Source organism: Trachurus trachurus (assembly GCF_905171665.1).
Source record: "Trachurus trachurus genome assembly, chromosome: 1".
Classification (NCBI taxonomy): domain Eukaryota; kingdom Metazoa; phylum Chordata; class Actinopteri; order Carangiformes; family Carangidae; genus Trachurus; species Trachurus trachurus.
The window spans coordinates 28,199,180-28,266,864 of NC_139891.1; the positions used below are offsets into that span (position 1 = coordinate 28,199,180).

The 67,685-nt window shown below is 41.7% G+C and overlaps 3 protein-coding genes across 3 annotated transcripts; 1 reads left to right on the forward strand and 2 right to left on the reverse strand.

Moving 5' to 3' along the window:
- Positions 1–3,286: 3,286 nt before the first annotated feature.
- Positions 3,287–7,978, reverse strand: LOC310986069 (collagen alpha-1(XI) chain-like; the record flags this gene model as incomplete). The annotated part of the gene is made up of 5 exons (XM_083971821.1): positions 3,287–3,433; positions 4,666–4,899; positions 6,623–6,691; positions 6,930–7,042; positions 7,789–7,978. 5 exons carry the CDS (start codon positions 7,976–7,978, stop codon positions 3,287–3,289), a joined length of 753 nt encoding a protein of 250 aa, XP_083827947.1.
- A 77-nt stretch (positions 7,979–8,055) lies between these two features.
- Positions 8,056–38,174, reverse strand: LOC310986143 (uncharacterized protein; the record flags this gene model as incomplete). Its single annotated transcript, XM_083971931.1, has 57 exons — positions 8,056–8,125; positions 8,727–8,780; positions 8,912–8,921; positions 9,007–9,064; positions 9,608–9,715; positions 9,799–9,852; positions 11,375–11,428; positions 11,533–11,640; positions 11,726–11,779; positions 12,160–12,213; positions 13,332–13,385; positions 14,123–14,230; positions 14,365–14,418; positions 14,502–14,555; positions 14,639–14,692; positions 15,996–16,049; positions 16,166–16,273; positions 18,843–18,896; positions 18,988–19,041; positions 19,147–19,254; positions 19,411–19,518; positions 19,687–19,740; positions 19,823–19,912; positions 20,004–20,111; positions 20,228–20,281; positions 20,445–20,498; positions 21,372–21,425; positions 21,514–21,558; positions 21,666–21,719; positions 22,797–22,841; positions 22,934–22,987; positions 23,140–23,193; positions 23,912–24,073; positions 24,224–24,268; positions 24,850–24,903; positions 25,037–25,081; positions 25,209–25,262; positions 25,345–25,389; positions 27,020–27,073; positions 28,126–28,179; positions 28,981–29,034; positions 29,125–29,178; positions 29,433–29,486; positions 29,590–29,643; positions 30,289–30,345; positions 30,482–30,565; positions 31,155–31,229; positions 31,330–31,392; positions 31,484–31,525; positions 33,186–33,314; positions 34,008–34,127; positions 35,117–35,239; positions 36,291–36,453; positions 36,764–36,885; positions 37,628–37,719; positions 37,808–38,001; positions 38,140–38,174. The coding sequence occupies 57 exons, from the start codon at positions 38,172–38,174 to the stop codon at positions 8,056–8,058; spliced, it is 4,128 nt and encodes a 1,375-aa protein (XP_083828057.1).
- A 15,851-nt stretch (positions 38,175–54,025) lies between these two features.
- On the forward strand, positions 54,026–59,962 carry LOC310987101 (retinol dehydrogenase 8-like; the record flags this gene model as incomplete). The annotated part of the gene is made up of 6 exons (XM_083973269.1): positions 54,026–54,131; positions 57,303–57,464; positions 57,571–57,750; positions 58,005–58,098; positions 59,445–59,628; positions 59,735–59,962. 6 exons carry the CDS (start codon positions 54,026–54,028, stop codon positions 59,960–59,962), a joined length of 954 nt encoding a protein of 317 aa, XP_083829395.1.
- Between the last annotated feature and the right edge of the window lie 7,723 nt (positions 59,963–67,685).

Consider the following 67,685-nt stretch of genomic DNA (forward strand, 5'->3'; position numbering starts at 1 on the left):
TGATAAGTAGCTATGACAAAGTTTTCTCTGCCTCTTAACAAGGTTTCATAAAGGAGGTCATAATAACACACTTTGAGCAGCTATTGCCTTCTAACTTAAAGCAGAAGTAGGCAGAATATTTGTGTTAACATAAGTCTTAAATAGTTATATCTTCCGACAGCAATCACTTAGGAGAGTGTTTGGTCTGAAACACGGGTCTGTCAGTCACTCTGCTCTGCTGTAAGCTGAGGAGAAAACTTTCCTTGTATCCTACAACCTTTATCCAATGAGGAGAGAGAACGGCATAAAGGGGCGGTCCTCTCTGTGTGTGCAGCCAAGGGATGCGCGTGAATGTGGTGACGTAGGGACGAGGGCGGGGACTGCTAACTCCATCGGCTGACAAGAAGTTAGCCAAAACGACCGGATCGCTTACTTCTGCTTTACTGTAAAATGGAAACAGGAGACTGGTCGTGCTAACTTTTGTAAAAGAAGAGTAATAAAATGAAATCAACATGAAATTATCTAAAAGGAAAAAGAAAATCTTAACCTCTGAGTAACAAAGGAAAAATGTAGCAGCAGCAAAACTTACACAGCTGTTAGCTCACTTGTAAAGCTAACTTTAGCTTCACGCTGTAAATTTACAGTAGCAGCTACATTTCAACACTGTCGCCACCTGTTTTAAGTTAAAAAAAAAAAAAAAACAAGTTATTCTCTATAATTTTCTAATAACCTAATTTGCATGTAGCCTAGCTTATTTCTTTTCATTGAGCGCTTCAGATGTTTCTACAAAAATTTGAATCAATGGTCGCAACGGTCAGCTGACATTTTAATGACGTCACGAGTTTGAATACATTTAAATAAATTACTGTCTCCCTCTTTTACCTTTTTCCTGGTGTTCTCGTTTTCTCTGTGGACACTGATATCTATTTTCATTACACTGGTAAATGAATGCAATATTTAAAGTGTTGGACTTTCCTCATGAAATATTGGGAAAACTTGGGGACTTGAAGGAGAACAGATATGCAGATCCCCGAAAACTAGGTCCCAGTCTGGGCGGTGGCGTTGGTGGTGGTGTGTAAGTTAGTAGTCAAACACGATGTGACTGACTTTCATGTCATGTCATCTATATTTCATCGGTGAAAATTAGCTGCTAAACACTCCTGGATGAGCCGTGTTCATCTGCCTTCTCTCATTAAACTTTCAGCATCAGCATGGAAAAATGTTCCCATTAGATGTAGCTTGCTGCAGATGTCTGGGTATAAGACAGGGAGGGAGACATGAGGGTCAACATCCAGGGTGAAAGAAGGGACTGGGGGGCAGGGAGGCAGAGAGGTATATATGAATGATGCATGCTCAAGCTGTAGCACACAATGAATACAAAACACAGGCACACTAACACACACAATCACATTAATGTAGCCTAACATTTTACTTTGATGGTTGTAAGTTAATGAAAAACCTGGCTTTGTGCCAATAGAACATAAATGTAGCTTAATTTGATGTTTTAAAAGCATGTACAAAGGATTATTAATTAAAAAAGTTAGTTAAAAGTCAGCTATGTGGACTGTTGACCTAAAAGAAAGGTTTTTGTGTCCAATTTTCCTTCGCATATCACTTAGACTTCTACTTTAAAATGTAGTTACAAGCTTTTAACTGGAATCCAGAGCACTTTCCGCACATTTAATCATCCTCCACCAGGTTTTATGAATGCAATTTAATGTTGAACTGATCAATTAGAGGGTATTTAATGGAATGACCCCAATCTATTTGTATGACCTTGCAGAATAAGGGTGCTTAAGTGGCCATTAGGTGCATTGTTTGATTGCTATTTTTCATGTACTTCTTTACAAGGCACTAAATGTGGTCATCAAGCACACACATAACCATATTCATATGAATAGTGGGGCACAGGCAGATCAAATGCACATCTAATAAGTCAAGCATGGCTCCATGGTAATATAACATGCTAAAAGAAAAAAAAAAAACCAAGGCGTCAAGACCATCAATATTCAACCTGAGGAGGATATGGATGTCATGGGAGTCGTGGGATTACCTGAGAGGATTTATTGTCTGGGAACCGTGAATGTCTGTACAAGATTTACTGCCAATCTGGTTGGTCTACTACTGTGCATTGAGATATTTTTCCGGGTCTCTGAAAAACTTTGACTGGCTGATGCTGCTAGGGGGAAAAAAAACAAACAAAAAAACAGTCAGAGGATCACAAAAGTAATCAGGACTCATCATTTGGACAGGGGATATCAGTGGGCAAACGACAAAAATCGTGGTGCAGCAAGATGAAAAGTCAGGGTCTCGCTAAGATCAGTCAGTTTCATCACTCAACATCTGCGCAAAATGTCTTATATGTGCAAACCAAAGTGGTAATCAGCTGACAAACTAACAAACACTGCTTTGACTTGATATAGTTTTAAAATACAATATACAGTATATATAGTGTTCATCAAGAAATCTGGAACAACAGAAGTAAACAGAACATAACTATAAGGGTCTTTCCTGATCGTGAAGCAGCAACAGGTGTGTGTGTTTGTGTGCTTCTTAAATCAATAAAAGTAAATCTCATCATATTAACTAAAATGTACACTCTGTACTTTTATTAACATATGTTACTCACTCACTTCCCCACATTATGCATAGAAAGACCTTGAGGCAATCACGTAACAGTTTGGTTTGTTATGTTAAAAAAATATAAAACATGGCTTCACAATATAAAAAAAAAATTAAAAAAAATGCACTGCCCCAGTTCCCTTTTACAAAGAAATGTACTCCGCGGGGAGCTACATAATAGCACCGTGATGACTTACACTCCAATATACATTACATAATAGATAATTATAACAACAAAATTACAACATACAAACAAAAAAACTACACAACAAATTGAGGTTTGATGATGACACAGAACAACAGGATGGGTGAACGCTGCATTTTTTAGTACCTTTGAAAAATGACTGTCAATAACATTTTGGAGACTTGACTGTGTGTACATCAATAAGTGTGCGAGCAGACATGGATGGATCTGTGAGAGCACCACTCTCCTACATAGAGGAGAAACATCTTCAGAGGAAGCTGAGGGGTTGACAGTCAATGCATGAATAGAAACTGAGTGGATGACTGTGTGTGTAACATGATTATTGTTTAGATGAAGGAACACTGCTGTAGGTAAACTGAGATATAAATATGTGGCACCAGGTTAAGTCTTGAATGTAGTTCTCTCCCTGCATGTAGAAAGTGTCCATGGCTCTTTTTTTTCCTTTTTTAAATTACTTTTGCTCCTCCCCGCCCGGCTCCGTTAACCGCTGTAGCAGACCGGGCCGACTTGGAAACCAAATTTCTGGTTCCCGTTCCCAAAGTCGGACACAGCCACGTCAATGATGGGGAGCGTGTTGGACATCGGAGCGTCAAACTCCAACACAGTCCTCTCCTGCCCCGAGCGCGTCTGCAGGACAGAAACACAACAACGACATCGTCAGAGAACGTAAAGGTTGTGTAGCGCCACATGAACTGATAACGTTGCATGATGTAATATTGTAATAAATGTTCACCTTATCTGTAATAAGGCAGCATTTTGTAAAAAAAAAATTCTTCAATGCAATATGTAATACATTTTGTAATAAGTTGTTACATAAGGCACCAATTTTTCGCATTTTCTTCATAAAAAAAGTGGAACAGCCGCATTTTGTAATAATCTTTGGTGCATTATGTTACAACTTATGACAAAATGTGGCAAAGTTTATTACATACTGCGTTGTAGAATTTTATTACAAAATGTGGTTTATTACATCATGAGGTGAAGATTTATTACATTATTACATAATGCGGCCCTACGTGTGTGTGGAGGAGAATGCGTCTGCAGACCCGCAGGCTGCAGGTTGCGTCGTGTCCTGATTCATCTTTTTAATTCTGTGGTCTGACACAATGGCTGTGAATTGGGTGCTGAAGCGTATCTTTATAACCATATTGATTTTATGGACTGCACCTTGCTCTCTGCACTTTGTTGCACCAGCGTGTCTGTCCCTGTGTATTTTAATGTATTTGTATTGTATTTTGTGTATTTTAAATTGTGTATTTTAAATGTATTTTGGGTTGCAGTGACATTGGAGTTTCCCCCTGACAGATTAATAAAGTACCTACCAGCTGGATCAAGTGAAACAATGCAATGCAACAATGCAATCATGGATCTGCGAGTTGGACTTACCTACACATAAGGATGCATAAGTGCATTATTTATTTAATTGACTGTTTTGAATAACGACGGTTCTGTTTTTTTTTTTTTTTTTTTTTAGTTTTGTGCCTCTTGTCTCAGTCTGTCTGACTCCTGCACTGTGATCAAAGAGCAGGTGTGTACACAGACACACTGAGCTCACAGTGGTTGTGGTATGAGAGCGGTGTGTACTAGTAAATGACACGGTGCTAACAGCATCATTGACCGTATAATCAACCAGCTCCGTGGTGAGTTTAAGGTCACTGGCATGGTGATTGCCATTTGTATTTTGGGTGATTGACATTTGTATATGGGTGTAATAAAACTTAATAAAATTGAAACTTGTAACGCTAATTTAGTTGCAGTTTGTCACAAAAACATAAGAAGCCTAGATCTACGGGTTCGCAGAGACATCCTCTTGTGTGTGTGGTCGTGGTCGTGCAGTACTTTATGTCCGTGTCGCTCACCTGACACCCGTCGTACAGTGCAGTGATGTAATGCGAGTTCTCGTGCGTCATCTCTTCCCCGTCGCTGCCTCTGAAGCGCAGCGCGTGTTCGTGGCCGTAGGTGGCGGTGTGGAGCCAGGCGGCCGAGTTGAGGCAGTGGTAGGTGAAGGTCTGTTTGGCCGTGGCGCTCAGCAGCTTCAGGAAGTTCAACTGGACGACGTGGATGGGAACGCCGTCTGCCCCGGAGTAGGAAATCTGGAGAAGGACATACAGTATATGCACCAATGTAAAGGTGAAATATTGATTGATTGATTGGTATTTCAAACAAAAAGAGGACACCACTAACAACTTTTGTTTCCAAGAACAATCCCAGCAACAAATGCTGGAGGAACTGTGGTATGGTCGGCAACCATACTCATATTTTGGGACTGCCCGAAAATACAAATATTTTGGAAAAATGTCAAAGAAGAACTGGAAAAAAATTGGCAGTGGACCATGGACTCTTTGTTATTTTTATTAGATTAGATTACTAGATTATCACCTGTTTAGTGCAGAACAATGTTATATATTACATATTTTGTTGATGATTGCAAGAAAAATTATTGCTATCAATTGGATGAAGCCTGACCCTCCCAAGTAAAACACGTCTACATGATGGAATATATGACTGCCCAATTACAGCTAAGAGTACCTGTTTTTATGAGAAGGTGGACCCCAGTTACTGACTATCTCACCTAGGACTCTTGTACACCTATACTCTATTCATTTTTTTTCTTTTTCTTTTCTTTATTATCTAAAATATCCCTTTTTTGGAGTACAGAACTAGATACGATATGTGCTATACCCTTTACAGTGCTATGCGACAGATGAGACCCAATCTCAAGATGATTCTTTGTATTCTTTTGTGATGTTAATTGCCTGTTAATGTGCATTAAAGCCAATAAAGTTTTTTTTTTAAAAGAGAAAAAGAAAAGACATATAAAATAAAAAAATATGTGTTATAGTGTCCCAAAAAACAAGACCAATATTCAAATCAATAAACAACATACTGTATGCTTGAAAAGCTTTTCAGTTCCCATCCCTTATTCACTACTCCGTCATTCCATATTCAAAGTAAAACAAAATAAACCGAATGCATGAAAACAAAGTCACCAGATTTTCTCTTAGTTTTATAATCAGCTACTCTAAATACAGTCAACAGTAAACATTCAGTTCTCTATAAACTTATACCCAACTTCAGTGTCTCTATTTTGTCTCCACCTGGGGGATTTGCTACGTTTTTGCCAACTCTCTACTGCACAGCGTTAAACACAGTCATCATGTTTTTTCTTGTGTGTTCAAATTTACTTTTAACTTGTGTGCTCCTTGTGCTTCCCACCGAGCTACCGCTTAGCACTTAAATTAAGTTTGTCAGGCAGCGGAGCAACAAGGACAAGAACCCTCGCAGGCTTCCTTCCTTTGAACACTGCTGAGTTTGTTCATTAGGACGAGCCGAGCCGAACGCGCCACCGCCGAGTCGAGCGCCGTGTCTCTGCTGTGGTAGTACAAAGGGAACTCTAACCCTCGTGGCATCGACGCACCCCTTGTTGTTTATCAACGAAAATTAGCTGAAGCTCGTTAGTTAAAAAAAAATGGAAAAACACAACAGCTCCTGGTGTGCTCATCGTCTAATATGATCTGATTGCTGCCAAATGTCTAACGTCAATTTGTGACGATGTGATGTGATGGTTTTATCTTTTTCCGAGCAGCAGTTTTAGACACTCTGGGAAACAGCGTCTGCCAAATGCTGCTTTGAAAATGAAGAACCTCTTTAGATTTCCATCTGGCATTCAACCAAATATCACTCACGCTTTCAGCACTGTTTATACTTCTGATTAAACAATTTCACATTCACAAAGTCCTCCTCCGTGAAGTGGCTGTATAAAAAAAAAAACACCCGATAGCTACGCTGATAGGATGCAGAATTATCACACCTTACCTGTTTTCCTTTCCTGAATTTACTGTACCACGTGCCTTGCTTCTCCCCTTTCCAGGCAGCTAATTTTACCTGATGACAAACAGAACGACAACAAACAGTCTGTTTGGTGTTTGCAGAGTCAACATACAGAGGATGACGACTAGATACTGTTTAATCTCTCTCTAACTCGCGCAGCTTTTGGCAAAGGCTGCTGCGAGCTTTGTAAAGTTCATCAAATACTCATGAATGAATAAATTAATAACTACAATTGTGTGTGTGTGTGTGTGTGTGTTTGTCTTTGTCTTTCTGTGTGTTTATGCAAACTAACCGACTGGAACTTCTTGTCGGGGTGCAGACACGTCTCTCCCTCTGCGGTGAAGTTACAAAACACTTTGAAGGAGTCTCTATGGCAACCCTGGTTCGGATCTATCCAGTATTCACCTGTGGAGAGAAGGAGAGAAGGAGGAGGAGGGGGGGCAGAGGGGTCAAAAAAACTCAAGGCTAATTCCACAACAACACAACAACAAAAACACAAAAGAGTGACGGTTCCTGCAGAGACGGTTGAGAGTAAATGAGGAGAAGAAACAAACACACAGAGCTGAAGAAGAGAAAAACAGGGAGAGAGAATCAACCTGAATTCGAGGAAGAGGACAACAGACTGAAGCTTTATTTTAAACATACTGTACATTTGCAAGGCTAAGCTTAAAACAAATGTGTATTTCTGTTGCAGGTGTAAAACTATGGCATTCACAAAGCAAGGGACTAAAAAGTTGTACAAGTATATCTCAGTTAAAGAAAATGTTTAAAAAAGAAAAGATAAGCGCCTACGAAAAACGAAAAAAGAAAAGATAGATAGACGAGTGGTGTCCACTGCTATTTTGCTTGTTTGTTTTCTTGTTATTATTATGTGTTTCATCATCTTTAATTTTTTGAAATAGCGTATAATATTGGTGTTGATAGTAAGCCAATGCAATTATAACAATAGAGAGGGGCAGGTACTATAAGTTTTTCTTCATCCTGCTCCTTTTCATTCATGGTGATTATGTGTACGTCATGTAAATATGTGCAACCATGTGAAGTATGTAAACCATGAATGGAATAAATCAAAATTAAAATAAATTAAATGAAATATGAAAACAAGCAGCTGTGATAAACTTTGTGGATAAAAACTCAAACTGGTGCTGTACCGTTGGGGAGCTCCGGGTGGAGGAGCCACAGCTCCTTGCAGGTGCGGGCGGGGCTGTGGAACGTCCCCAGTGGGTTACGCAGACCCTCCACGTCCACTTTCATGGAGGACAGAGATGCAAACACCTCCTCCATGCCTTGGCCCTCCTTGTCCTTCATCCAACCGTTGGGCTGCGCCTGGTCCCGCTGCATCCACTCCTCCTCCTCTCCTCCTCCGTTGACAGCCTCCTCCTCCTCCTCTGCCGCTGCTTCGTGGAGAGCCGCGCCATCTACAGATTCGTGGGTCCTCCTTCTCCGTCCTCGCCCTGGCAGAGGGACAACTCCGGCCGCTGGCTGTCCCTGAGAGGAGAGGAGAGGAGAGGAGAGGAGAGGAGAGGAAAAGAGAGGAGAGGTGAGGAGAGGAAAAGAGAGGAGAGGTGAGGAGAGGAGAGGAGAGGAGAGGAGAGGAGAGGAGAGGAGAGGAGAGGAGAGGAGAGGAGAGGAGAGGAGAGGAGAGGAGAGGAGAGGAAAAGAGAGGAGAGGAGAGGAGAGGAGAGGAGAGGAGAGGAGAGGAGAGGAGAGGAGAGGAGAGGAGAGGAGAGGAAAAGAGAGGAGAGGAAACAAGAGAGGAGAGAGAAGGAATGGAGAGGAGAGGAAACGAAAGGAGATGAGAGGAGAGGAAACAAGAGGAGAGGAGATGAGAGAGAGGAGGAGAGAAGTGGAGAGGAGAGGAGAGGAGAGGAGAGGAGAGGAGAGGAGAGGAGAGGAGAGGAGAGGAGAGGAGAGGAGAGGAGAGGAGAGGAGAGGAGAGGAGAAGAAACAAGAGGAGAGGAGAGGAGAAGAAACAAGAGGAGAGGACAGGAAAGGAAACGGAAGGAAACGGGAGGAGAAGGGAGGAGAGGAGGTGTCAGACTGATAAATGTGAATAAATGAGTCTTGTTGAGGTGGTGGTTTTACTCACTGGTGGTCCTGGAGGTCCTGCAGGCCCGGTGTCTCCTCTGGGGCCGATCGGACCCTAAATATAAACACACAGAGCAACGTGATCAGTTTTGAGTCGTGATGTAATGAAATAATAATAATAAAAAACATAATCTAATAAAACAACGAGTGTCATATTCACCAGGTTTCCTTTGGAGCCCTTCAGACCAATCGCACCCTGAGAGAGAGACACAGAGGTGGGGTCAATGACACTTCAACAACAATATTACATGTTTATGTGTTGTCAGTATAATCCTGTGTACTCACAGACAGGCCAGAGGGGCCGGGGGGACCGTGGGGACCTGCTGGGCCGACTGGGCCCTGATAGAAAACACAAAGAGAAACAAATTTGTGACTATTAGATATTACTTTCTATCGTGTCTATCGTTGACAAAATCTACTGTATGAAAAGACCAAAACAATCTGTAAACTGTCTCTCAAAACTTTCCGACTTCTCTACCTCGACTATTACACTCAGTCTCAAGATCCAAGGAAACACTTAATAGGAAAGTGTTCTTTTTGATCTTTGCATTGGGATCTGAGGAACATTGGAGAGATAGATAATATCGGCAGCCTCATCTTTTAAACATGGATTAACCTGCGAGCAGCGGCTGGGATAACATTGTGAAATGTTATAGTAAGATTTCATTGATCAAAGAAATTGTATTTCATGTTTGTGCCGTGGTATAAAGGGAACTCAATTTCACGTACAGCGGCAGGAACAGAAAGGGCGGAGCTCTAATAAAGGCATGAAATTAAACTGTCATGAACCAGCTAACATGAAAGGACCATCTATATATATATATATATATATCGCCTGGTTGGTACTGCTTTTGTGTGTATGTGTGTGTGCGTTTACCGTACCTCATCTCCTTTCGGGCCTGATAATCCCTGGTTTCCTGGCAGTCCCCTGTCGCCCTTCTCTCCGATGTCTCCTGGAGGTCCGATCAGACCGATGAGTCCACCGTGACCCTGCACAGACGTCACTGATGAGATCATCACGGCCACAGTCACAGTAAAGAAGGCAGAGCAGATATTTATGCGTACACACACACCTTGTCTCCCTTCTTGCCGGGGTCTCCCTTAAACCCTGGTAATCCTGGTGGTCCCTGAGAAGAAGATGAAGTTATAACGAGGTCAAAAACATGCACAACAATGCACATAAAAACAAACATTCATCGTCTACTCTGTCAGAGATATAACATCATCACCCACCTATTTTTATTGTTATGGCAAAGGAAATGAGCAGAGCAATTTTGTCATAATTTCAATAAGAAAACAAACAACAATAAAATCTTCATCTCTTCTCTTTAATAGTTCTATATATTTGGAAACAGACTCAATATTGTGAGCTACATAGGCATGTACCACCATGAATGAATGATGGTTTCTGTATGCGCTTTGGGTATCGGGTATCAGTAGTAAAGTGCTATATAAATGTAAACCATTATGAACAACGACATGCACCCACTTCATGCTGTGGAGGTGTTTCGGCAGAGCAGCTTCAGTGTCAGGCTGATTCCACCCAGATCTAAGACAGAACGCTACAGGAAGTCTTTCCTCCCTGCCGCCATAAAACTCTTCAATGTGCAATAGCTCAGCCTAACGTGTAATACTCCAGCACTCCAGCACTTTACTTTCCTTTTAAAACAGAACTTGTTGTTTCAAATTATAATTAACTAGTTTTAGTCTTTTACCTCTGATGTATTTATTTATATGTATTTATATGTATTGCATTGGCATTTCTACTTGTAGGTTTATTAGGTTATTGGGAGTTATAGCTTAGCTTAATTTTATACTCAAGTCTGCAATTCTCTAGATAGAGCTGTTATCTTTCTTATTTTTTATTATTGATGCAATGGATGACATGTGAATACTGCTGCTGTAACTACCAACATTTCCTGTGAAGGATTATTAAACCAACACTAAGGAACTTTTCAACCTTCATATTATATTTTCATAACTTTTGTGATGGTACATCGACTTACAACAGGTTGAATGACACCTCTGTCATGGCCTGAGGGGGTCTGTATCACCTTCACTGGCTCTAAGCAGCTTTGAGGAGCGTGGTAGGAACCCGGCTCTCACTTGAGTTTCACTTTCACTTTCACGAGTCACGACGAGGAGGGAGCAGGCAATGCTGCACCTTTCCGTCGGATTACACAATATTGTGTATGTGTGTTTACTGTGAAATGATCCGCTGGTAACAGAAACTTAGTTTGGACATCTTCAGTTAATTTCCATGCACTGGGAGATCAGGATGTTTACGGCGCTACACGCTGGTGCTCATGGGAAATGGAGTCTTCCTTCAGGCAAAACACTACCGCATTGGGCCACTGGCACCGCCAAACTCAACCAAAATTGAAAGTTCTTAAGTACTGCTTTAAAGTATCTAACTAACTAACTAACTAACTAACTAACTAACTAACTAACTTATTAAACACCACTCACTTTCTAAATGTACTGTAACTGTTCCCTGTAACTGCGTTTGTGCTAAGCTAAGTTAACTGGATACTGTAGCTGACATCAGTGCTCTTCTACGTCTTGCCAAAAAAAAAAAAAAAAAACTGATTTTCTCCATTGTGTAATGAAAAACCTTTGAAATTTTTATGTCTGACAATGTCATCTCACCATGGGGCCTGGTGGTCCCGTCTGTCCAGGTGGTCCATTTAAACCCTGCTCACCCTGAGATGAAGACACACACAGACAGAAATTATTTAGTATTAACCTCCGTCTTCTTCTGTGCTTCTCTGATTCATTCTGTTGCTTTCATTATTACGCCAACGTACTGCAGGGCCTGGGATTCCTCTTAGACCCTGGGGGCCGAATTTGCCAGAATGCCCCTGGGCGCCAACAGGCCCCGTTTTCCCGATGGGACCCTCGAAACCGGGAGCCCCCTGGAACGAAGAGAGAGCAGGATGACCTTCAGACACTGTTATGACTCAGAAGTTATGACTCAAAGAGCTGTTTCCTGACGCTCACCTTCACTCCTTTCAGGCCCGCCTTCCCTTCCTTCCCTGGTTTACCCAAGTGGCCCTGAAGAACAACATTGTAAAACATTTTAACCTGAATCTGTCATAGAAATACACACAAATACACACACAAACACTGTGGAAATGCATTAAGAAAAATAGTCCCGACCTCAAACAACCAGGAGAAGAGGGTTTCACTTTTTTACTTAATCTCACAGGAAACAGAAACCAGTGCATCAGAGTGGTTTACAGAAATGAACAAACACAACAAAACACACACCCGTCGCCCTGGAGGTCCAGATGGTCCAGGTTCCCCTGTTGCTCCCGGTGGTCCCTAAGGAATTTAAGGAAGTAGGTTACATCATATATTTGATATAAATAAGGAATAATTCATTAGTAATTGGAAATATTTATAGTGTATGATGTTAGAGGAGAGGATCTCACAGCATTTCCAGGATCTCCTGCGTCTCCTTTAGTCCCGGCCAAACCATCCACACCCTGAGGAGAGACAAAAAAAAAGGTGGGCAGAGGAAAACTACACACATTTTTCATTTTTTTCAATTAACCTTTATTTTAACAGGGAGGTCCATTGAGAGCAAACTCTCTTTTTCAAGGACGCTCCTGCAATTGAACACAGTTCGAAATACAGATCACAATACGTCAATGCAATACATGAGTACAGGAATATAAAGTGCAAAATATAACAGAGAACCAGACGAAGAATAACAAGAACAAGGCTGAATATTCGGGACCGCAACACTAAGTAGAGCTTTGAAAGCCTCTATTTAAATGAGTTTGTTAAGTTTCAGTGAGTCCAGTGGTTTATTCCAGCGGTGTGGTGCATAGAAGGTGAATATTCAGACTGATATGGGACTGTGAGCGTGTATGGAGACCGCCGGTAAAGTTGAGATTTAAAAGCGAGGTTGAATACGATGGAAGCTTCCCAAGTAGGGCCTTATGGATAAATAAAAAACACATCCTCGAACAGAAAATACAGTTTAGAGTGTTTTAAAGGTAAAATGAGTCGAGATGGAGATTTTCTTGATTGATCTGTGTAGAAAACAACAGCAACCAGGCCATTATGTAGCATCATGTAAGTTGAGATGTACAGCTCCACGACAAGATACTCACAAAACAAGACATCTCATTTTTTAAAGGTTAATTCAAAATATAACAAACTAAAACAAAATCAGGAGACGTTGTAACTAAAAACTTCCAAATACTGACTTATTATCTGTTCAAGTGCAAGTTAAAACGAAAAATTTAATTTCTACTTCACCCAAACTTTGCACAAAACTTTGCCTTTTCTCCAAACTAAGTTGAATATATATATATAGAAGTTCTATGTGCACATCTTTGATATACATTCATTTTGAAGTCTGGCTTTTTGCTCATTTTCTCAAACCAGGGTTTCCTATAAATCCTTATGGATTTTATATTACACACCAAGTATGACATTCCTGAGATGAAGGGAAATCCCAGTTAAGGATCTTTTTGATCAGCCTTTGCTCTGGCAATTGGACACGGCAGTTCAATAACTACCAAAAGACTTTTAATTAGAAGACAAGGATTAGGAAGGGGAAAAAGGAGGATGAATAAAAAGAGAGGGCACTCACATTGGGTCCGGCTTCTCCCTGCTGTCCAAGGTCCCCAGTGAGGCCTGGGGGACCCTGAGGGAGCAAGAAGACTGGAGTTACTAATAGTGTGCGACAGAACAGGCTATAAAAGTAGTGAATCATGTACCACTCTACAAAGGCAGAGAAAACGAACTGCAGAAGAAGTAGAGCAGGAACAAACAGACATAAAGTTTGTTTCTTCATCTATTTTCTGAGGCTGACTATTTTCTAAATTGGATAATCTTCATTGAAGAAAAAAAGATGAAGAGGAAATCTGCTCAGAAAATATGTTCTTTCACCTCTCATGTCCATTTTACTACTTTATTTGAGAGTTTTTTTTTCTATTTTGATTATTTTCTGCATACAGTGATTCAGCATTTCTCTATTTCCTAAGTGTCTGTCTGATTGTCCACTATTAACATTTATTGTGTAGTCAAATCAATATAAAAAGTTATGTACAATTGAACTGGTAGCACTTAAGACCAGACATCAGTTCAGCAAAATACATATTTTTCATTCATGCTGGTAAAGAGCTTAGTGGGAAAAACCACTAGTACATTTAGATTTAAAGAAGCTGTAGCCATGAAACCCACTATCTTCCACTTGTTACAGCTATGTTGCTTTGTCTTTATCTGACTGCAGTGCAGCTGGGTGTTCACTCGGAGGCATTTGAGTTATTCTACCACAGACTGTACAAAAGTTAAGTGCTTTGTGTTGCATTGTATTGCATCGGCGATAACAGCATAGTAATGAAGACTGTTATTGCTTTTGATATCGTGTGTGTTTCTCACAGCGTTGCCCTTGGCTCCGTCCTCTCCTGGGGTCCCTCTCGCTCCCGGAGGACCAGCTGCCCCCGAAGCTCCCGTATCTCCCTTCTCCCCCTGCTCTCCTTTTAGTCCCTGAGGTAATAACGGAGCATCAGTGTGAGTCATAACGAAGCCGTGGGTAGACAATGATAGAACTGGTGATTGAGGGTAGAACAGTTAAAAGGGCTCTTTGATTTAAAAAGAAGAAAGAAATCAAACAAACTCACAGCTCTTCCGGCCAAACCAACCGGCCCAGGGTCACCTGCCTCACCGTCCTCCCCCTAATATAGAAATAAATGGAGTTTATTTAATGCAGAAAGATGAATTATTTGAACATTGTAATGTGCAGTCTTTATTTTTTTACCTTCTCTCCAACAACACCTGGCTGTCCGATCATTCCTATCCGCCCACTCGGACCCTGCACAGCAAACACATCATAATGTTTCTCTAAAAGTCAAAACAAGTGCTTTTACTGAGTGAGGATGCATCTGTCAGACTTACCTGTCCCCCAACAGGTCCTTGAGGTCCAGAGGGCCCTAGTTGTCCAGGTGGACCCTAAAAACAGGTATGTGAAGAGGGAGAGAAATAACAGTGAGTCATTGCAGGCAGAGTGAGATACCTGCTGCTGCACAGAGGCAGTTTTAGTGCTTTGGCAGGTGTTCACACGTCTCTCTGTGTGAGGACAGCAACACAACTGAGCAAGAAGCAGCCGTGAAACTTTACAGGCGTTCAAAGACGGTGAGCACTCGGTCCATCAACATGTTGACGAGTGATTCTCTAACTAATGTGTCTGTGTGCAAATGAAGGAAAATCTTATAAACAGCGGCATCATGCAAAAGTTTGGGCACACAATGTCAAAATTTCTGTTAATGTGAACAGTTCAGCAAGTGGAAGATGAAATGATCTCCAAAAGGCATACAGTTAAACATGAAACATTCTTTTGCAATATTTTAAGCAATATCAGTGTATTATTTTTGTTTTCTACAGTTTAAGAGTGAAAAATGGAAACAAAGCTGCAGCCTGCTAAATAATGGGAAACCCAGGAGACTTGAGCTCTCAGATAACTTTGACCAAGGTTTCAGACAAGATATTTACTATTTAGACCAGGGGTGTCAAACTCGTTTTAGTTCAGGGGCCACAAACAGCACAATTGGATCTCAAGTGGGCCGGACCAGTAAAATAATAGCATGATAAGCTATAAATAAAAAGAAGAACTTTTCCCTTTGTATTATATGATGTTTACAGTTAATGAACTATTCTTTTACAAAACATATTATGAACAATCTTTTTATTTTTTTATTTAACATTTATTTAACCAGGCGGAATCAATTAAGAAGTTCTTATTTACAATGATGGCCTGACAAGAGGCATAAGCTTCTTGAAATTTCTTGATAAAAATGCATGTGCAATTTCAACAATAATATGCCTCTTTTGCCTTCTATGTAATTTTCACACTTGGCAAATTCATTCTGGGGGCCAGATTGGATCCCCTGCCGGGCCAGTTTTGGCCCGCGGGCCACATGTTTGACACCCCTGATTTAGACACTGATAGTTTCCAAAGGGGGGGGCTACTAGGTAGGTACTAACTATGCAGGGTGCTCAAACCTTTGCTCCAGGCCCTTTTCCTTTTCTGTCATTTTCAAAATGTTAAAAATGAAAAAAAATATATATATATATTGTTTGAAATGTAAATGGAATGTGTCATCTGTAACTGTATGCCTTTTGGAGATCATTTCATCTTCCACTTGCTTAACTGTTCACAGAAATGTTGACCAGGGGTGGCCAAACTTTTGCATGCCATTATATTGTATATATATAAAAGGTAGATTTTTACATTTACAGTTTTCTACAAACTCACCATTAGTCCCACGTGTCCACTCTCACCCTTCTCTCCTGGCAGTCCCGGCATACCCTTGGAAAACACACACAGGATTAAAGGATTAGCGTGGCGCTCCAAGGTCACTCCATCGTTTTCAGAGAGACATCACTTCAATGCTCCGCGGCCCGACTTGTGAACAAATCTCTCACCTGTAATCCTATTGGTCCTCTAGAGCCCTTAAAGCCGCGGAGTCCCTCGTCTCCTTTGGGACCGTACATGCCCTGCTGGCCCCGGGGACCTGGATCTCCATCCGCACCCTACGACACAGCGGAGGAGAAGGATAAAGACAATGTTTTTTTTTTGTAGCTTTGACGTGGTTAAAGGTTAAATGAAGCAGTGGTCAAAGACATAAGAGATGTGGAGACATAAAGCAAAAATAATTGGTTTGATCGTGAATAAACGTAATTCTGTGGTTTATCAGAAAAGCCTTTTGAACTACACTGAAGTCTGGAGTCACAGCTAAAACAACACAGTGATCAGACTCACAGCTGTCACCTATAAGTGGACCAGATGTGGGTCCAGAGCCGATCTGTGTCATACATTCTTCCTGTAGGAAATAGCTGCATTGTGGCTGCGCTGCATTTTCAAGAAACTATTTCATCCATGTTTCTCCATCGAGGTCACTCACTGTCGGCTTGAATGTCTCCCACACAATCAATACAACACTTGAGTTTAATGCCTTTGCCTCTGTAGTTGCTCTACTTATAATATTGCTTTTTAAGTTTCTTTATGTCCTATCTGATCTTTTAAATGTCATGCAAATGTAACACAATGTTTCCTTAATTGGGGTCAGGGATTAGAGAAACCTGATTTCTTCATGTTTGTGTTGCTTTCATTCAGCTTAAAGTACACGTGTGCAACGCAGACACTTCAGGCAGAGAACTTATTGCTATGACAACAGAGGATGAAAAGAAGCAATAACCGCACATAGTGATACTTTCTCGCATTTAAAACTGTTCCACACAAAATGCGGCTGAAAAACTGTAACAGAACACAAAGCAGCCTCTGGTGGGTTAAATAGGTCAGTTTCTGCCTCTGAACATTTGACATTTTAAATTCAGACTCAAAGGAAGGAGCGAGCCTCTATCACGGAAACTGCAAAAAATAAGGAAAGGCATTGTTACAGAATTAGGTATTGAACGCTGAGCAGTAACTACAGTAACCGGGTTACTACGCTGCATGAAACCGTGTCCTCAACTAACCTGTGTACGTTGGTCTTTCTGAGTGTCCGAAAACAATTCAGTCTTTTAATATAAATAACATGACAGACTCAATTGGCCCTCATTGAATACGAGAAGACACATGCACTGGTTATAGCTGATATATAAATGCATTTACTTTAATTACCCATCCTTTCTAGTTGCAGTATCTTACACCATATACATCAAGTTATCATATCAGACTTTCTTCTCAGCTCTATTTTTCTGTTTCTAATGTCAATAAATCATTTGGTAGAAGATCTTTTATGTTTAAAGCACCAGTAGACTGGAATAACCTTCCTGCTCATATCAGATCCAGTTCCTCTTTTGGTATCTTCAAGCTCTGTCTTCTCATGTCACGCATGTTCTTTTTGATTTGGTGAATTGATAGTAATCATGATATATCGTTATCCCATGTTGGCCATTGTGGCCTTCTTACAGTTGTATTGTTCCAATGTTGTTTTGTTAACTGTGGTTTGTCCTTTTTTCTTTTCGTTTATTTGTTTGTTTTATTGTTGTGGACTGTTTTTTTTCTTTAGTTTATTCATTTATTTTTTTTGTATTGTTGAGAACATGTTTGTACGATGAGTTCATGTTTGTCTATATGTTTGGACCCCCTCGAAAACGAGATGATTCATCTCAATAGGGTTTATCCAAAAGAAGAAATTTCAGTCACATTTTAACTTTCACTGTCACCGTCTGTGCTGTGGTGTCATTTCAGATATTTAAATGTCCTGGAGGAGATCTGTTTCTGGAGCATTGTTTTTTTGTTTTTTTTACTGTTATTGCTTGAAATCCTCTTCACACCCTGATTGCAACCAATTAATCAAGCGCTTTTTCATAAAAATAAAAAAAAAAGTCAGTCACCAGTGGAACGGACAGTCCTGTAAAAGCAGTCATTGTGAACGCCACGAACAAATTCACTGGATCGTGATGCGTCTTAATCGCATGTGAGTCTTCAACAATTTACAATACGGAAAATGTCAGAGCCAGAGCTTATGCTAGCTTTGCTAAATTCAACGAGAAGTTACAGCAACGTTATGGCAGGAAAACGAACAAGCGTTGCGCGTTCCTCTGCTCTGGAGGCTTCGGAGAGAAGTGAATTGTATTTTCAAAATGTAGCCTTCTTTAGCCTTACTCTACTTTTAACTTTTAAGACTTTTCACTTGGATTTGTTTGTTCTCCTCGTCTCTCCTCCAGGTTCTTTGACTTCCTCCCACAGTCCAAAGACATGCAGGTTAGGTTAACTGGTGACCCACAGGTACAGATGGGAGTGTGAATAGTTGTTTATCTCTGACAACAGGTGACACAGCCAGAACAGGGGCTGGTGAACCCTGAACGGTTAAAATCACAGTTTTTAATGTCTGATTTCCTATCTTTTATTTCACTTTGATGTACTGAGGTTGGCTCTTCAGCTCTTACTGTGTTGAGGAGGAAAAGGTAACCACAGAAACTGGAGTGTTCAATAAAACCATCGGCTGAACATAATGACACCTGGACACTGAAGCATCATCATCATCATCATCCGCCTGGGGTTCGCTACACCCCCGGGCTCTATCGAACAATGAGTGGCAGAGCTACTGGACGGATGAGGACACTGAGAAGACAAAGAGAGCAGAAGACTCACAGGGAGTCCAGGCTGACCGATGGGCCCCTGAGTGCCGGTTGGACCTGAAGGACCCTGTGGGGAGAGAGAGAGAGAGATTCAGACCAGATAAGAGCTACTCTGATCACTGAGTACAATTCACACTCATGTATTTCTGTAAACTCACTGATTCTCCTTTGTCTCCTTTGCTGCCTTTCTGTCCGGGGCCTCCCTGCTCTCCCTGTGGAGGCACACACACGCAGAGGACACACTCTTAATTATCGAAGCAGAAACGCGCATACTTTCTTTTGCCTATCAGACTCTCAGAGACACACGAAAAATTTACCTTATCCCCGTCGTCTCCCGGAGGCCCTGCAGGACCCGTGGCCCCGAGCATCCCGACAGGTCCCTGCTCTCCATCCTGACCTGCTGGTCCAATAGGACCTTTCTCTCCCTGAGACACAACACACACACACATTTGACACATGGTATTCTGCACAAACAATAAACACAAAATGCTCGTAAACAAAACTGATGAGGGATAACTTTGATGTGGCATTTCTTTTCCAAATGGGTGTGAGGTCTAATAGGAGGATGAATAGTTAATTACAGGTTCCCCCTTCTCTCCCATCGGTCCAGGTCCTCCGATTGCTCCGGCCCGACCAGGCTGTCCTATGGCCCCGGCTGTTCCTGAAGGACCGCGCTCACCTGATGCCCCCTGTGGACAGAGAATATCACATGTTGGCCCATGCACCTGCTCATCTTCTCCAAATAAAAGCACTAAGACAATAAAGGCAAGATACTGATGCAATTTACATAAAATTGTGCTGAAAAAAATATGTTTTCATGTAACAAACCAACAGCAGGTTTTAGAAGAAGTACTCACTATGGCTCCTGTGGCTCCTGTGGGTCCTGATCCTCCTTTCAGACCAGGAGGCCCCTGGAAACATCACTCATATCATTTACAGTCCTAAGAGGTGAAGTTATTCCTTTGTTGTGTGGTCTATGTTTCTGTGTGTTACCATAATTCCTGGAGCTCCTCTGCTTCCCCTGAACCCTTTAAGTCCTGCAGGACCGCTCTTCCCCGACGTCCCGAATAAACCTGGGTCACCCTGCGAACAAAAAAAAACATTGTTGAATCACGACACAAACTACACAAACTCCTGCGTATGAGATGATGATGGTCAGCGTGTGTGGACCCACCTTTCCCCCTTCCTTCCCAGCAGCGCCAGGTAAACCGTGCTCCCCAGGTACACCTGGTGCCCCTGGATGACCTCGGTCGCCTGGTGGGCCGGACTCTCCCGATTTACCCTGAAACACACACACACACACACACAAGCGTTTCAGTCAGTGACGCCGATACAGACATGAATGACAAGTCAAGAGAAATATTACATAACAACAGTGATTCACATGGTTGAACTCACCTGAGGCCCCACAACACCTGTGGGTCCGGGAGGCCCCGTCTTCCCTTGGAAACCCTGCAGGCACAGAGATGTCAGAGTCAGAGAAATATATCACTGTGTGTGTGTGTGTGTGTCTGTCTGTGTGTGTGTGTGTGCGTGTGTGTGTGTGTGTGTGGTGAAGACCATATCTCGAAGAAAAAGTTAAGTAACTGATGATCTCCTGTGTGACCTCACTCACCGGCTCTCCTCTTTGACCTGGGTGACCTGGGAGTCCGTCCTTCCCAGCTGGACCCTATGCACACACACACACACACACACACAAACAAACACACACGCCAAAACCAAGGTGAGAAATTAATGATGTTTCAGGACAAAAACCTGGACCCTCGGGTTCATAATAACATCTGTGAAGTCAATGCTGAGGGAGAAAACACAGTCTGAACTATCAGAGGGACCTTGCTGTATTTCTGCTGCTTGCTTTCTATTCATTGAGCTGTCAAAAGAAACAAGAACTGGCCCCTGCAGGCCACTGTAGATGACTCATAGCATATGACGAGGATTCATATCATGTTTAAACTAAGACAGAAGAATTGAAATATTCTGATGAGAGAATGACCTGCGGCCCAGTCAGATATTACTATCATGCAGCCAGCGCTGCAACACAACATTAACACCTCCCTCAAAGCCAGAAACAGAAAACAATGACAAATGTTTTATTAACTACCGGCGCCCACTACCCCCCTCCTCGTTTTAGACACTGGCTCTGGGACATTGTGGGATCATATGAATGATTTTGGGATTGGAGGATGTCAGATACTCGCTTACAAACACCTGTTGGCTAACGTCTTTGGCCTTCACTAAATGTGTCTTTGTTAGATGTTAGATTGATTTATGGACATGATGTGTTCCTGTTTGGTCCTACCTTGAATAAAACTAACGATGTAATGATCTTCTTGAATGGGTGTAATGGTGGAGTGAAAACAGTAAAAGTGCACCGGATGCTTGGACCAAGATTTAACAACGTAGGCGACTGAATGTTTGTTCACACAAATACATTTACATGTTAAGAAAATATCATTAGGAACTGGTATTATTGATGTGATCAGTTCTGAACGATTCTCTTCCCTATAAGTTCATCTATGATGTTTATGTTTATGCCACTCACACTTGATCCTTTAGGTCCTGGCTCTCCGTTCCTCCCTAGTGGCCCTTGAGGTCCCTAATAAAAGCACAATGTGGCCAATTTAATGGACAATCACTCAGTCAATCAATCAATTACTGTAACATATTGACATTGTTTTTCTTACCCTCTCTCCAGGAGATCCTGGGGGTCCATCATGTCCGGAGGTGCCCTAAGGAAACGAAGAACGCAGAACGAAGATAATAGAGTAAGTGTTGTCCCTCAGTAAAGGCTGATGGAATGGGGTGTTTCTATTGGCTACAGGAAGAGTCATGTGACCTTTTCTCCTGATTTTCCTGTTGGCCCTCTTGCTCCTCTTGAACCGCGTGCACCCTGTGGAGGAAGAAACATGAATCAGAGATGTTGATTCAAACCAATCCAAACCCAGTTCAGGAAGTATTGAGCCCCTTATAAAGTCAATGTTCAGAAACTGGTTTGAGTTACTGGTTTAATAAACACAGAGGCATTAAGGCAGTTTTTCAACCTTGGGGTCGAGAGTCGGGACCCCAGATGGGGTCGCCTGAAATGTCTAGTAATTGATAAAAAAAAAAGTTACTGATAAAAGTATTTTTCTAACTAATTATTATTCTTTTTAAAATTATGATTAATAACACCACACACAATCTTAAACAACAATATTCTATACTTTCACTTTCTCGAATATAAATCGAGTTGCAGCAAAAATTGCATAAATGCTGCATATAAAAATATCTGAGCTGGCGCATCTTGATGAGTTACGAGCCAAAAAAGGTTGGGAACCACTGCATTTAGGTGTGATTGTGTGAACTGGTAAATCAGAGGGAAACGGTAAAAACACAGGAGGATCTATCCAATAGTTTGAGACATTTAATGTTATTCAAAAATAACAATATCCATCATACCAACGTCCCTAGAGACACGGCTCTGGCATGGCTTAAATACACATGGCCATTAAAATGCTCACATTGGTGGGTGTATTATTGAAGCAGAAGTGCATCGAGGCCACTCCGTAATCTGCATGAATGTTCATATCTGATCTAAACAGGGTTGTAATGCCTCCTGCTGAACACATTTAACCTAGATAAAAGGCAATTAGCATTCAACAACGACATGTCCCATAAGTCTTTGTTACATTGTCAAATCTTCATTGAAGCCGTAGCCGAATGCTAATGAGGTAATCCTTTTATCTTTGTTGAAATGAAAAATGTGTTGTTTTTTACTCACCAGTGCAGTATAAAAGCACTGTAGCTGACAACATGGAGGAAATGTTTCAGCTTTTAATAAACACTAAAACAGACCTTGAGTAAGAAGCTCCTTGAGTTACAACAGCTAATGGAAGAGAGGAAAGCTACACAAAAAAGGGGGGGGAAGGCAAGGACAACCTGATCATTACCTATTGAACTGGGAAATGTTTAGAGACACAGCACTCACGTTTGGACCCCTCTGTCCTGCAGTTCCTGGTTGTCCGGTGGGACCCTGGTGGGTAAAAGCACAAAGGAACAGGACATTAGTGGACAAAGCACTTATTTCCTCACAGGTCATCATCAGTGATTTTTAAACCCACTCACTTTTTTCCCTTTTTCTCCTGCATCTCCCAGTGCACCGGGGAAACCATCCGAACCCTGAGGAGGAGGAGGAGGAGGAGGAGGAGGAGGAGGAGGAGGAGGAGGAGGAGGAGGAGGAGGAGGAGGAGGAATTATTCACTTTGTATGAAGGATACAAACTAAATATGTAACATTCATTCGATCAAGTGTTGATCATCATATTTATTTACCTTAGGCCCCTGTCGTCCTGGATAACCTGGCAGCCCAGGAACTCCCAGTTTACCCTAAACAAGTGACAGCCATGTTTATATGGACACAAATAATCAGAATAAAATAGGAATACAATCTGAATAAAACTGCGTCATGTAAACATATTGATTGGAAAATTTAAATCCGAACGGGCTCATTCGGAAAGAAATTTCTTTCTGATCAAAATGGGTGGTTTAACCCGGTTGATGTTTTTTTTTTCAATTAACCGTTAACTGTTAAGTGAGGGTCCTGCTGTAGCCGCCCCCCGCGCATAGATTGCAGGAGAAGTATAAACTGTTGTGCTTGCAGCTTAATTAGAGAGAAAACCTGTAACAAAAATGACATTTGCAGCACATACAGTAATATAGATCCATTAGATCATATCGTGTGGATTTGATTAGAGGAGGAAACAGACACGTAGAGGGAGAAGGTGAGCACGAGGAGAGGTGGGGGAGGCGTTTGTTTACGGAAGGAAAAGCTTCTTCTTGTACTGTTTTCAACAAATTTGATCGGAAAAACTTCACTGCGCATGTCACAGTGAATTTATTCTGATTAACTGCTTGATGCATGTACACGCACGTTTTAATTGGATCAATTTATTTTGCGTCCATTTAAACAAACTTGGAATTACCGATCAGAATGATTATAATCAGATTGTAGAAGAAATGTAAACGTGACAGTATGACTTCTCCTGTGGAAGTTTTTCAATTATCCATCATAACTATCATTTTACCTGCTAACATAGCTTCTTACCTTTTCTCCAGCGGTACCAGAGCCGCCAGCTTCTCCTTGAGGACCCATCAGGCCTTTGGGCCCCTCAGGCCCATCTTCTCCACGGGAACCATCAGGTCCGTTGTCTCCGTTGTCTCCCTTTCCTCCCATTTCTCCTTTGGCCCCTGGGAAACCGTCTTCCCCCTGCAGAGAGAACAAAGCGGAGGAAAATCCAGTTTAACAGGGCAACATAAAAAACACAGATGGGAGTAAGACAAGCGTTGCACGACACTGTAGTTAAACAGACAACAAAACATCCTGAAGGTTGCACAGACTGTTCCCCGTCTCTCTCACCTTCTCGCCTTTGCTTCCCTTTAATCCTCTGATTCCATCTGCTCCCTGACAAACAGGAAGAGATACAACAACAACGGATTCAACAGGAAAATAAAATACAAAACTGGATTCAACAAGAAAATAGAAGACACGTGATGGTTGCATGTATATAAATCTGCTGGCATGGCATGCTGATAGGTACCTTCATATCAGTTCATCTCTATCAACAATAAGCAGCTAATTGAAATGTAAACACTTGGGTGAGGACGCCATGTTTATGACCTTGATATTATCTCCCTCTCCTGTCAGATTATGTAAAGTCTGGGATGCACTGTGTGTGTACTCACAGCTTCTCCCCTCATGGTTTCAAATCAGGTTCATTTATACATTTCAGCGAACATTCCCATATTCATATAATAGTATGTTTCTTGAACATGGATTTCCTGGTGCTCAAGGATACATTTCAGAAATATAGCTGATGAAAAACAACACATCCTATTGGATATCATACTATACTGCTGTAATTTCGCTGTACTTCTGTATAGTGACAATAAAGGCTGATTCTGATATCGTGAAACATATACACATATTAACGTGGTAACCGAGTGTTCAGTGTCGAACCAGATCCTGTGATTTGTATTTTCTACCTTCACTCCTCGTTGTCCTGGGTATCCAACAGGCCCCTGTACTCCTGGAGGACCCTACAAATGAAAAACACTTCCACATTAAGATGGATGGCACCTTCTCTGTAACTGTAGCTACAGCAGCAGCAGCAACTCATACAAATACACACACTGTACACACAGATCCATGAATGTTGTACGGCAAACTTACCGGCAGTCCTTTTTCACCTGGAGTACCCTCCCTCCCAGGATGACCCTGTTTACGAGGGGGGGCATTACTGCAGTTAGGCATGTAGTTGTAATTTTAAGCCGAGGATTAGGTGCTACTAGGGAATGTATTATGTCAATACGAGTCCTCTGAGAGATGGAAGTGAAATACTCACTGAAGGCCCATCGTTTCCAGGTAAGCCCTGCATCCCTTTCTTCCCTTGAGGCCCCTAAACCAGACGGAAAAAAGACCAGACAATCGATCATGTGCTCTGCGCCCCAAAGTGTAAAATACAACAGAGAATGTCTTACCTTCTCTCCTGGCAGCCCCACCAGCCCCTGGGGACCAGGGAAGCCCTGTAGAGGAGGAGCAGCGTCAGTATTTCTGTGTAAATTTCTGTGTGAATTAATGCAGCAGGTTTATTTTGGTGAATACCGTAAATTCTCCAATAGAAGAGCGGGTTTTTATTTGCTTCAACTGACCCGGTTTATATTAGAGACAGGCGTCTATATGGGGCAGGCTTTTATTTACCGGTAAGTTAGAAAGAAGTTAAAGGGCCAGCACTCGCAAAGTGTCCTTTAGGTAGCTTTAATGTAACAGGTGGCGAGGTACAAAACGTCTTCGACAGGAGTCCTCTTCAGTGTCGTCTTCTTGGTACATTGAAGAGGACTACTGTCTAAACGTTTATACCTCGCCACCTGTTACATTAAAGCCCTTTAACTTCTTTAAAGCCTGTTCGAGTCGTGCAACCATCGTATATTACCTGGGAGAGTGCTTGCTGATCCGCTTCCTTTTTATTTAAGTTAGAGCAACCTGCCTGTGAGAATAGAGGGAAATACGTGGATCCAGAAAACGCGTTCATTTAGAAGTTTAATCAGCACCGATTTCCTTGGGTCGAAAACATAGGCTACCTCGGGTCAGCCGGACAACGGGCTTCCTTTTTTTGGACGCACATTAATGCTCATGAGTCCGACCGCATCGGGTCTAAGGTCGCTTTCACACCTGAAAGTCCGGACCACAGTCCAGACCAGAGGGAAGAAATGATACATTGTTGCAATTAAGTGTTGGTCCGGTCTGTGTTCACACTGTCCCTTGTCAAAACGCACCTTTTTTGTAAACAAATTACACGTGGTCTACAGGTCGTTCAGCTATTGGTCAGAACATTTGTGAGGGAAAATCACTTTCATCATGTCATTTTTTTCCTATTCATCAACAATGGGGAGCAGCAGCTTTGACAGTTCTCCTTTGCAAGGAGACTGTGGCAGGCTTTCACCGCACCCTGCTGTCCTGCATTCTCTCTCTCTCTCTCTCTCTCTCTCTCTCTCTCTCTCTCTCTCTGTGTGTGAACGGCAATAACGGAGAAAGAGCGCTATGCGGACATGAATGAATGAAACGATATTGCGTTGGTCGAGCCAAAAGCCGAAAAATCTATTCGTGGTTGACGCAATTTATTATGGGAAACACTGCTGTTTTGGTTTGCTTCCTGTATATGGTCCTATTAAAAGTCCGATTACGTTCTCACCTGAAGCGAACCGGACCATGGTTCACTTCGAACCGGACCGAGTCCTGACTTTTTTGGGGGACCATGGTCCGCTTGTTTGGTCCGACAAAAGTCCGGACCGTGGTTCGGGGGAGTGTTCACACCTGAAATTTTGGTTCGGACCAAACTGAAAAGTCCTAAAGTCCGGACCAAACGAGGCTAGTGTGAAAGCGACCTAAGCTTCAACACCTGCGGGTCGGACCGGTTGGTCTTAATTTTCAGGCCCGTTGAGCACGAATAAAGCAGCTCAGAAAGTGCTCAAACAGGCGATCGTGGTTCTTTGAGAGGTTTCCTACACTCACAAGAAGCTGCAGAAAATAGAAAAATAGACCCGGCTTCTAATCGAAACCGGCTTTTATTTGCTCCAACCTGTGGGAGACCGGAGTCTATTTGAGACTCTGCTTTTATTTGAGAATTTACGGCATCTGCGCTCGATCTGCTCATACCACGATGCCGGGGTTGCCTTGCTGTCCAGGTGCTCCGATGTCTCCTGGTTGTCCCTGTTGCATAAAGGAAATGATGTCACGGGGGAGTGATTTGTCATCAGGCTCTTCTGTCTGCTACCTTTATTATACTCACTATGTTTCCCTTTGAGCCCTGAACCCCATCAATTCCTCGAATGCCCTGTTAGTAGAGAGAAGAGCACGGTTAATAGAAGGGACTCGTTTTTCTTCTGCGTCCTTGAGTGCACTTGTTCGGCCTCCGTATTAAAACACTGAGGAAATGACAGCAGCTTTTTATTACACAATGCCAGGACAGTGTGGGAGGATGTATGGGTTTTAATAGCCGACAGTGAAGCTGCCAGCTTTATAATGCATGTTTTAATTTCCCCATACGAGGCTTCTTTTTCTGGCTGTGTCTTTTTCTGTCACATGAAGAATGTTTTCCTGAAACATTTTTCGCTGTCTGACTTTAAAGAGAAGACATGACTTATATCTTCAGCAGAAATTTCCCCGAGGCTCGTTACGTGAGCCTCCTGGGACTGAATCTAAGTGGAACTAGAAATCATCAGCCGTGAGCTGGCGCTACCGCCACTTTACTCCTTCTGGTGTTTGATGTTGAACAAACCAACATCCAGGTATAAATGTGTAATTTAAACAAAGTTTCCTCGACGTGTTATCAGATGCCGACAAGTGCGCGCTTGTGTTGCCGCGGCGCTGCGAACATAAATTATGCAAACTCGAAGGAATCTGCTTCAGGTGTTTGGAAACGTGATGTATTTGCCAGAACGACTGTCATTTTCTCAGTGGAGATAAGAGTTACGTAACGTCGTGTTTGACAAATGCAAAACCTCTGTTACATTGTGATTAAGAAATTATCATATGAAATGATCTGATAGAGACACTGTGGTTGGATTTATGTTATTGCAGAGAAGAGCGCTAACTTTCAATGCATGGATAAGCACTTTAGCAAGATAGCAGGATAATTATGTTATGTCTTTTACTGAGGGGAGGGGCAGAGATGAATGTGTGCGGCTGTGAATGTTGTGTGTGTGTGTGTGTGTGTGTGTGTGCAGAAGTTTGAGCAACAAACTGTAACGTTCACAACTCACAGGCTGGCCGAGGGGACCAGGACGACCTCTGGGACCGTTCAGACCTCTGGAGCCCTGAAACACAAATCACAGTTACATAAAATGGAATAAAGTGAAGTCATGCTTGTGTGTGTTCATGTGAAGATTGAATCAATTGAGGATCAAATATCTGGTTTCCAGGTGTTTTCATTTGTACAATTTGTAAATGATGAAAATATTTGTACTCAAATTGTTTCTATTTGATTCTTCTCTTATTGTTTCTATTTGCACCGTGTGTTAATGATTGCTGCTGTAATATTAACCTTAAAGGAATAAGGTTGAGAATAGCAAAGGTAAGAAGATATAAATAAAGAAGTGTAGTGCATAGAGTCCAAGAGTAGAGTTTTGGTATATTTGAAGACAATAAATCTGAACTTATACTTGTTTTTTATCATGAAATAATGACAAAGTGATTTATTGGGAATTTAAAGCACCACTGAAGACTTGATACAATGTTGTTTTTTCATAGTGTTGGAGGATTCACAAGAGGCCGTAGCAGATGCTCAGATATCCTGACTATTGAGTCTGTAGTATGAATCAAACTGGACCCTACATTTACCATTATGTAACTTAGTATCTTTCATTAAATAAAGATGAGCCCCACAACCCACGACCAAATTAAAATGACAACTCAACTGATCTTCACATATAGTGTAGTGTAGAGCTGATTTGAATATCATTTGAATACAAGTAAACACTCACAGCATCCCCTGGTTGTCCTCTTGGCCCAGCTGGTCCCTCAGAGCCCTGTGAGTGAAGAACTCAGGCGTCAATACCAACAAACACAAACACAGACCTGCATAAACATGAGCACCTGCCATCATCGTGACCTCTGACCTTCTCTCCCGGCTCTCCTGACGGACCAACAGGACCTGGCTTCCCCCGTTCCCCCTGAGAAAATGCACACAGAGATGTTGTTGGCCATTATTTCCATGACTTCTGAGCTGAACAGCACTCACGGCTTCAGCCCCGCTGACTCACTTTGTGTCCTTTGTTTCCGGGGAGACCAGGCAAGCCATCGAACCCTCGATCCCCCTGAAATTTTGAAAAAACAAACAGATGGGTTCATATTTTTTTGAAATAACAGAGCAGTAAGTGAGTGAAAGTATGTCATCAGCCCTTTTTCACCTTTGCTCCAAGCTCTCCTATTGCACCGCGGCCTCCGTCTGTACCGGATCGACCCTACACACACACACACACACACACACACACACACACACGCGGTTAGACACGGTAGATTACACAGGAGATGCTATTTATTAACTAAATGTTGCAGTAAATAGTCTCACCCTTTTCCCCAAACGCCCGTTCTGACCTGCGAGACCTGTCAGACCTGGAGGACCCTAGGGGATAGAAAAATAACAAAAAAGGTGGTAAGAGAGAAGATAGACCTCAAATCTGTGAGATGCTGTTTGATTGTGTTGCCAGGACGACCAGGTAACTCACCGGTGGCCCCATTTCTCCGCTGCTCCCCTTCAGTCCAGAAGACCCTGGCAGACCCTGGGAAAAATATTCAGTATGTGAATGCAACACTACAACTAATAAAGATAAATAGATAAGATAAGATAAATTTGGATTTGATGCTTTCTGTGTATTCTCTGTATTTTTGGACCCAATGTGTTGATAAGGTAGGTTAAAGTGAAAAAACTATTCAAAAATCAGATCAAATAGATGAATTTGTGCTGAAAAAAAGATACCAAGCATGGGCATGTGAAACATTTTTTTATGTGGTATGTAAAGACAAAATAAAAAGTATTCAAAAACAAAACAGGCTCAAACCTCTAAGGGTTAACTAGCCACTGCAAAGATGAACATTAAACCAGGAGATATTCTGATTCAGTGGATCAGAGGTGAGTTTTTCTGACACTGCCAGTCCAGTTACACTTCTGTGAGTGTTTGTGTTTTTTATGAGTGAATACTTGAGTAAGTGAGGTTTTTTTTCTAATTATCTCATTAGGTATTAGAGAACTGAGCACTACATCATTAAATAATGTTTCATCTTGAAGAGAAAAACCCTGAGCAGCCTGTTCTGCAGCAGATTATTCACCCTTTCCCCTCCACTTTCTTCTGACTCAGGAGAAACACAGAGGAGCAGGTGTCCATGCGCAACGTACTAAAGTGAAAACCTGATGTGGCCTCACTCACCAACGGTCCAGGTCGTCCCCGGAGGCCGAGTGGTCCTGGAGGTCCTTTCATAGCCAGCTACACGTAGGAAGAGGAAACGGAGGAGGAGGAAGGAGGAAGGAGTCAGACAGCAACACACACACACAAACTGCAGTATTTATACATCAGCTCGTTCTATGTGTTGATGAGGATGTAAAAGAGATGATTTAAAAACCTTGGTCTGCTGCAGGATGGCCTGGGCCTGGGCCTCCTGGGCAGAAACCACAGTACCTGTCTTCGGATCACCACCTGACTGGAACTGCACACACACAATCGCACACACAAACACACACACACACACACACACACACAGATATTGTATCAAACTCAATACCCCACCCAGTGGCCGATGTGCAGCACTGCTATTTAAACGTTGCATAAGAACATGCAGATGGATGAAATTAAAAGAAAACAGTGGAGAAACAAAACATATGCAGAACATGAGGGTTAACTAAACTAAAAGCATCGTTTAAGCTGCAGCCTCAACCCACGCCTAATTATCAGTGAACAGATTGTTGTAAAGTAAACAATTAAATCCTGAAGCACTGAGCTGCATTTGATTGACAACCGTGCAGAATACACACTTCGTTAGGTTTCTTGGTAAACTGGGAAGAAGAGCAGGTGATATCAGCAAAGACAAAGTAACGGTTGATTTGTGTGATGTGATGTGAGCCGGCCTGTTTCTCAGTGAGACTATACAAACACTCCCCGTTTGCCCCGAGGCTCTGTTACGGGTTAATAAGGCCAAATAACTTCCACACAGCAGCAACAACACTGCAGTTTGTGCGGCCTGGGGCAACTACACGAAGAAGAAGAAGAAGAAGAAGAAGTGTCTCTCTTGGTGTTACCGGTATGAGCATGATGTTGCCTGGGGGACCTGGGATCCCATCGGCCCCGCTGAGGCCCGGCCGCCCCGGAGGGCCCTGAGAGGACAGAGGAGAGAGGACACGGACAGTTACACAGAGAGACCGCGACGACAACCGGGTGGCGGACTAATTGTAAACAAGGGGGGACGGTCCTCACCAGCTCCCCGGGGTCTCCTCGAGGTCCCACCGGTCCTGTGATTCCTGGAGAACCGGCCTCTCCCTGCAAGCATAGGCAAAAAAAAAAAAATATATATAGTCAGTTCATGTTCACGTGCAAAACAGGAGGATTCAGGTAAAATGCACTCACTGACCTGAGGTCCTGGGGGTCCGTATGGTCCCGTAATCAGCGTCCCCTGCAGACATTTCAGACATTTTGATCACAGCGTCAATCAAGGTTGTTATAGTTTTAAAATTTTCATTATTTTTTATTTTTATTTGTGGGGTTTTTCCCTTTTAGTTGCATCCCATAAATGTTCCCATCAGTCCTCATCACATTACATTAAGAAGGGTAGGCAACATAAGCTGATGCTTCAGCCTACACCTTTTCGGTCCAAGTGCATTGTATTGCTTTGTTATGTGTTTTTCTTTTTTTGTATCTATACTTTTATATTTGCCTATTGTACTTGTTTTTTTACAAGACCGAAATAAACCCACTAAACTAAACACTCACTCTTATCTATATTGATCCTTATCCATATTGAGCTGTGGCGTTTTCTTCCTGCAACTTTAGCATCTCTAAGAAAACTAAAACTAAATTAATGTTATCTGCAATTGAGTTTAGTTTTAATTAGTTTTGCATTGTTCATTGTAGTTTTTATTTATTTAGTTCTATTATCTATTTCTATTTTTATTTCAGTGCACTAAATTATTTTTTCACGGCTAGTTTTAGTTTTAGTTCTAGTTTTAACCCTGTTCCAGAGAAATACTGGACTTTTATTATGAATTTTGTTATTATAGCTTTAAAAAAAGAGGATCTAACATAGATCTGACGAAGTTAGCAAATAAACGTTTTGGAAGAGGAGACTTTGAATTTGGTTATTGAAGAATTTGGAGCATGTACAGGGGAGGATATTTAACAGTGGAGCAATAAACTAATCTGTAAAAATGTATTGATGCTACAACACAAGTGTTTTTCATTATATGAAATACAATATTGGCATTTTATTGCAGATGAGAATAAAACATTTTTTTTAAATTGTCTGGACAAATCCAAGTGCTTAATCACATTAATGCGGGAAAAAAAATCTGATCCATCATTGCTATAAAACTGTCCTCATCACTGACTTACAGCACAGAGACACGGAGATATTAAAGGAACAGTTACATTATTATATCATTCATCTGTATGTGTCAGTGGTGAACAGAATAACTCACCAAGTGTCACGCATTTTTCTAATTGTCTGCTGACATGTAGGATTTATACATCTGCTATGTCTGATATCTGTCATCAGATAATATCTAGTGTTTCACCTGTAAGTTTTTCAATGCCTGATGTTAGGAAATGCACGCTTGTTCTTCTACAAAAACCCACTTCACAATGGAAAAGTCTGCTAAACTTCCCAATGCATGTCTGTCTTCAAACTTTACCTACACAATTATGGTGATTAACTGTACTCTTTATAATGACTGGCCAGCTCTTTTCTTCTATGTCTTACCTATTCTGTACGTTGCCTGGTTATGTTTTGTTTTTTATGCAAATTTTTGGTGGTGTATGTGTGTTGGTGTCTTTAAAAAACTGTGGAAATGACAATAAATTATAAATCTGAATCTGATTTCCTGGTTTAAAACAGGAAATATCAGCACAACACTTAAAATATTAATATTGTTTTTCTCACCACTCCCAAAATGCCTGGTTCTCCTTTCTCTCCTTTCTCTGGTATATCCTAATGAGAGGACGTGGACAGACACAAACCAGGCATTAATTTAGACGAGGAGAAGTCTTCTATTCTCCAAACAGGATCCAGTTCATCTAAAGCTGAATAAATCCTTAGTATATGATGGTTTGGTTGGTACCTGTGCGTTAAGAGAGAACTCCCCTTCCCTCTCAGCTGGTCCGTAACGCCCGTCGTACTCTTCCTCGTACTCATACTCCTTCTCGTGGTAGTAATCTGTGGTGTTGTCGTAGTCTTCATACTCTACAATCTGCCCAAAAGACATCATGATGAGGGACAGGAAAAAAAAATGGAAATACAAACTCACGCAGACATAAAGTTAAAGGTTATAGCTACAACTTTTTCAAACGATACATTTTTCAAAAATAATGCATCCACAGAACATCTAGGGTGCAGAATAAAAGTATTAATTTTACTGAATTTTTTTTATAGTATATAAATAATTGTTTTATAAATTTTGACGGGTCCAAAATATATAAATATTTACATCTGGTTACGTTGGCAACGTCGGCATGAAATGATCTCTGTGCCAACAGCATTAGTCCGTTAATGTCACGTGAGGCGGAGCTCAGGGGCCAGATCGTGATAGCTCTGTGGAGAGATGGCATCGTGCTAATGCTAATGCTAACTAACGGTCAGCCGGTACTGTAACGTTTCCGGTGCAGGCGTGATGCTGCGGGTCTGTCGGGTTCGTCTGCAGGTGAGTTAGTGTGAAATGATTCAGATGTGTTTCCAGTCCGCTGTCAGCCAACACCGGAGCTGCTACTCGTTAAATACAGTTAGCGTTAGCTTAGCTTTAGCTGCTAGTCGCTCCCTATAGGCGCTACCTGGCAACCAGTACGATTCAAGGTTGGAGCGAGAGCGGACGAGTGTGAGTGCGACACCTACTGGCCGAGAGGAATTTAACTTGTAGCTAACACCTTTAAGTTTGTTTGAGCCTCACCTCGTACTCTGTGACATTAGGGCCTGCGGTCACCGTGGAGACGGCCATGTCGTCGTAGAGGTCGCTGTAATCGAACTCCTCGAACTCTTCGACCACATGTTTCCTCGGTGCTCTCTCCACCTGAAAAACCAAGACAGAACGGAAACACATGAGCCCAGCAACAGATGATGAGGCATCAGACGACCGCTGAGAAACCAGATACACTTTCTTCCAGACTGTCAGGCTGCGGTGATTTAAGAATATCATGAAATATCCAAATGTGAAACGGTTTTCTTCCTGTACAACCACAGCTGAATGTGGCTCAACAATCTTATTCTGGCTTCTTCCAGGGTTTGCACATTTCAGCCTGACAGCTTCATCTGTGCCTCAGTCAATCCTCAATGTTTTCAATTAACTTCTTCAAGCTGATTGTTACAAAAAAAGAAAAAAGTAAAAAAAAAAATCCAGTTTCTGAACACAATAAACCAGAAATCCCGGAGCGAGCCAGACGATGAATCAAACAGAAGTAGCGGAAGAGGATTTGAAACTTTTCCCAGGAGTGTGGAGCGCTGGCACAAAGAGCCTGGCTCAGGGAACTGACGGGATCATGGAGCTATGTGGAGTATTTTACTCTACAAAGCGAGAGGGGATACAGAGAGGGAGTGGGTGAGAGCTCGGTGGTGGTGGGATGCTGCAACTCATTATAAGACATTCATATGTGCGTGCATTTGAGGAAAAAAAGAAGAAGAAAAAAAAAAGACATAATCTGCACATGCAAATATCGCAGACGTTTCTTCAAAGTGCCCAGAAGGCTTCTATATACGACTGAAAATAATCAAACCATTCATCTTGTTGTCATATCTGCCTTCTAAACTGTCCATAAATACCTGTAATAGTTTTCCCCTCACACAAATGAGACCTTCGGGGCTCCTTCACTTTTCAACCCCCCCCCCTCCTCTGTCTGGATTTATTACATTCAGCACCTGAGATGCCTCCCAGTGAGGGTTATGTGAGGAATGGGGACGCGGTTACAACATAACCACATGGCTGATGGGATTTCTGACCATTTTGCTGATTAAAAAAAAGTTTTCATGTGTGATATATGTTTGTTTTTTTCGGAGTAGACTCACCTCCTGAGCCTCTGTTAATATACTGTCGTAGGGTAAAGCTGCGTCACAGTCTGGGATGTAGTCCTGACAGTAGGTCTCGGCTGCTCGGGGGTCATCGACGATCAGGAGCTGCTGGATGTCTCCCTGTGTCGCAACGAGACACACGGATGAGACACAGTCAGAGTTAGTGAAACCTTATGAGCAGCAGGAACGAACATAAAGTGTCACTCAGTGATGGATGTTAATATGTCGTAACTAGGAACGACCTGTCACACATCAACGTGTCTCCTGAGTCTTTATCTTTTTACTATATTTGTTCATTTAATCAGTTCAAAGTGACACAACAGGCTGTTTTAATCCTCAATGTGCAGTTAATCAGCTCCAGACTCTCAGATTCGAGTGGTGCCAGCACATTAAGTCCACACACAGTCGTAAGCTCTTTCTCCCTCTCACTCTGTTTCACAAACACACACACACACACACACACATTCAGAGACATGGAAAGGGAAGCTAAAGCCAAACACGGGCAGGGAGTGGTTCAGTTAAACAGATGGACCACCTGACACTGAAAACACAGGTCAGAGTTCACACTTGAAATCTGTCTAAATTACCTCACACTGCAGAAACACAACTCATAAAGATTTTACACCGCTACAGTTTTTCCTGCACTTGTTGTCAAAAATTTGCACAATTTTGTGAATTTTAAGCAGTTAATACGCTTTTTTTTGTGTGGCAAAACTCAAACACTAATAAAAATAACAACAATCAGTCTAACTTTGAAAAAGTTTGCACAGTTCTGGCACTGAATGTATTGGAGTGGTGGAAATGCATTACACCCAAACAGCCACTGGATGGCAGTGTAGGGAGAAAAGCTTTGATCCATTCTTCACAAATTGATGGATTAATCAAACAAGCAGCAACAAGTAGAGACACTTCCTCACCACACACACCAGTAACACACTCTGTGGTCTTATTCTTTGTACTTTTTGCCAAGTTTTTTTTTAGTTTAGTTTTTACTAAAGCTAAACTTTTCACTTAACAAAAGAAACTGACTTGGAAGTGATTGAGTCTGGCTTTTCCCTTTATTAAGTAAACTGCAACAGTTTCAACTGCACTCAGTTCACATCCACGTCATATTGCATAACGCCCTGAGTCGCACACAGATACAGATAAATGCACTTATTGATGCTCTTACTTCAAACACGTCTTCGTCCAGGAGGCGAGTTCCAAACACGGTGACGCCGTCAGTGCTGATGTGAGGGTCGCGACCTCTGAGAAGGTCCAGGGTGTCCAGCTTGTGACAGTCCAGGTAGAGAGTCACAGACTGGCCGTCGATACTGTAGGCTACTCTGTGCCACCTGGGAGGAAAAGAGAGAGAGAGAAGGAGGAAAGGATCTTTATTTCTTTATTTTACGACAGTTCTTTTTTGAGAAGGTGTGTTTCTAAGATCCTGTCGCGCCCTCATGGGAAATTTTGCAGCACGTGTTGCATGATCTAAATATCACTTGTCAGTGTCGTATAATAATTCCTTGCATGTTGTTTCTCCTTGTCATTATGGCTCCGGATGCCTTCAAATGATTTCAGTGTCTTTTATGCAAAGGCAAACACAAAAGTGTGTGTATGAAATTGTGTGTGTGTGTGTGTGTGTGTGCGTGTGTGGTTACCCACTTGCCATCAGCCAGGTTGATTTTCCTAAAGGTGGGGTAAAGCTCGGGAGGCGGCTGACCCTCGTGGTCCTCATACAGGAAGACGGGAGAACGGCCAATCTCCAGGCCGAGCTGCTGCGTGCCCTGAGAGACGTAGAGAGTAGAGGATGGAAGGAAAGACGGATGAGGGGAAGAACAATCACGGAAAAATAAATCAGTAAATTTGGTAACCCTTTAACTTACAGGCTGCTAATTGTGTGATAATGCCAAGAAATAACAATTAATTGCGTCATAATGTCTAGAAATAGCCTAGAAAAACAGGTCAATTTCATAGTAATGTCGAGAAATATTATAGACAAGAAATAACAATTGATTGCGTAGAAATAGCCCAGAAATATCAGTCAATTACAAGGAGTTGGTGGAGAAAAATTCTGACCTTTCCCAAAAAATTCAAAGCATGAAAAGCATGTGTAATCTTTTGCCTTAATGAAAAACATGACATTACTATGAAATTGACCTTTATTTCTGGGTTTTTTCTTGACATTACTACGCAATTACTTGTTATTTCTTGGCTATTTCTTGACATTATCACGTAATTAGCGGCCTGTAAATTAAAGGGTTACCGTACATTTTTATTCAGTGTTATTCTGGCTCTTTACTAGCAGACTTTGCACACAGCTGCCAACTCTCTTTCTTTCCTGGTTTCTCTGTTATGTTATGTGTGTGTTTGTGCTGTTATGCTGTTATGTGTCTGTGCTATGAGCATGGTGTGCGAGCCACCAAATGGAATTGCCCTTTAAGGGATTAACAAAGTAGTCTTGAATCTTGAATCTTGAACCTTGAATCTTTATGTTATCTGAGATAGTGTGGTGTGTTTGAGTCGTACCTGTGAGTCATACAGGGAGAGGAGGAAGACCTGTGAGCCTTTCGCAGCTCTGACTGTCGTCATCACAGAGAAATTCACAGGGAACGAAGAATCTGGTGGGATTATACAAACACACACACACATTAGGACAAATACATCCATTACCCACACTCAGTTTATTCTGACTGCTTTGAAACTTACAAGGGAAGAGTTGGTTGGTGGGCGCGCTCAGCTGGATCTTCTTGTCGATTTTAAAGGAGAGGTCTGTTTCTTCTCTGCCCGTCCTGCTGGTGCACAGCCCGGCCTCCAGCGACACGCCCTCCATGTCCTCCGACAGCTCCAGGACCTTCAGGACGTCAACGGGGTCGGCTGCCAAAAGGTAAACAACGTTACAGCTGAGAGGAGAGGACAGGTGCCGAAAAGAAAGCAGGATAAACCTTGAATAAAGATGTTGCGGTTCACTTTGCCAACAACTTCAATGAACGTTTAGAACAGAAACAAAAACATTTTCCTGGCCAGCAGCAGTATCCTACACACGTCTGTCCACAATCACACGTTTGGCGAGCATCTTGTTCTGCTTCCCACAAAAAAGAAAGAGGCAGACGTTCAACATCCTCCATCTGCAGTTATCTGTGCTTGTTCATGAGAACGTGGCGGCTGCTGCTACATCCTCTTTCATTTTCTACAGCTACCGCCGCCACAGAGCTGCCACTTCACTGTCTGACAGACACTTTAACAATTACTGCCTCTGTGGAGGACTGGAAGCAGCGACAGAAAACAAAAAAAGAAAAAGAAAAAGATGCACTCACTCAACAACACAATCCATCGGCATGCACACTTCAAACTGCATTCAGACAAGAAAGAAGATACAGTTGAAAAGAAAATGACTCTAAGTGTGTTTTCAGTTCAGTGGCTTAATGATATTGTTGCACTGCATTTTTTTTTTTTTTTTACTTCATACCACACAGGGAGGATGTCTGCGTGAAGGTTTAGAGAAAGTAAAGAGGCTTAGGATCGGAGTTGTCTGGGTGATGAGAGATGTATAGATACTAATATCACTGAAAAGTATAGTATTATTTCAACCATCCATCCATCTCTGCATTACTTTTGTTATTACACTGAAACAGAAGTTTTGCTGTTCTGCATTCCTGTGACGATTATAGATTTTCTTGGTGCGATTATTGTCAGAGCAATAATAACGGCATTACGATTAGTATGCATGAATTAATTTCACAAAACTATGAATGTGTAAAATCAAATATAGTCAAAATATACTTAAATTACTGATTATACACACAAAAAATGTAATATAGGAACAATTATTAATCCCCCAGGGGAAATGTTTGAAATATTCAAGTCATAATGTGTCATCTATACCGGATGTTTGCATTTATTTTCTTTCTTTCTTTCTTTCTTTCTTTCTTTCTTTCTTTCTTTCTTTCTTTCTTTCTTTCTTTCTTTCTATTCCAGCCAAGAAAATTTCACAGTTTTCACATATCATGGCAAATCACAATATTTCTTATTCATTGGTTGGAAGGGAGCAGGGAGAAGATACAATTTTAAAAGAATCTTTTTTATTATTATTATTATTATTATTATTATTATTATTACAAATGACACCCTACTAACATTTAAATTCCTACCAATGGTTTGGACATTATCTTTTTTGGCAAGTTATGGTATTTAGGAATCTTACCACAGTTAATGGTGATCGTTCACACACGATCACCACAGGATGAGGGTTAACTGGTGGAAACCATTGTTGTGTGAGTGTGTGTCCTGTTTATAAAACTGCTCTAATCCCTGGTGTTTATATCAACAACAGACCAAACACACGCAAAGATTTTCAGGCTCTTTTACCTTTTTCATGACTCAGAACCTTTTTCATGTGAACCCGTTAAAAGGCAGAGACGACAGCTGTTGTTGAGCAAACAGCCTCTGATGAAGCGATGAAGCATTTCCCACCCAGCACTAAAAGGCAGACGGAGTAATTGCTCCGCTCATGAAGATCAAAAGGTGTATTACTTGGCAATGATCTGATATAAAGTCACAACAACCCTCTACAGTATAATTGCAGATATATTATAATATATGACCTTTATCAGTAAGATCAAGTGCTCCTTGTCTGTTTGCCTCTCTCTCTCTGCCTCTCTACACACACACTTTGTTGCAGGAGCTTGTTGTAATCACATGATAACGCCCTTCTTGGCACTGACACAACACACAGTCGGTATCACACAACAAAGACTCGTACAAGAGGCGGCCATAAAGGATACATGTGTTCTGACAATGCCCCAGCCCAATGGCAAACACACACACACACACACACACACACACACAAGGAAACACATTGAGAGACATTTGAAACACTCCAGATGCAGATTGTAGTTTGGCAAAGAAATGCTCAACATATGCACCACACACACATGACATTCTTTATACACATACACTGCACACACACACACACACATGTCTCTGGCGACCGGGGACTCAACGGTCACAGAGCTCTGTGAGACGGACTAAGCAGTAAAAGATGGGATGTAAGCGAGGAAACTGGGGGAAGAGAGAGAGAGAAAGAAAAAAAGAGGAGAGAAATGTACAGCATATTGAAAGGGAAAAGAAAAGAGAGAGGGAGAGAGAGAGAGAGGGAGACGGGGGTAAAGAGGGAAAATAGAAGAAATAATAGATGGTAGGGGAGAGGAGGGCATGCCTCTACTGGTGTTGCTTCTTTTCACACGTATTTCTGAGACTTACGTAAACCTCCATCTGCTTTGCACCTTTCAACACACACACACATGCAGTCACACACACACACACACACACACACACACGAGGTTGGCACAAACGTCTGAGTCTGAGCACCAGATGTATTTGTTGCCCTTTTTTTTTTGTCAATCTGTTTGTCCATCTGTCCAGCTCCAGCGTGTCTGGCTGTCCTCCAGTCAGCTTGTAACTAAAGTCCGTCATGACCTCACCATCACATTATTTACTTAATACAGCTAATAATGTGTGAAAAAAAAAGAAGAAAAAAAACTCAATAGATTTGGTGTGACCTGCTCAGGCTGCAAATATCTCATCATGAGTGCCTTTTTTTGGTTGTTTTTAATTTTAAGGGCTGAGAAACATCTTCCAAAGAAAAAAGCTGACATTTAGGAAATGACTTGTTTGATTTGTGCGCTGCATTGATGTCATACGTTACAAAAAAATGTGCAAAGTGGTCAGAAAAATAGAAACACATGTGCCATGTAATGCAATACAATATCAAAAACACTACAACACAGCCGCCTTGTTAGGAGTTACTTGTTTGCTGCTATGGGAGTTCAGAATCTCACTGTACTAGCTGTATATGTGGCAAATAAAGTACTTTTACCTTTACCTTATAATATTACCCCGAGACGCGGTCAACATGCTTTTCTTAAATACATCCACACTCCTGGTGCTCACATGTTAGAGACGTACGGGGAGTGTGTACAGGACGCAGGGTTTCATTCATACGCACACATACCACGAGATGATCGGCAGCACTGACACATGAATGCAGCAGAGGACAAGACGAGACATGGAAACTCTATATGGACTGAAACACATCAGGTAATGTTTCGCCACGCTGTTGATCCATGTGCATGTCCAAGCACAATACGACAATGGAATAATGTGGATGCAGTGTTTCCCCCAGAAAATTTGTTAGTTAAGGTGGTGTCTGACCTGTCGACGGGGGGGGGGGGTTGGACGCGCCGTGCCGTGCCGTAGTAAGTTTCGCTTTCAACACGCGCTGCTGTTTTGCATGCGCGCTTCTCTCTGGTGTGTATTAGTGCTGCACGATTTGATTAAAATGTGCGATTGCGATTATGGTGGAAAATATTGCGATTTGCGATTACGATATTGTACATTAATGCTGTAAGGAGTCTATTTGCTTGATTATCAAGCACAGCACAGGAAATAACCATATTTTAGGAGTGCATTTCTCAAATAATAAGTGTTTTCTTACAGTATCTTTGTATTAAATAAAAATAGGTAACTTTTTGTGCAGTTTCATAGTCTACTGCGATGCCATCATTTATTACAATGCCTTTCTCCCCCCTCCCTCCTCTCACAGTACACAGGTACACAGGTAACACAGAGACAGACGGACGGACAGACAGACACACACACACGCACGCACGCGCGCGCGCACACACACACACAACGGACGAGAGGAGACGGCAAATGAGTGTGGCTGTTACCTAAAATAAAAATAAAAAATAAATAAAAAAGACAGTTAAAAGAAAACCAAACACCGGAGCTTTCTAGTCGTTCGCCCCAACAGGCATATTATACCTCCTCGTTTTTTAAACGCACTGCACATGTTGCGGAGGAAAACACAGTTCGCTCCGTGACGCTAAAGCTCCACACCTGCTGTAATCACGGGGAGACGACGGCGGCGGCGAATATCGCTACATTTTTTTTTTTTTTAAGACGTTAGTTTAGGCGGCAGCTCTTTATTGTTAAGGCGGCCGCCTTAACAAGAAAGCGCTGCGGGAAACCCTGGGATGTGAGCACGCACACACACACACACACATAACAACACACACACTATATAGTATATGTATATATAGTGTTGCACATGCACCGGAGGGATGTTCTGGTCTCTATCAGCTCCTGCTCTTAACCTGAGGCTCTAAACTTCAACGTGAGGGGGGCACTACCATCAACATGCACACACATGCAGAGTATGTCAGATGAAAAGCCTTCGACATAAAGCAGAACAACCGTAGTTTGAAGAGAAAGATCCACGAGAGTGAAGTCGACTTCACCACTGAGACGTATAGATTTCACTGTGACAGTCGAGTAGACAGCTCTTTGATTTACTCGGAAGAGAAAATAAATGAAGGTGTTTGTTGAAACTGTGACCCCAAACTGTCCATTGTAAACATCCATCACAGGTCACTTCCAGGCCTCCTGCTTCGAGTCGACTTCCACTTTGAGGGATTACTGTAGCTACTGCAGGTACTTCAGGATTGACTCACTCTGAGTTTTACCTTCAAATAAAAGCAGACAAGATAATCTGGGCTTGCTTATAACCTGTCTGACTGTAACCCTCCATGCTCTCCAGCCCTCAAGTGAAAAACATAATCTGTGATCACATTACAAGTGGACAATCCCCCCGCCCCCCCTCCCCTCCTCACACCATGCAAGTGCTTGCATGAAACCTTCACCTGCAAAAACATGAAAAGCAAAAAAGCAGGAAAAAGAAAAGAAAAAAAACCTGCAGTAATGACAGTAATGAGCTCAACCCTGCAGTAGGCATCACATGACTGTGTAATTGCCGTTATGGCGTTATTATCATCATCATCGCAGCCCCACTGTCGCCTAAGGACGGACAATCCAAGTGCCGGATAAACAGGTCTATTAAAAAATTGCTCACTGACACAAAAAAAAAGTGAAGCGGTGCAGTCTAAGTGGAGGCAGAGACTTTCATCAGATATCCATCCAAGTTGCATCTGGTTTTAATGGGTTAAGGTTTCACATTTATAAGTAAAAGGCACAGCAATATGTGGAGCGACACACTGACACACACACACACACACACAGTCAGACAACTTAATGGGCATCATATTGGAAAGACTATGGATTTTCTGGAAACCAGATGTGTGTCTGTTTTCGTGTGTTTCTGCATGTGTATGTGTGTGTGTGTGTGTGTGTTTGTGAATGACTGAAAGCTGGGTAGGGGTTCTTTAGTGTACATGTGTGTGTGTGTTTGTGATGAGTCTGTCATTATCTCAATAATGGCTGAGAATGCAATAACATGGCTCTTGCAGAAACAAGAACTAATGTTTAGCCGAGCTGCCTACGCCGCGGCACGGAAACACACACACATAAAACAGACACCACACAGGGGTTCAAATCCCCCCACAGAGGATTTGCCCCAGGAGCCTGTCATTACAGTCCTTTTACCTCCTTTTCCTCTTTCTCCTGCTCACTCTCTCTTTTCTAAAAGCGTCCCACTCAGACATCAGACGTGTCTCTCCTCGGAGACTCAACCTGACCAATCATAAAAAGAGGGAGATGAAAACCAGAGAGGAGAAGAGAAGAAGAAGAGGCTAGAAGGACAATAGGATGGAGGGACCATATGTTTTCTTTCCTCCTTGTTCAGCTGGCTCTGATCAAAGAACCACACTGGATAGTCTCTCCTGCTGTCTGACACACACACAAACAGCCTAGTCTGTGCAGTACAGTACACACACACACACACACACACACACACACACACACACACACATATGCATTTGCTTAAATGAATCCTAAATATCAGCTGAAGAAAAGAGGGGATAAGAAACCTGCAGGCTGAACCACATGTGCTTCTTATCACCTTCGAGGAATCTGTGGCACTCGCATTGAAATCACAAGCTCATCTCTGGTCTAAGCCTCTCGGTTGTAATCACTTCTCCTCTCGCTTCGAATGAACAACGAAGGGCGTCGCGCGCGGTCGTTCCCGCAAAGTCCCGTCTTCCTCTCGAACACCAGATCAAAGTACATCAATATTTGTCAGGCGCAGCACACAGGCCTGCAGCACTTCTCGGACAGCTACGCAGGGCTTGATGTGGCTCCGTGTGCCTCTTATTATTCTTGGATGTTGCATCACACGTAGACTTTGATTTTTTGGAGAACAAAGAGTAAGCCTATTTTTGAACATAAAGATTTACAGGACACGGACCAGACCATGCCAGATCGCAAAATCTGTGCTAAATGCTATAAAATGATGAAAAGTAACACTTCTTCGCCAAAGAAGGAAGAAGAAAGAGAGTGAAAAAAGAAAAGAAATGAATAGAGAGAGAGAGAGCAGTGAGGAAAGACTCGATGTTACTGTTAAAACAGTGTTTTCATTTGATCAGAGAAATCAATTAAAAGAGAAATACTTGATGTCAAGTCAAATTTGTACAACCCAATCACAAACTGGGGGAAAAAAAGCTGCTGTTTTTCATTCTTGTTGTTGCAAGTGTCAGTTGTGTTTTGCAGCCATTCATTGTGTTATTCATCAGACTTAATGAACACAAAACACTGACCTCAAAAGGTTCGACTCTGGGCACCAAACCAGATTAATCTTTGGGTTCCTTGTGGAAACAACCAAAGAACCAATGACACAACAGTTCATACTGAGCAGTGAAGCTGATTGCTCCATACATCCAATTCCTGCTGCTGCTCAACTACCTCAGACTTTTATTGCTAATTGCCGGTCAGTTATTGTCAATAAATTATTAGCTGAAAATACGCCCAGGTGTCCTCTTTGATTTAACGGCTTTTATACATATTCACGTCAGTTGAGTCTCTTATTTATACAGACAGTGTTAAACCTGGCTCCAATTATCTTTACAGACACTGGAAAACCTGGCTCTAATCACACTATTCTCACTGGTGGGTCTTGTTTTTGTCCTAAACATATTGAGCACTGACTGGGAAAAGACTGACAATACACACCAACTGTACTGGCTCCAAACTAGGACAAATCTGACTTCAATTTTAGCATAATAAAGAAAAAAATGTTTAATAAATGGCACCAGCTCTAACGTGTCAAAACAAGTGTAAGTGAATGCAAACAGCTCCGTGAGGTTGAACTGGTGCATTGAGCTGAATGCTTTAGTGTCTTTAGTGAAGGGGCATGATGAACATGTGTAAAACATTTCATGATAATCCATGTAGCTGCTGAAACATCTCATTCAAAACTACACATTATGATTATGGTGACACAGGAGGAAGAGTCAGTGGAATGGAGTCATTAGGCTTCGGCTTCTGGGCGTCATAAATGCCTGTAGAAAATGTCATGGCAATCTATGAAATAGTTTTTCTGATATTTGAGCCTGGATAAAAGTGGTGGACCAATAGATAAAGAGTCCATTACTGCTATCCCTACAGCCATGCCTCCAGTGTGGCTCTAACTCTGCAGGTATCTACTGCAGGACATCATGATGTTGTTGACTTTGGACTACTCAAGCCATCACTTCACCATTATATCATATGACACGTGTGATATATTGTGTCCGTAGGAATTATGGAGTTGTGGGCTAAAAATGTGTTTTGTGAGGTCACAGACTCACAGTGACCTTGAACTCTGATCTTTGACCACAGCATTTTTAACCAGTTCATCCTTGGGTGCAAAGTTCCCTCAAGGCCTTCCTGAGAAATCCTATTCATGAGAACAGGGATTGATGGAGAACTCGGAAACATCATGCCTCCAGCACCAGCTGTTGGACAAAACAAGACAACTGAAGATGTCGACTTGGGGGAAATTGAGATGGACAACAACCAGTAAACACCAGTCAACAGATGAATAGAGAAAAGAAAATAACTGTAAGTTACAGTGCTACTCTTATGGCTAAATCAATAAGGCCTGTTTGTGCTCATACGTTCTTCTCCATCATCTTTTAGTACCACTGGGCTGAAATATTGCTGCCACTCAATTTTGTCAGCACAATGACAAAAGCATCCAGCTGCACCGATGCGTACGTATCACTGGAGCTCAAACGTCTCCATGTCATTATCAGCTTGTCACGCCTGTTGTAAAAGTGTGTTGTGGAGAAACGCCTTCAGACATTCCTCACTGCTGTAACTGACCTAAAAACCTCATTTAAACAATTCTGCTCAGCCAATTACAAAGGCACCTCTCATCAATCACCACACCAGACCAGACATTTTCCAAATCTGTCATTCGAGGAAGCAACTCCACACATGTTGTTTAGCTAAAGCTGAGAGAAGGATTATCCCCCCCTGCTACAGTTCAACCTAACAAGAAATCAAACACATGTGCTCTTTGCTAAACACAAGGAAAAAAACAAACAAAACAGAAACAATGCCCTCGTCAATCACAATGCTTCCAGACTACTTGAACTGCAAGAAAACTGATACATCCAATTATTAAAATATACAACTCTAGATTTACTGTTGATGTTTTTATGTCTTTTATGTTTAATTTTAATTTCAGATTTCAGATTCTTCCCCCCCAGTGTGCCATTGTAGTTGTTTAAAGAAACCAACACATCTTGGGGGGGATTAAACAGGAACTTTAGATCGCTGTGGTTTGGCTTCAACTCTGGTAATTCTGCCAAAAAAGGAAAAACAACTCCAAAACATATGCACCATAAACACTGTACTTCACTCATCAACAGACATTTCGCTATATTATAATCTTTGAGGAAGCAGACGCTTAAGTATCACCACCAACATAAAGACCAGGGTTATATTATAGGCAATGGTGCCTCCATCTTGGTGATTGTGTCTCAACTCAAAGGTCAATTTAACTGTAATAGAAAATGAGTCTGACACTAGGGATTGACTGATATGTTTTTTAGGGCCGACACTGATTATTCGTAATCAAGGAAACGATTACCGATACTTAGAACTAATATTCATTTGCAGTAAAAAATAAAATTATTTTGGTGTCAATCCTTGAAAAACACACCTGGGATTAGACTGAATGCAGTTTACTGTTTGTTTTTGTACACTGTGAAAATCTGTGATAAAAAAGACCTTAAAGTTTTGTAGAAAAACACCAACTCCAACACAAATCCTGGTTCAGTGGGTGGGACACTGTCCCACAGCCAAGAGTGTTGACTTGAGCCAGAGAGACAGATTCTTTAGAGCCAAATGAACACGTTTTAAAATAGATTTATCTCATCCAATATCAGTGAAAAAAACATCCTACCAATTATCGTAAAAATGTCAAATATCGGATGATATTATCGGTCATTCCGATAATCGGTTGATCCACGATAAACACTGATTATGTCTGTGGATGGGGCTTTATTGGGGGATCATTTACATGTCGTCACACAAGAAACTCCTCCTGATTGGTCAGGGTAGGCGTATGGTAACTAATGGAATTCTGCACTTAGTGTTCAGTCAAAACAAGATTTCCATATATTTGTTGAGAGTGTCTAAGGTGTACAGTTTGGGATGATGTGATAGTCCTGGACCTTTAAATTAAAGAGATCAAATTAAGTTATTATAATGCATCTTGAGGGAACCATGAATGTCTGCAAATTTCATGGCAATCCATCCAACAGATGTAGACGAAAGTGGTGGACCGACTGATACATCAACATCCCCAACCCTGGGGGTCATGGAGCAAACGTGGCTAAAAATACCTAAAAAATAGATGATTTCCACATTGAACCACACGTGCTAGGTGAGCGACTACTCCGTTGAAAATTTCAAACGTGTTGCACCTCTGGCCAATTCCCAATCTGTGATGTCACAGCAGGTGTTTCCTATCGTCTGTCAAATCAAAAACACTCGCTGTTACATCACCAATTGAGGTGCGACCAGGAGAGGATTTTTTGTAGAATTTGCAACGTATTCAGTAACTCTTGTTATGCTGCACTAAGTTTATGAGGAAAGCTTAGTTGAAAGTTCGCTGTTGAGCGCCAGACAATGAAAAATGAGAAACACACACATACACACACAACGGAAAGGTGAACAGACTCAGTAACTTGTGCCTCCTGGCTGATCTATTCATAGGACATTGATATATGTTTTTACTCTGCTATCTGATCACGAAACGATGCCCGAGCATTGATGAATGTCGATCTGGAGGCAAACTGCTGAGAACACGGGGCAGGAAGGTTTTAATGTGGGGTTTAGCTACTTGACATTGGTAATCGAGTGATTTTAGATTCAGTTTTAGGCGCTGAATACTCAAAATTCTTCAGAAGCAATAAATAGCTCAGGTCAACTTTTAGCTACCTGAGCACACAAGCTCTATACAAACAGTGAGCCAGGTAAGTGACGGAAATACCTAAGGCCAGACTATAACAGACTTGACCGTAACTTGACCACATTGCTCAGATGTCTATGATCATAATTCACACCCCTACTACTGACAACTTGCTGACAGCCAGGTGTGTTGCGGGATTTGACAGTAAGTGAAGGAAAAAAATCAAGAGAGACATGTAAGTGAAGACAGTTTAATGATAGGTGTTATGAAAGAGTTCGTCCAGGGGGCTGAAGCGGAACGGGACGCGCATCGGTTTGTGTATAATTGTGTTGTTTTCACTTTTTTTTCCCGTGGATCCGTGTTACTCGTTACCAGGTGGGTTATTATCCACAAATACACTCTTGATTTCAAGAATGTGTTCTCTGCCCACCAGGTGTGAGACGCTACAGGGTTCACACTCTAACCTTGGTTGGCCCCAGATGACCTCAAGGGTCCAGAGGTCACATTAGTCACTTCAGTAATGACCTTCACAGACAGCATGAGGTTTCACCATGAATGTCTGTAACTTACTTTTTATATGTGGGGGTAATAATACTGAGAAAGAGGCTGACAACCATTGGAAGAGCTTTTTTTTTTTTTATTAAATCAAAATCTCAGTGTATCATTAACGCCTCATTACTTGAACTATAGTTTATGGCTTGCAGGCATTTTTTTTCATTCAAAGCAAATAGTTCATAACTGCTTAAAGGTTATTGGGACAAAACATTAATAGTTTTTTTTTTTGGGCTTTCTCAGCATCCTCTCAGACGGAGCAGATGGAGGCAACATGGTGGAGCTGCTGCCAAGTCACCTGGCTTCTGACTCTTTTCACAGAGAATTGTTGGTGTGGTCCTGTGCCCAAACACGGTGTTATGCTGACTTGCAAATAAAACGGCCATTAAATGAGGAAAACAACAGATGTATAGAAAATTAATATGGTGTGTGCTTTCGCAATAAGTTCCTTTAAAGAGGTTTTTTTCTCGTGCTTTTGTGTGTTTGCCTGAATTTTTACGAGCGTTGATATGTGACTGATAAAATACCCTCAGCTCAAGGATATTTTTAGTGCTTGTTCTGAACCTTTAAATCATATCACATGAGCTTCAGCAGATGTCATATTGACCTGACTTTGCTTTGCTGCTGTTTCAACTTTGAAGTTCTTTGCTAACAACCTCACAGTGATGGCAAGGCTGCAGGAATTTACTGTGCCAGGCCAAGAAATAGGATGGTACAGTACATAAACCCCCCAGAGACTACAAAGTGTCCTTTTTTACCTGTTTCCCAACAGCTGAAACAAACAAGATATGACATGTTAATAGAGAGCTTCAAAGGTGCTACTGGTCGATGGAGTTTGCTACCTTCGCCTCTGTTTTCTGGCCTAATGCTAAGTTCTGCTGCTGGTTTTCATCTTTGTATTTATCAAGCAGGATGTGAAGCGTTACTGGTCTTTCTTATTGATAAAACAAAACAAAAAAGTATAATTCCCAAAGTGTTGAACTGTTCCTTGAAGCTAATGTGGACCAGGAGTCATTAAATTGCCCATAGAAAATCTAAACATCTACAATGCCAGGAGAGCCAACCAACTCCATCTACTGATGAAGATCTTGTAACATGGTTGAAAGCTCATAGCAGCTACTAAATGTTAACTGAGGTGAGACTATGTTGTTTGATGTTATTTCCAATGTCAATAATGATCTTAGCAGCTCAGTGTGTGTGATCATAAGTGGAAAAACAACTACCACAAGGTGACATGGCAGTGTTTCAGCAGGATAACTCAGTGGAGGTGATTTAAGATAGTGACCCTACAAATAAACTACTGTGAGATTTATTTTCTGAAGATTTACCACTCTATAAAAATGATAAGACCAGACATCCTGCTGTAATGTATTGATGCACTTGCGCTTATCTTGATAAACATCAATGACACCAAGCTCTAAAAGCCTCAGAGGAATTAAATCTCCTCACATGGTTCCAGCGCAGCTTCAGGGGCTGCTATAAGTAACCAAGCATCCCCAGTACAGCTCACTTTAATTCGCCTCAGTCTGTTCTCCATTACCCAGCTGTTAAATATCCTGTATACTGCTGTATGAGAGCACAGGCTGATGCAGCAGGTATGGCAGAACAAGTCTAGACATATAGGCCTATGCCTTTCCACTGTCTAGCAAATGTGCAGTGGGCTCAAGGAGCCCAGAACGAGGCAGTTCAGTTCAGTAAGCTTTAGGCCTGCATGACCTGGCATGACAAAATCATCTGTCAAAAATGAAGACCAAAGTCTGGTTTTCTGGATGTTAAGTGGAAAATAACTTGGAGACTTTTAGTGGGGAGAGGGGAGGGGGGGGTCCTTAGGCACTGACCTGTGCTTAACTAATGAAGTTCCTATCAACAAATCAAAATGAAGGTAGATGCACAAATGGCCATCAGTGAGTGTGTTTGCTGGGATGGATTAAAATGATGCTCAGGGTGAGTTTAAACTTGGCTTTCATCAGATCAGGCCTCGGGGCAGGTGAGTGACTGGAGCTGATGTCACACGGGCAGAGTAGAGGAGGAGAGAAGGACAGAGAGAAGGAGGAACCACGGACTGAACAAACTTCAGCTTTTTACAACCACTACAAAGAATGTTAATTGAGTTTGGCCAATTACAGAAGTCAATTAGTGGCAACACTTTACTTGTACAGTCCGCTGACAGAGTTTTCAGAGTATTTCTGAAAGTTTACCCTCTAAAAAACATAACCACTACATGGTTGGTTTGCAATGTTGAACATTAGGCTAATTAAAGATTAACAGAGAGGTCAAACGTCACAAACATCTCGCAAACTCTCTAAAACTCTCTCTAGACTCTGTAAATAAAGTGTAAGCTGACAATTTGCATAAAGACATAGGGTACATATACGAATCATATTAATCCCCTACCTGCCCTTGAGGTGTGAAACACCGCGACAATCAGCAACAACAGCCAAGCCTCGTGCACTGGTCTCCATCGATCCATCATGTGGCATCTGAAGCTAGCGATGCCAATATCTCTCTCCTCGTGGCTCCTGCGCGCTCCGCGGGACACCTGCAGTCAGAGGAACTTCGGCTCTGCTCGCGACAACGTTACCGGTGTTGGAAGAGTCTCGCGCACAATTGAGCGCGCGCGCATACACTGCTTTAACGGATGAGAGTTGAGAGTTGAGTTGATCTTCAGCGGCCCATGAGCTCCTGTCTTCACGGTTGTTGTTGTTGTTCTGGATGGACGGAGGAAGAACGGAGACCGGCGGGGGGGAAAGAATCCACTCGTGTTGGATGGTCTCTCTCTTCCTTCACCCACAGAGAACTTTCCTCACTTTCTCCACTTTCTCTCCTCTCCCTCCTCCCTCCTCTCCTCCTCCTCCCCGGGGTGACCCCTCCCTCCCCGGAGACTCCTCAGGCTCGTGGAGCTGTTGCAGAAACATACTTACTGCGCGTGTCATTATTTACATCATTATTGTCTGAATGATTTATAGGGAACTGTTCTTTTCCCTCGCACGAGCACGCATTTGCACGCGCGCGAGTGTGTGTGTGTGTGTGTGTGTGTGTGTGTGTGTGTGTGTGTGTGTGTGTGTGTGTGTGTGTGTGTGTGTGTGTGTGTGTGTGTGTGTGTGTCCCAGCGCGTGCAAGGTAAACTTAACTTAACAAAACTGTCACGCATGTAGCTACACTTTGCACTTTTTTTTTTGCTTCAATATAATATAAGCCTGCCAGCAAAGTTTTAATACAAAACACCCAACGTGAACAATGAAGGCTTGTGCAGGGTTTCAATTAGGTAGGTGCTCTTTCTCTCTCTGTCTCAGACACACACACACACACACGCAGCACACGCACACAAAGCATGCTGGGACAGGACAACGGTGCTGCCCAGCTAATAAAAATATGCTGCTGCAGATTCCAAATTCCAGTGCCTGTCTGTCTTTGCCCACTCCACTCTTCTTCAAACACAAACTATATTCGTCCTATAGGCACAATAAAAACCTAAATGTACTCCCTGGCGTCTATTTCGAGGCTTTATCATTCTTTATCTCTGATGTGGAAAAGTCAAAGGAAGCCAGCAGCAGCAGCAGCAGCAGCAGCAGCAGCAGCAGCAGCAGCTCACTGGGAGGTTTCAGGGACCTTAGGAGTTCTTAGTTTTTATAGCTGAAAAAAGGATGAGACAATCTGAGCTCGGTGCATGCACACACATGCTTACACCTACATGAGCACCTATATAAGCGAGGTCTCTCCTGTAAAGCTGCAACATCCATTTACATTTGACTTGATTGACTAGACATTTAGATCACTTACAGCAGAAAAAGATGGTAACACAATCAAATAAAACCCAATCAAATCTCGATATGTTTACATAGTAATATGCTACTGTAAACATGCCTACAAGTCAAAATGCACCTGATACTGCACGATAGAGAAACTTAGGCTGTTTATAAACTAAATAATTGACAGAAAATTGATTTAAAATTAAACAAAATGTGACATTCAATTGTGTATTGTATGAGTGTTTTGGGAAATATCAATAAATGACAAACTATGAAATGTGCACATAAAGTAAGAGTGCTGGATTAAAAGTGTTGTTTTATTATGGAGGCATAACATTGCCCATAGCATTGTTTTTATGTGATGACAGCAAAGGCATGAATGCCTTCCAGCCATTTAACTCATGAACGGATACGCAAACTCTTTTTCATGTCTTTGTGATTATACTGAGATATGATTTAGGAACAACCATTGTCCAGATGGTACAAATGTAATGTATGTTTTAAGATATGTGTAAATGTAGTTTTCAATTATCTTTACAGGTTATATTTTGGTATCAACTGTAAAAGAAAAAGAAAAAAAAAGTTGCACCCTGGCACTCATACAGACATACGTACGTACATACTGACACCGAAGAACATGAAGAAAATAGATTCCAGGCATATTTCCAATGGTCCTGCCTCCAGCTTTGAGTAGGTTGTCCTTAACTTATGACTGGCAGCTGTATTCTTGCTTTCAAGTGTGTGTGTGTGTGTGTGTGTGTGTGTGTGTGTGTGTGTGTGTGTGTGTGTGTGTGTGTGTGTGTGTGTGTGTGTGTGTGTGTGTGTGTGTGTGTGCTAAAGAGATTTGTACTTGTGCCTACGGTGTTGTGTCTGTAGTGATTGTTTCTGTCAGTCATAATAATAACTTTTCTGACTTTGATTAAAATGAAAGAAACAACAACACATCCTCAAGCATTGCTGTGTTTAAAAAAAAAATCCTGTGGTAAAAGTCAAAGGCAACTCAGTCACAGTTAGAATGAACTCAACCGAAGTAACAATCATTGACCACTGGGTGGCACCAAACCACTGCTGATATGTAACTTCATTGGTTTCTCATTGATTTTGTCCTTTACAGTGTGATATCAGCTGTTTGAAAACAAAACACAACTGAATCAGAGGGTTTATGAGGTTTTGCAGTGGTGCCTGATGGGTATTTTCAGTTATGAAGTAAAGAAAATGAGTGGACAACAGACAAGAGGGACTGACCCTTTAGATAAGCTGATCTGCACTGTGGCTGTGGGCTCTGAACCATGTGACTCCATCTCTTTCTCGGTCTCTCTTATCCTCTTACAGTGGCTCTTACCTCAAATCACCACTCATCCTGCAGAGCTGGTCGTAGGCTGGCGCTTCAGTGTGTGTGTGTCTGTGTGATAACAGAGAGGCAGAGGAGCCATGGCGAGTCCCGGGCAGAAAGTGGTGCTGATCACCGGCTGCTCCTCCGGTATCGGCCTGAGGATGGCCGTGATGCTGGCGAAGGATGAACAGCAGCGTTACCATGGTAGGTCCACTCTGTATCTGTGAGAGAGAAAGATAATTATTATCTAACTTAACTTGCATTGCATGGCAATAGAGTAGATTGATGTTATTGAAGCATCCAGAGGAGGAATATAGTGTGATAAACACAATAAACAGATAAATTACTTGATAAAATAATACAACTTCTGACTTTATTCAAAGCATAATTTGCTAAAATCTTCATAAACATACTTTCATCATCACATCTACTTCAGCTATAGTGTTTATACATAAGATGCTTACATCAGGACTGGAGAGTAGCTGACATAAGAGTATTACAGTCCACATCTTTATGTACAGTTTCAACCAACTGATGAATGTTTTCTATATTTAATATGCAATAAATTAATACATTCAGACTTAACCAAAAAGCAATAACAAGACTCAAATCAGAAGAAAATGAGCTGGAATAAATTGATTAATGGAGACTCAGACAAATTCAAGCTGTGTTTCCTACTGAAATATGAAAGTTTTTTGCGATCACATACTTTCATGACAATCTTTTTGGTAGATTTTATATGTCAAATTCATAGGAACTATATCTAATTATGGAAAAATGCTGCATAATTAAGAAAATGTCAAGATTCTGTAATTACTGCATCACATCTCTGAGCCATAAAATGAGACAGGGTGGATTCTTCTATTTCAGGAGAACTAATAGACTTACAGAAGTTGTAGACTACTGTAATCAATTAATCAGGCTGTGCCAGTGCCACTTACACAAAATGTTATGTCTGCATGGGAAACAGATCTCCAGCACTGAAGGCTTCATGAAAGACACGTGTTGGGAAGAAAGACAGGAGGCAGCTTAAAAGAGAGACAAATAGAGACCATATTAAAACAATTTGTCTTTGTTGTTTTTTTACTGCAGAGAAATTAAGTCAATACAGTATTAAGACTGTAAAGAGGCTGTGTACAGTCCTCTAGAGGTCTGCTGCTCCCACTCCCCGTCTGTCACATCCAAATCTAAATCATCTTCCAAAACAGATGCACAGTTCATATTGTTGCAAAACGGATCCCCACACAACAACAGTTAGGCTACATGTGAGTTTCATACTTCTCAATATGAAGTAAATAATGAAGATGGTGGCCAAAAAAAGTGAATACAATCTTATTAAGCTTATTTACTGAGTTATTTTTCTTTGACCTCCACTCATATTCCTTAACCAGTTTTTCTCTGTCTTCTTTGTCTCTTCTATTTATTTCTTATCCTATTTTACTTATCTGTTTTGTAATGTGAAGGGAGGCAATGCATACAAGTAAGAATTTAATTGCATGGTTTTTCACATCTGTGTATATGATAATAAACTTCATAAACTCAAACTTTTAATCACAGCGAATCATTAAGTAAAACATAATAATAATAATAATAATACATTTGATTTTTATAGCGCTTTTCAAGGACCCAAAGCCGCATTACAAAAGACAAGAGGAGGGTAGTGACAGACAAGGGGGAGGGACAGAGGACAACACAAGCAGACAAGTATAACGGTAGTTGGGGGTGAGAAGTGCCATTAGAAGGGAGAGGGGGCTGATGGGAAGGGAGGATAGGGGAGATGAGTGGAGTTTGGGAGGAGAGGATGGAGGTGAAATATGCTGCAATGTTTTAGATATCTGAATATATTTCAGCTGCTGTTCAGTTTGTTTCCCTTTGTTTTCATATAAGTCAGTTACATATCGTTATGAGGAAGGTAGAGCAACTCAACCTACTACTGAATTGTCACATAATGATCATCTATGGCTAACCAACTATCTGGCTATCGTTCCAAATGGAAACTAACTAACTTGTAAACACATAGCTGTAGGATCACTATGTGCATCCTTGGTGGAGGAGGTGTTTAGGAATCACTGCAGTTTCGTAGCTTCTGATAAACTTCTGACCTCACTGTGCCTCCAACACATAGTTACAGTATGTCTCTGATCCCAACTTAACCTTAAGTCACTCTTAAGACACCAGACAATAGCTAAAGCCACGGCACAGCCTTGGCGAGGCTTATTATAGCCCGGCTCGTACCGTTTCATTGTGGATGAGAGGCTAGAAAAAGGGCTTTTCCTGGAGCAGGCAGGTGCCACGAGGCGTTAATACTGATATGTAAACTGGTGGCTGTAACAGGACTGGTTATGACCACAGAGTCTATGTTAAGGCTACTTAGGGTTGTCTTAATGTCTTTACGTGAATGACTACGTTTAGTGCTGCAGTTCCACTTTTGTGATCTTTAAGAAATGTAATCAAACAGTTTATCCAAACAAACAGTTCATTGTTTCATTCAGGAAAAGGTACAGACTCCTCAGTGTGTGTCAAGTGTTTCATCCTCTGTTTTCACCTGCCATTTTTTGCCTTGTTGACAATATTTTTGTCACAACTCCTTCCCCGTTCTCTGTGACTTTTATTCCTTTCTTTCCTTTATTCCTAAAACAAGGATTAAACACAAAGACAGAATCACTCAGGATGGAAAATAAACTCCTTGCAGTTACCATAACTTCCTAAAACATTTAATACACCACATACCATGGCACAAGAGCTTACTTGGCATATCAAATTTGTATTTATCTTGTATGAGTCCCCAAAAACAAAACCACAGATATTGTCTTATTGAAAATGTATTTACCTGGGCAGGATGCCTAATCACATAATCACTCAACAACAGCAGACTGGAGGCACAGAGAGTCGTACGTAGAGAGGGAGTAGTGTAACTTACATCCCATCACAAACTCACACATGGAAGCTGCCAATGGAAACACATGGAGCAGAATTATACATAGTCATTGGGAAACAGCACTGATGAAAAGAGTAGAGTCTGCACAAAGAGAATAAAACTACATTGTGGTTTAAAGTCATAGCAGAGCTGCCACACTTTCTCTGAAAAAACAAAAATATGTTAGTTAGAGGTTTGGTGCCTTGCTCAAGGGCATTTTGTGTAACAGACTTGTTATTATTGATTCAAATGTTTTTGACTTTATTTCATCCTGATTTACACAACAAGGTGTACTACTGTATATAAATATCATCAGTCGGTACAGTACATACACAGACAGATACATGGCAGAAGAAATCAGATCAGAGCATTAATCAAGACATATGATATAAAATATTAAGTGATCTCTGTAATATCAAACAGTAATTCATTGTCCTTTGTTTTCCAATTGTCCACAGTCATAGCCACGATGCGGGACCTGAAACGTAAAGACAAGCTGGTAGAAGCAGCAGGGGAAACGTATGGGAAAACTCTGTCTCTGGCTGTGCTCGACGTCTGCAGCGATGAGTCCGTCCAACAGTGTATCAACGGCATCAAAGATCGACATGTGGACGTCCTTAGTGAGTAAATATAAATGCATCCTTAATACAATGTGCTTCTGGTTGTTGTAATGACTGAAATTACACTCTGTCTTCCTCCGTCCTCACTTCGTCTTCTCTCAACCAGTCAATAACGCAGGTATCGGCCTGGTGGGTCCAGTGGAGAGCATCCCCATTGATGAGATGAAGAAAGTGTTTGAGACCAACGTGTTTGGCGTGATCCGCATGATAAAGGAGGTGATGCCTGACATGAAGAAAAGAAAAGGAGGACACATCATCGTGGTCAGCAGCGTGATGGGACTGCAAGGTGAACACAGGAAGGGAGGTGTGGCGGGTGGAGAGGAGAGGAGAGGAGAGGAGGCGGGGTGGGGCGTTAAATGGTACAGGGAGAAAGTACAGGTTTGTCTGCTTCGGTTTGATGGATGGATGGGTGGATGACGGAGAGATGAAGAGATGGCGGCGGAGGGGGCGAAGACAGACTAATGGAGAGCAGCTGCATGTCTCTATTCGTGCTGTCAGCGGGGCTTTGAATTCCAACGTTTACTTACTTTGTCCCTGCAGGTGTCGTGTTTAATGACGTGTACGCAGCTTCCAAGTTTGCCATGGAGGGTTTCTGTGAGAGTCTGGCTGTGCAACTCCTGAAGTTTAACGTCACGTAAGTGTCATTGGGGAAAATTTCATCGAATGTAAGAAAGTGGACAAATCAAAACTCTTGACTGAGACTGATTTTAGTTCCACCACTAAGTCAATCAAACGCTGCTACAGTTCTGGGGCCGTATTTATCAAGCTTCTCCAAAAAACACTACCAAGAGTTGACTTGAAAATCTTTGCTGAAAGCTGCAAATAAAAGTTAGTTATCAAGTGTCTTACTCACACTTTTAGCCAAGTGTAGGACTGAATCTCAAGTGTCAGTATCAGAGCTGAGTTACGACAGTAGGCTACTATCACCGCGTTTACACCTGACATTAACATGCTTCTTGTATCCAGATTGTATCTTTGACCGGATAGCATTTACACCTGGCATTAATATGCGCTTCCAGTGTCGACATTGCGATCCGATTGAGATCCGATTACATATTTGCACGGGTAAATTAAAAAATAAAAAAGTTGTATGCAGATACAGGATGCATTACCATTTACACTGTTCAATGTGGTCACAGTGCGTCCCTGACCATGTTCTGAGTTGGTTTGGCTGATTGGATCACAGTCCGTCCTCAATGTTTCTTGGGTGTGTTTACACCTGTACAAGCACGATCCGATTGCAATCCGATATCTGAAAACGCATATTAATGCTAGATGTAAACGGGGTGAATGTGCCATAAATAGAATATTAGATGACGTCACTTCCAAGTCCATAGGAATGACCAATTGCTGAATGAAATCCCTTATCTATGAATACGTAGAAATATCTCTATTTTGACAAGAATCTACAAAATAATAATCGCAATATATACATTTAGTTTCCTAATCTTTCCAGTTCAATAATTCAGTGTTACATTGTTGCATTTTTCTAGTGGCGAGAAATCAAAGCATTGTGATGTGATGACCTTTAATCCTGTCATGAAAGCTCTGCTGTGAAAGGTTATTGGTGAGATGATGTCCCTTAATAAATTTGTGACATGGATGATACCCAGCTCTGTCAAAACGATTGTTTGATGACTGCTCGTCATCAAACTAAGCCAGAACGTCACAGGTTAATGCACGTCACGTCTCTCTTGCCTCAGTGCCTCCCCCTGCTGGCAACTCCTGACCACTGTAGGACACCACTCGAGGTCGCTTAAATATCTCGGGGAGTAGGAGTGATTCTTAGACTTGAGAAAGTTGATAAGTATATTGAGAGCAGGACTAAATTCCATAAACTTAAGACTAAAATGGCTCATAAAACTCGTAAAATAAATCAATGAATGGTTGATTTCAGCACTAGTGTTACCCATTAACCCGGCAAACACCTTCTCCATCTGACCACGCTGTGTTGTTGAGCTCTGGTGTCTGCTTCCTCAGGTTGTCGTTGATTGAGCCGGGTCCAGTGCACACAGAGTTTGAGGCCAAGATGATTCAAGAGGTGAAACAGAGGGAGTGTCCTGGGGCCGATCCTGACACGGTGCATTACTTCAAGAACGTCTACCTCCCTTCTTCTATTGACATCTTTGAGGTGCTGGGACAAACACCTGACGACATCGCCAGGGTAAGTTTCTCCAGCAGCAGTCGACTCTGTGGCTCAGCTCCACTGTGCTTTAACCTGTAAATCTGACTGCAAAATCTTGTGTTTTTCCTGTCCTATCTTCCTGCAGTGCACCAAGAAAGTGATTGAAGCCAGCAGCCCGCGTTTCCGTAATCTGACCAACCCCATGTACACGCCGATCGTAGCTCTGAAATATGCTGATGAAACCGGAGGCCTGTCTGTCCATGCCTTCTACCACATGCTCTTCAACCTCGGCTCCCTCATGCACATCAGCATGACCGCCATGAAGTACCTCACATGTGGATGTCTGAGGAGCAGGACAATCTCACCAAACTAAAAACAAAAACAAAAACAAAAACACTGTCTGTACGTGTGAATCCAAGTTTGCAGACCACAATGACTGTGTGGTCTTTATTTACCTCTGCTTAGGCTGTCAGAGGATTCACAAAAACATGTAGGCTATAGCTGCCCAAGGCAACCATCAAAAGTCAATTTGTTACAAATAAAGACAATTAATTAACAAATCCATACAACAATTTCAAAGGGCTTTGTGACCTGCCATATTTCCTGATTTTTCATTTTTGTGTTATGAACAGTCTTCTCCGTATATTTCTGTAGAAAACTGTAGTTTATGACCGTACAGAATACAACACTTTAATAGTTGAAATACTACAACAGTTTTAAAATGTATGGTAGCATATTACCCAGCGTGCCAAATAAGGTTTGCACCAATTATACAACTACTGTAGCCTGATGTCATTGTTCAATTTGTAGTCTATTCATTTGCATCCATTTATACATTTATCAAACTCTGTGAAATTGTTGGTACAACTATTTTGGCATTAAAATGTTAATTTACACCTTGTGTTGTGGGTTGTGTTGGTGCTTCTGGTGGTTTATGCAGTAAATGTGGTTGTGAACGCATTACTTGTGGTATTTAATAAAAGTGTCCTCACTTTTCTTTCTGTAGTAAAGGCTCTTGTCGCTGTGCCTGACATTTACTATGCTGTCCAGCACTTGATTTCAGTCAGAGGCAATACCATCATACTTTTTGTCTTTAATTGGTATTAAGCTTATGAGAAGGCCCGGTCACCAGTGTCAGCCCTTGTAAACATCATTTTTAATCTATCTACTGATACAGACAAACAGAGACAGTCCTCCTTAGAGATTCCTTATTATGCAATGTGACTTATTAGTGAGTGTAACTCATTGTTTTAAAATTATACAATGTAGGTTTATATAGCCTGCACTGTTCCAAGGGGCAGCTTCAGATTTGTGACGGCAGTAAACTACTTTATCTGTTAATGTAACTGTGCATTGCCCATCTATCTCCTCACATCAAGTAGTAAATACTTAAATCTGTTTTCAGTCCTGAAAAACTACTTCATCCAGCTCACAAGATTTCCACCACAATACCTCAAAAGTCTCAAAAGTGTGGAGTCCTGTATTTCCTCAGGAAGCTAAAACACGCTCACCCTGGACCTTCTCTGTTCTCTCCTCTGCCCTATGGAAGGAGATAGAACAATTAAAAAAAAAACCGTCACCCCGTTGACCCAGCACAGCACTGGCTATTTGCACTACTGCACCTTAACCACGTGTTTATTTACAGTATTAGTCCATGGGCCAGAGGCCAAAATTTGACTTTTTGGTACCACTCAGAGTGGCAAAGTCTAGTAACATTTTTTGAAAAGGTACATGTCCATAGATGATATTTTGGTATGATAACCCATCCTAAGTGGTAGCTTTTTGACAGTTATCAGCTCATAAAGTTATCAACCCCCTGCAAAAAATAGGCCTCTAAACGCAGGGGGCATATCTTGTTTTGTGCTCATTTTCAGACCTTTACTCATATGTTATGAGGGCATGTTTGGTAGCATTTTAAAGTGTACAATCCCAGCTTTCATTTAAACCTAGTTTTGGGCCTATCTACAAAATATAAAGGTCACATGGTCAAAGGTCAATCTGTCTCAACAACTATTTTTCCACTATTTTCGCCTAAACTGTAGTCTTTCTTTTAACACTGTGAAATGTAGGAACAGCACTGACACAAATAACAAAAACTGAAATACTCACAGGACTGTAACAATTCAGGAAATGTATAATCTTCCCATAATTTCCTACTATGAGGGATGATTATGGGTCTTAAAGTGGAACATGGGCCCAGGCGAGAATTGTCAATAACTGCTAATTCCTCTGTATTTCTCAAAGAGTTTTTATGTTTTCTATACATCTTTGTCCTAGTTATAATCATCATCATCATTATAGTCCAGAGTGAAGGCAACTTCTTCATCCTCCTCCACCCTCTGATTTGTGCATGTTTGCAGTTTGCACATTTTCGTGCACTTTTTACTCTCTACATCTTTACCCTAATCATCATCATCACCAGTCCAAAGTATGTAGCTTTGTAGGTTTGAGCGTCCTAGCTCTTTAAATAATAATTGATAGATTAGTTATAAATAGCCTTTTCTAGACATATCTGTTTTTAATACATGTTGGGATTGCCTCCATCAGATACAGTATGATGTAATTTATTTGCTTAGCTAACTTTGTTCATACTTTCTAGGTGGCTCAATTAACCTTATAGTGGGACGGCATAGCTAGACAATTGTTCATTTTGTGATAAAAGCATCAAATTTGGTACACTGATTGCTGAATGAATCTGGATATTGGGCCACTGCAACTGTGGCAGCCATTTAAAAAAATGGCCGCCAGTGGTTACTGGCATGGAATGCTCTGTGTCCACCCTACAGCTGCTGCTTCATCTTTTCAGCACCACAAAATAATTTAGAGACATTATAACTTGAGAAAAGCCTTATTACAATGTAACAGAATAGAACATAAACTCTCTATAACTCTTTATTGGCTCTCACATTCCCCTTCATAGTCTTTTTATCAGGGTTTTCAATTAATACCACATAGCTACGCAGTACGCACAGTACAAAAACAAGACCAAAGTTTCTGACACAAGCATGTCTAAATATAAACAACTCCCAAAAAAATTTGAAAAAGTTATTTCAGTCAATCATTTCACATACAGTTAGTGTTGTATTTTATATTGGGATGACAGTGGCTAAGGAGGTGGAGTGGGTCGTCCAATAACCAGAGATTTGAATCCCACCCCATCCCAGTCGCTGTCGTAACGTAGATATCTTATCCACCTTGCCTCGTGTGATGTGTATGCATGTTTGGTGGTGGTCAGGGGGGCTGTTGGTGCACATTGGCAGCCACACATCTGTCAGTCTGCCCCAGGACAGCTGTGGCTACAATTGTAGCTTACCACCACCATTACTGTGTAAAAGTGCTTTGAGTGCCAAAAAGCGATAGGTCTATATAAATTCAAGCAATTATTGTTGGAAAGCCTGATTAGTCACCTTTATGACAAGGTTGGACTGGGATTGAGTATCACAGCTAAATAGCTAATAATAATAATACATTTTATTTTGAAGACTTTGATAAGGGTCTCAAAGGTGGACAGGTCGGTACAGTTGCAGATGGATTTGGGGAGAGAGTTCCAGAGGGAGGGGGCAGCAATGCTGAAGGCTCTGTCGTCCCAGGTCCAATGCTTGGTCATGGGGGGTAGTACAGGAGGTTGGCATCAAAACTGTATACGGTAAGAAACAGGATGCCAGTGAAGGTTTTGGAGGACGGGGGTGATGTGGTCATGGGGACAAGTATGAGTGAGCAGGTAGGCAGCAGAATTCTGGATATACTGGAGTTTATTGAGGGTTCTGGATGAGAGACCATAAAAGATGCTGTTGCAGTAATCAAGTCTGGTGGTGACGAAGGCGTATAAAGGTTTCAGCAGCAGAGAGGGTTAGGACGAAGGGAGGGACGAAATCAGACAATAAGTGAAAGAAGGCAGTCCGGGCTATCTGAGCGATGTAACGATCATAGGAGAGGGTGCTGTCAAAGGAAATTCCAACGTTATGGATGTGGGAGGAAGGGAGTTAGGGAGATATTGTCAGTGGAAAGGGTGAAGTTGTCTGTAGATTTAGTGAGAGATTTGGGATCAATGAAGAATATCTGATTTGTCATAGTTAAGTTTCAGAAAGTTGTGTTGCATTCATGATTTAATATTATTGAGGCAGGAGATGAGAGTGGTGTGGCTGGTAGTAGTGATGGATTTTGTAGAATTGTAAAGCTGGATGTCATTGGCGCAACAGTGAAACTGGAGACCTTGACGATGGATGATGTTAGTACAGGATGAAGAGGAGGGGACCAAGCCCCGAACTTTGGGCGACACCTTGGGACACCTGGGGAGGAGGAGATATGACTGAATTCAAGAGAGTGCAGTTCCAGTGATGTTTAGGGTGGAGGAAAGACAGGAGAGGAGGATGGAGTGACTGATGGTGTCCAAGGCTGCGGTGAGGTCGAGAAGGATGAGGATGGTGAGGTGGTCGGAGTCTGAGGCGAGGAGGATGTCATTGGTGCTTTTAAAGAGCTGTCTGTATTGTCTATGGAATCCAAATTGAAATGGTCCAAATAGGTTCTTAGCTGAGATGGGCTTTCAGTTGGGCATAAATGACACGTTCACGTATTTTAGAGAAAAATGGAAGGTTTGAAATTGACCAGAAATTGTTCATGATGTTGGGACTGAGACCAGGTTTCTTCAGGATGGGGGTGACAACAGCTTCATTAAAGAAGGGAGAAAACCCGAGGTGAGGGAGGTGTTGATAATTGAAGTGATGAGAGGAGTGATGATGGAGAGACAGTTATTGATGAAGCTAGATGGAATGGGATCAAGCACATAGGTTGAAGTTAATTCTTTAAGAAGAGCTGGGATGCCAGGATGAGTGGGTAGTGCCTCCCAAAAACGCAAAAATCCCCTGCAATATCCTCCCGTGGGTAGCCTATTCACTCTTGTACTGAGCTCCAAGTGCTGCCATGTGTGTGTCAGTCACAGGTGTATGACTGGTACCTGATTGGCGTCCAGACCTCAACCCAATTGAACTCTTGTGGGATCAGCTTTGGAGTTGCTGTACATGCTACAGTGACCAACACAACCACACCCACAACAACTCCCGGTTGATAGATAGATAGTTAGATACTGTAGATATATACTTTACTGTCCCCTGGGGGTAAATTTGGCCTGGACTCAGCACCGTCAGACCCTTCAACCACATACAAAGACCTGTAGGCTTCCAGACTTCTCCTGCCTCACCCAGGGGCGGGTCTGCCATGGTGGCATGGAGGGGCACCTGCCCCCCTTGTGGGGGTCAGGTGCCCATAAATGGTCAATGACTCGTGGTCAATCACTGTGAAACGCTCTTAACCACTCCTATGTTCAGTGTACAGACCCACTCATTTCTGACCATAGGGCCAGATCTACTAAAGGTTTGTGTGTATAAAACCGCAAACTTGATTGCACACGCAAACACATGCTGGAGCTGATCTACTAAGCGGGCGCACCGAGGATTGCATCTCTCAAATGGTCAAAATTGCACGTGCAATCCATTTAGCGTGTTTGCCTCAATGAATATGCAAATATGGGCGTTTCTGCCAGAATGTGCAAAATATTGGGAGGAGTAGATGCAAATAGATTTATCTAGCACACGCATCCCTCTGGTCAGGGCGTTTAGACCCGAGTTGACACCTGCTGCCCAACACTGATCACAGCAGTTCTTCCTCGTTTGCAGAGGTTTTATGATGAACCACATTTTTCTTTTGTTCTTTGCCTTATAGGCCTTTCTCTTCATCTTCTCTGTACTACATCTGTTCTCTTCTTGTTTTACCAATCACATATAATCTCCCTTGTTTCTTCTGCTGCAGCTCGACAATATGTTTATTTGTCCCTCTATTAATCCATCAGATCAAATTTTCATTCTGCGTTTGTGGCCATCCAGATCTCTGTCCACACTCTCCATGGAAACCCCCATTTAAATACTGCGGTTTGTGCGTGTCGTCATTTAGCGGGTTACTCTTAGTAGATCGCCTATTTTGCTTGCGCTAACCAAACACGCAAAATTGTACTAAGAGCATGCAATTTAGCGCCCCTTATCTGGGATCTTCGTAGTAGATTCGGCCCTAAGGCCGCTAATAAACGTTGTAGGCTATACAGCAAACTTCCCAGTGTTCTGTCTACTAAATAAAGAAAATGGTGTAAGATTGTTATTGTTGTCAATTTCAATATTTGAGAAATACTTGTTCTGGTTATTCTGTATGTTGACTGTTACACAAAACACTGAGATGTTTATTCTCCAGAGCTGAGCTCTAACTACTGGGTAAGAGTATAAGATATTGTTCACTGAGAATTTATGTTGCTTATTCAGCTTTTTGTTAAAGGTGTACAGAAAAGAAAATTGAATTTGAGCCCACTCTGGGTCATAAAATTAGTGTAAGAACTCATCTATCAGACGATGGAGGCCAAACTTTGTGCAAAATTCTATTTTTGAGTAAATCCGGGATGAAAGTGTGATATTTTTTTCCGCATTGGATAATTCAGGCGCACGGATTATACGTCAGCGTGTACACGATTCATCAGACACTGATATTGGATCCATCATCAGTCAAACGTCTGACACATACACACACACACACGGAGCTCGGTCTCGCCCCAAGCTTTGAATATCCCGTCCGCTCCATAACGACCAATCAAATTCGTTTTCCTTACTCGGGTAAACTCGTGTTGCAGCTTGTGACAACTCGGCGCCACAAACAGGTCAAACGCCCATTTCTGTACACCTTTAATAACATAGAGTTGATTAGTAATTGATTGATTATAATCTTAATGTTGACACTGCCAACGGAAAATGAAAAGGTCATAGGCATTAATGCTACAAGACATACTATAAATAGTGTGTAACTGTACAATATAAATATTGAAGAGAGCGATCAGTGGTAGCCTTCATTTTTGTTACTTGGGTGTTACTTGGGTGCCCACCCCCCACGCCCCCGGATTCACTGTTGCTACCCCATGTGCCCCCCACCAGAAAATACTCTGGACATGCCCCTGTCCTCACCAACAATCTCGAGTGTACAGAAATGAACAAATTAACAAATCAGAGGGTGGAGGAGGATGAAGAAGTTGCCTTCACTCTGGACTATAATGATGATGATGATTATAACTAGGACAAAGATGTATAGAAAACATAAAAACTCTTTGAGAAATACAGAGGAATTAGCAGTTACTGACAATTCTCGCCTGGGCCCATGTTCCACTTTAAGACCCATAATCATCCCTCATAGTAGGAAATTATGGGAAGATTATACATTTCCTGAATTGTTACAGTCCTGTGAGTATTTCAGTTTTTGTTATTTGTGTCAGTGCTGTTCCTACATTTCACAGTGTTAAAAGAAAGACTACAGTTTAGGCGAAAATAGTGGAAAAATAGTTGTTGAGACAGATTGACCTTTGACCATGTGACCTTTATATTTTGTAGATAGGCCCAAAACTAGGTCTAAATGAAAGCTGGGATTGTACACTTTAAAATGCTACCAAACATGCCCTCATAACATATGAGTAAAGGTCTGAAAATGAGCACAAAACAAGATTTGCCCCCTGCGTTTAGAGGCCTATTTTTTGCAGGGGGTTGATAACTTTATGAGCTGATAACTGTCAAAAAGCTACCACTTAGGATGGGTTATCATACCAAAATATCATCTATGGACATGTACCTTTTCAAAAAATGTTACTAGACTTTGCCACTCTGAGTGGTACCAAAATCTGGTCTGGCCCATGGACTATATCTGTTGTTTGTGTTGTGTATGGCTTGGGATGTTTCTTGTTTGATCTTTACAGTGCTGCTATGCAGAGCAGCCAAACTATTTTTCACTTGTAATCTAATCTAATCTAATAGAATTGTACTAGCAAGTAAGTTTAAGGCCTTCTTATCATTTAAAAGTTACATTTATTTGCTTCTGGTCACAATCATTGTGTCATGACAGGCTTTACTGTTACCAGTCCACTGACTGAAGCTCCTGGCCCGCCTGTATCTGCATTATATTAAACCAAAGACGGTTTAAATTGAGTATATTTGATTAAACTAACATTTCTCAAGCTTCTGTCAGGTGTACAGGTGCTCTTAACTGACTGCACAGCAAGTATACACAATCAAATCAAA